Source organism: Arachis stenosperma, chromosome 1, assembly GCF_014773155.1.
Source record: "Arachis stenosperma cultivar V10309 chromosome 1, arast.V10309.gnm1.PFL2, whole genome shotgun sequence".
Classification (NCBI taxonomy): domain Eukaryota; kingdom Viridiplantae; phylum Streptophyta; class Magnoliopsida; order Fabales; family Fabaceae; genus Arachis; species Arachis stenosperma.
Genome location: NC_080377.1, coordinates 24,023,729 through 24,095,817, shown reverse-complemented (window position 1 = coordinate 24,095,817; position 72,089 = coordinate 24,023,729). Strand labels below are relative to the sequence as shown.

Below are 72,089 nucleotides of genomic sequence, written 5' to 3'. Positions count from 1 at the left end.
TCATCAGCTGAAAATCCACTATCAAGAGCAACCTAACTACAAGGCATTTAGTAACCAAAAAGGTGCTGGGCATCAATGTTTAAAGGGAAAGGTGAGCCAAGTGTCCATAGTGAATAATGTGTCAAGTATAAAGAAAAGAAAATGAACTTGCTACACATGACACTCAAATAAAGCTTTGAACAAAGTAATAGCCAAGGATAAAGGAATAATGAGAGGTCATAGCAGTATGACACTTGAAGCTTGAAGGAGACTTTCTAAAGCCTAAGAATCAATAAGAAGTGAGTATGTGCATATCAACATAAAATCCCATGAACTATCAATAACATTCTGCTAGCATGAACATCTTTTTCCAATTCATTCTTTCTTCCTAATAATTCATTTCTTGCTTGGGGACAAGCAAGCTTTAAGTTTGGTGTTGTGATGACAAGTCATCTTAGCCTAGTTTCACTAGTCTTTTCTTTTGTTTTCACTTGAATTATGCACTTTCTTGAGGCTTAAGCAAGCCAATTTAGGTAGATTTTCATGCTTCCTTTGATTGAATCAACCATAGATAAATTAATGCAATTTCATGAGGTTTGATGCCATAATTGGTGCATATTAGGATAGAATGATCATCTCATGATTTCAAGCATAGCTTTGATGTGTTTGGTTGATTTATGATAGGTGAAGAAAGCTTGGAAAAGGATTGAAGTGAGAAGGAATGGCTAGAAGCTAAGAGAAGACAATGAAACAAGTGAAATTGAACCAGGAAGAATGAAGTTGGAGTTGAAGTTAGCCCTCAAACGTTGGCACAAACTTTTGGACGAAAAGTTAGCCCCAATGTTAGCCCCCTAACTTGGAGGCTAACGTTGGAGATTTAAAATTACTCCCAGGGTGCTCAAAGTTTGCGCCAACGTTAGCCCCCTAACTTGGAGGCTAACGTTGGCATGAGAAATTCTCCCCAGGGTGTGCCAACGTTTGCGCCAACGTTAGCCCCCTAACTTGGAGGCTAACGTTGGCATGAGAAATCTCCTCCAGGGTGTGCCAACGTTTGCGCCAACGTTAGCCCCCTAACTTGGAGGCTAACGTTGGCGCCTCAAGCATTCAAAGCAAGGCCAACGTTAGGGTCAAAGTTAGCCCCCTAACGTTGGCACCAACGTGAGTGGCAGGAAGAGATGTTTGCTGATATGAAAAGTTGGCCTCAAAGTTAGACCCCTAACTTTGAGGCTAACTTTGAATCCAACTTTGCAAAACCCAAATCCGGTTCAATTGGTTCACTTGGGTTTCTCTCCAAGCTTCAAGAGCAATCAACCAAGGCCTCTTTCAACCCAATTCCATCAAGAGCAAAGGCCCAACTCAAGGCTTGAAGATCATTTGAAGAAAGTGTATAAATAGGCTAGAATTCAAGTTATTCGGGGAGCTTCCTTTTTAGTTTTTTAAAGAGTTTTCTTTTGATGTTTTGGGAGCTGGAGTGATCTTTATTTCTGAGTTTAATTGCTTTCACTTTCAATTACTCTTGTCTTGGATCTTGGTTGGAGAATTGAAGGAATTCTGTTTCAATCTCACCTTGGATCTTGTTTACTTTCACTGCAAATTGAATTTCCATTTCTGCTACTTGCTTTCTCATTTAATTTCCCTGCAATTTACAATTCCTTTTCTATTGTTCTTGTTGGATCTAGGAAGGCATTGAGATCTAGACTTGGTTTTCTAGTCTCTGGGTCCTGAGATCCAATTTTCCCATTTTCAATTTTCTGCTCTTGCTTTACTTGTTCATTTACTTTTCTGTTTGAATCTGATTCAACCCCAATTCCCATTTACTTTCTGTTTGATGCAATTTAACTTTTCTTTGTTTACTTCCTGCAAATCCAAGTCCCAATCCCCTTTACATTCCAAGCCATTTACATTTCTTGTCATTTAAGATTCTTGCAATTTACATTTCTTGCAATCTAAGTTTCTGCCATTTAATTTCTTGTTCTTTAAGATTCAGCACTTTAATTCTTGTTCTCTTTACTTTCAATGCAATTTAAATTCTGCAACTCAATCAACCAAATCTTGATTCGCTTGACTAATTCAACCACTAAACTAAAATTGCTCAATCCTTCAATCCATGTGGGATCGACCTCACTCCCGTGAGTTTTTATTACTTGATGCGACCCGGTGCACTTGCCGGTTAGATTGGTGTTGTTTTGGGAGAAATTCATTTTTCCACCAAAATAATACTCATCAGTCCCGTCGCGAGGGCTCCCATTATGAGAGCACCCTACGACCGATATGCCTGGGTGACTTCGGATGTGAAGGACACCCCCAACCAGATGTCCTTAGAGGAACTTACGAAGTTCCAACGAGCTGACTATCTCTGCGGGGGAGGTCCCAAAAAAGCTGACTATGAGGTTTTCATTCTTGCCGACCACGAGCGGATATTCCATCTAAACTTAAACACTGCTCGGATCGCCGATTGGATCTGGGTGTACAAAGCAATGTTTACCAATCTGCGAATTCACATCCATTTCTCTCCCTTCCAAATGGCGCTGCTTAACCGATGTGATGTGGCGTCGTCTTAACTGCATCCGAATACTGGGCTTCTATTCGCTGTTTCGAGATGGTCTGTTAATATTTAGAGTTGCCGGCCTCCATTGAGGCCTTCTTGTTTCTCTTTACCTTAACAAACCCTTCTAAAAAGGGGAGGGCCAAGAAAGGTTTCATGTCCTTCCGGTCAGCCCAAGGTCGGAGGATTTTTAGCTTGTTTGAGGATTCTTATCATTGTTTTAAAGATAAGTACTTCAAGGTTCGCCCCGCTGAAGGTCGGCATCCCTTCTGGTTGACCTTGGAGGGAGAGCGCCGCATCCCGACTTATTGGAGTTTCGAGGCTGGGGTTAATGCCTTCACAAAAGTAACATACAAAGGGTTGTCTCCCGAGAATAAGAGGGTTGCCGACGTTCTGTTGGCTATCTTTGGCAAGAACCATGTTAGCCTCCATCTCCTCATGGGTGATCAGCACATAGCTAAGAGTTATATAGGTGTGTGGTCGTTTGGTTGTTTGCTCGTGTTTGTTATCTTTCGTTGCTTGATTAACTGTTTTGCCGACTGACGAGCTTTCGTATGTTGTTTCAGTATCAATGGCTGGCGAGCAGGTTGGACTTGACGCCTTATTCAACACATTTCTTCTTGAGGGTAGCGACAATGACTCTGCCACCCGTACTAACAAGGTGCCTCACTCTTCTGCTGTTGAGGCCGAGGCCCAGTCCCAGCCTACGCAAGGAGAAGTGAATGGGACCAGCTCTGGTGTGAGTCCCCGACCAGAGGTGGAAGTGGGGGGTAGAGGACCTGAGGTTATCGTCGTTGAGAATCAAAGGAAAAAGGAAACCATCCCCCAGCCCTGAGGGGGTCCTCACAGTGATGGAGAAGAACTTTGATGCAAGTAGCTTTATCGATTCCCAACTCCTTCCTGGTACCGAGGACTTCTTCCTGGGTGGGGATCTTGCTTCTTAAGCCAAGTGGGTATATTGCACCTTGCTCCAGGCCGCTGCCATAGCGAGGAAGGTAGAGCCCATCTTGGCGGGAGCTCATAGTCTGGAAAACAAGCTTCAGTCGTAGTCAGTGCTAACGAGAAGTATAAAGTTGAGGTGAAGTTGTTGCAAACATAGTTAGCTGCTTCTGAGGAGAAGGTCAAGACTTCTGATGAGGCGGTGGCGCGTCTTACCGAGCGGGAGCTCGCTTTAAAGAGCCGACTCAACGCGGCTCAAGGTCGGGTGAAGGAGCACAAAAAAGAGCGTGATGAGGCCCTCTCATCGGCGACCACGGCCAAGACTGAGGCTGCTGAGCTGAAGAAAAAGTACAAAGAGACCGTGAAGCAAGGTAAGAATGCCATCATGGCGACCGAGGAGGTGATCAAGGCTCAAGTGAAGCTATTAGCTCCCGATTTTGATGCATCGGCCGTCAGCGTTTTTAAAACCATTAAGGATGGCAAGATCGTTGATATCCTAAAGAAATGATGTAATTTTGCTTGTTGTATCTTGTTTTTTGTAATTTGTGTAAATCTTTGAACACTTGAGTTGTTTTAGCGAACTCATTTACTGTTTTATTGGTAGACAACAAATCGCTTATTTACTGTTTTGTTGGTAATTAACGACTTTCTTGCTGTGTTTGCTTACCGTTTTGTTGGTAATTAACTATTTGCTTGCGCTTGTTTACCATTTTGTTAGTAATTAACGAAGCCAGGTTGTGGCTTTCTCATTTGAGTGCCTGAAACTTGGCCTTATTTAATAGCCATCTGTTGTAGCGTTTGCGACTTCAGGGGCTCCCAGGGTGATCAGTCTCGAGATGCTGTCTTGTTATGGAATTGGTTGCCTTGGCAAACTAATTTGAATAGTTTAAATAATATTGAAGTATGAAACGAGAAAAGAGACGATTAGAGTAGTCTAAACGCAATTATATCATGATGAATTGCAAATGGACAACTAATGGGAGCTAATGCAACATGTAATAAAACGTGTCTTACTAAATCGGTACATCGCCTGCTCGTCGGTTGTACCCGGGCTTCTTAGAGTAGAACCTTCTTAGGTTCCTTGCATTCCATGTTCTTGGGACCTCCCTGCCTTCCAGTCGTTCCAGCTTATAAGCTCTATTGCCGACTACTTCTTTTATTCTGTATGGGCCTTCCCAATTTGCTGCCAACTTTTCTTCTCCTGGTGCCGGGAGTCCCACGTCGTTGCAACGTAAGACTAGGTTGCTTGGCTCAAAATCTCTTTTTAGTACTTTGGCATTGTAATGCATGGCCATCCTTTGTTTCAACACTGTCTCCGACAAGTGAGCCATCTCTCTAGTCTCATCCAGTAAGTACTTTTCTACGGCTTCTTCGACTCCTCCCAAGAGTAGCTGTGGGCTCGGTTCCCCAATTTCCATAGGTATCATTGCGTCAACCACATAGGTGAGCCGGAGGATCTCCGCAGTAGAGGATTGTTGCGTTGTACGATAAGACCACAGAACCGATGCTAGGTCGTCTGCCCAGGCTCCCTTTTTCTGGTCAAGTCGCTTTTTCAGTCCTTATAGGATTACCTTGTTTGCTTCCTCGACTTGGCTGTTAGTCTGGGGGTGTTCAACAGATGAGAATTTCTGCTTTATCCCTAAGCCAGCGAGAAATTCGCCAAATTTCTTGTTGGCGAACTGTGACCCGTTGTCCGAGATGACGACCTCTAGGATTCCGAACCTGGCTATTACTTGTCTCCACATGAACTTTCGGCAATTTGCCGAGGATATGCTGGCCAATGGCTCGGCATACACCCACTTGGTATAGTAGTCAATAGTGACAATTATGTACTTGACCTACCCGGGTCCGACCGGGAAAGGTCCTAACAGGTCGACGCCCCATTGGGAGAATGGTCGGGAGGCCATTAGTAAGCTCAGTTCAGCTGCCAGTGCTCTATGAAAATTGGCATTTTCGTGGCATTTCTTGCACTTCTTCACGAACTCTTTGGAATCTGCCATCATTGAGGATCAGTAGTCGCCGGCCCTGACGAGTTTTCGAGCTAAGGACTTTCCTCCAATGTGGTGGTCGCAACACCCTTCGTGGACTTCGCGTAACGCGTAGTCCGTCTGGTCGGGGCATAGCCACTTCAATAGAGGTTGGTTAAGCCTTTTCTTAAACAGATGGCCTTGTATCACTGTATACTTGCCCGCTTCTCTCCTCAGTGCATTCGCCATCTTCTCGTTAACAGTGAGTTTACCATTTTCTGTGAAATCGGTGATCGGGTCCATCCATGATGGTGAGTCATCCGCCTAGGTTATATGCAAGGACACTGTTGGTTCTTTCACCAAGAGATCAGTTCCCGGTTCCTAGCTTTGTGCTCGCCAATTTTGATAGGAGATCAGCCCGTGTGTTTCTCTCCCTCGGAACGTGTTGTACCGTGATCTCGTCAAACTGCTCGCTCAACTCTTTAACCTACTCCAAGTATTTTTGCAGCAGCGTGTCCCTGGCTTGATATGTTCCATTAATCTACGACATGACGACCTAAGAGTCACTGCATACTTCCACTCTGGTGGCCCCAACTTCCCTTGCCAAGAGTAGGCCACCCAGAAGGGCCTCGTACTCTGCTTGGTTATTGGTCACCGGGAACTCGAACTTGACTGATTGCTCGTACGCGACTCCTATTGGGCTTTCCAGGATGATTTCTGCTCCTCCGAACGTTTGGTTGGAGGCTCCGTCCACATGGAGTTTCCACCATGTGCTCGGTGTCTCTGGGGGCGTTCCCGTCACCTTGACTAGAAAATCGGCCATCGCTTGGGCCTTGATTGCATGTCTAGGCTCGTATTGTAGGTCGTACAGAGATAGTTTGATTGCTTGGGTCATCATCTTGCCCGCTAGTCGGGTTTTTGTAGCACTTGGCAGATCGCTTGGTCCGTCCTGACGATTATTTGGTGTCCTTGGAAGTATTGTCGCAGTCTACAGGAGGAGGTCAGGAGCACATATGCCAGCTTTTCCATCTTTCTGTACCTCAGCTCTGCTCCTTGCAACGCCTTGCTCACAAACTAGACCGGTTGCTGGATCTTCCCTTCTTCCCGTACCAAGACGGTTGCCAAAGTTTCCTCGGTCACTGCCAAGTACATGTATAGTGTCTCTCCATTCCTGGATTTGCCGAGGACACATGGTGCCGAGATTATATTTTTAAAGTGATTGAAGGCTTCCTCGCACGCCGGGGTCTATTCGAATGCTGTCCCTTTCTTCATCAAGTTGAAGAAGGGGAGAGTTCTCGCAGCTGATGCATCGAGGAATCGGGATAGCGCCTTGAGCCTTCTCGCAGTCTCTGTACGTCTTTGACACATCCCGGGCTTGACATCTGTAGGATTGCTTCACATTTCTCCGAGGTGGCCTCTACTCCTCTTTGGGTTATCATAAAACCTAAGAACTTCCCGGCTTCCATGGCGAAGGCGCATTTGAGGGGGTTAAGACTCATGTTGTGCCACCAAAGAGATGCGAACACGGTCTCTAGATCACTGATGAGGTCGTCGTTCTTGGTAGTCTTCACCAGGATATCGTCTACGTACACTTCTACCATCTTGCCGATAAGATTGCTAAATACTTTGTTCATCAGCCTTTGATACGTAGCTCCTGCGTTTTTCAGTCCGAATGGAATCACTTTATAGCATTATGTACTCCCTGGCATTATAAACGTCATTTTCTCCTCGTCTGGCCGGTGCATCGGTATCTGGTTGAAGCCAGAGTATGCATCCATGAAACTCAGAAATCGATACCCCGCGGCCGGGTCTACTTGGGCATCAATGTTAGGGAGGGGAAAGGAATGCTTGGGGCGGGCCTTGCTGAGATCGGAATAGTCTACGCACATTCTCCACTTCCCATTGGCTTTCTTGACCAGGACCACATTTGACAGCCAGGTCGAGTAGTCTAGTTCTCAGATGAACCCTGCTTCTAGTAAGCTGGCCGTTTGCCAGGCCACCTCGTCGGCTCTTTCCTGGGACATTTTTCTTCTTCTCTGTGCCACCAGTTTGGCTTCTGCTTTTACAGCTTGGTGGTCCGACATGAACTGGGAGTCAATACCGGGCATGTCGACTGGTGTCCAAGCGAACAGGTCACTGTTTGTTCTTATCATTTCCACCAATGGTTCTTTCAAGTCATGAGGGAGGTTTCTGTTCACGAAGGTGAACTTTTCTTCCGAGTCACCGACCCTGAAATTCTCGAGGCCTCCTTCAGGTTCTGGCCTGAGCTTGTCATCGACCCTGGCATCTAGATCATCTAGAAAGACGTCGAATGCCTCTTTGGACTTCTTTCTCAGGGAGAGACTGACATTGTCGCACGCGACCACCATTTCCAAATCTCTTCTAATGGATCCAACTGACCCATTATTAGTAACAAACTTCATCATTAGTAGCTTGGTAAAAATCACTGCACCGAACTCATTGATGGTTTTCCTTCCCAAAATAAGGTTGTAGGCCCTGGAGTCTCTCAGGACAACGAACTCTTCCATTATTGACATCTTACCTCGACCTCCTCCTATGGAGACTGGTAGGGAGACTACCCCATCAGGCTTGATAAAGTTATTGCCTAATCCTACCACACCGTGTTGGTGGGTCCTCAGGTCGGTGTCCCGGAGGCCGAGAGCATCAAACACATTACGGAACATGATGTTCGAATCGGCTCCGTTGTCAACGAGGATTCGCCTGACCAGGCCGGTCCCCACTCTTGCTGTGATCACGATAGGAGGGTTCTCCGGCAAATCGTCAAACCACTAGTCTTCTGGTCCAAATGATATTGATGGGACCCTCCTGGAGGAAGGCGTGGGACTGGAAGATGACACAACCAAGACTTTGGCATCTTTCTTGCATGCCGATTTTGACCTGGGGGCAACGACTCTACCAACTACTATGTTTACAATGGTGAGGCCGTAGTCATTGTCCTCCCCGGGCTCCTTGATAAATCCCATATTTAGGGTTTATCTTGTGCTTGATTTAAGGGATTTTATGACCTTTTACCCACATTTATTCAATGAAATAGCATGGTTTTATAACTTCTCCCTTAATTGTGCTTAAGAGTGAAAACATGCTTTTTAGGACTTAAAATAGCTAAATCTAATTCTCCTTGATTCCATTAGATGCCTTGATATGTTTGTTAAGTGATTTAAGGTTTAGGAGGCAAAGATTGGATCAAGGGAATGAAGAAAGAAGCATGAAAAGTTGGAGAACTCATGAAGAAATGAAAGAACCAGAAAGCTGTCAAGCCGACCTCTTTGCACTTAAACGATCATAACTTGAGCTACAGAGGTCCAAATGATGTAGTTTCAGTTGGGTTGGAAAGCTAACATCCGGGGCTTCAAAATGATATAAGATTTGCCATAGTTGCTACACGTATGGTGACACGTACGCGCACTGTACGCGCACGCATTGCTGCTGCCATATGGTCCACTTAAAGCAATACATGGCCAGCGAATTCTAAAGCCTTGTGGGCCCAATCCAACTCATTTCTGATGCTATTTAAGCCAAGGATTGAAGGGAGAATAGGGATACTTTCATACTTTAGATGTTAGTTACCATTAGCTTTTAGTTTAGTAGTTAGAGTTAGTTTCTAGAGAGAGAAGCTCTCACTTCTCTCTAAAATTAGGATTAGGTTTAGTTCAATAATCTTAGATCTAGGTTTTAATTCATGCTTTCATCTTCTTCTACCTCTCAATTCTTTGTTATTACATTCATCACTCTTCTACTCTTTTGTTGTAATTTCCTTTATGTTGTTCTCATACTTTGTTGTAGATCTACTTTTGTTTCTTCTACTCTCTTTCAATTCAATCAAGGTAATTCATAATAATTGTGTTCATTTGATTTGTTGTTATTTAATTCCTTGCAATTGAGTAGTGTAGATTTACTTTTCTTGCAATTTTACTATGCTTTCCTTTTATGCCTTCCAAGTGTTTGATGAAATGCTTGGTTGGATTTTAGAGTAGAATTTTGTACTCTTGGCTTGGAAGGGTAACTTAGGACCTCTTGAGTTACTAATGTCCAAGTAATTGATGATTGAGATCCATTGACTCTAGTTCTCACTAATTGAATTAGTGGAGAGTTAGGACTTATGGACTAGGATTGATATAGCTCATTTGACTTTCCTTTACTACTAGTTAGAGGATGATTTAATGAGATTAATCCTTGCCAATTCTCATATTGTGGTTAGTGATTAGGATAGAGATCCTTGACCACCAACCCTTGCCAAGACCTTTTTAGCCATTAGTTTACTTTCTTGCCATTTATCTTTCATGCCTCTTATCAAAACCCCAAAAATAATTTATAACCAATAACAAGACACTTTATTGTAATTCCTAGGGAGAACGACCCGAGGTTTGAATACTTCGGTTTATAAATTTTAGGGGTTTGTTTTAGTGACAAACAACTTTTTGTATGAAAGGATTAGCGATTGGTTTAGAAACTATACTTGCAACGAGAATTCATTTGTGAATTCTAAACCGTCAAAAATCTAATCATCACTCCTGTCTCGGTCTTGGCTCCTGTCGTCGTCGGATCGGTCGCGCTCCCGTCTCCTGGGCTCTCTTATGAGGTGAGAGAACTCCGCCAGCTTACCTTCCCGGATTGCCTGCTCCAGAGCGTCCTTCAAATCGAAACAATCTTGTGTCTTGTGGCCAAAGCCCTTGTGATAATCATAGTAAAGGTTTTTGTTCCCTCCAGTCCTATCCTTGAGTTATCGAGGTTTCGAGAGGATGCATTTGTCGACTATCTGCTGGTATACTTCGACAATCGGGGCCATCAGTGGGGTGTAGTTAGTAAACTTTCCTACCCGGGGGAACGACTTGAAAGTTTTAGCCGGGGCTCCGTCCTTGGAGTGCTCCTTAGGCCTTTCCCCGTTATCGGGCTGACGAGCAGGGTTATAGGCGGGCTGCCGCTTGTTGGCTGCCATGACATGGCTAACCTCCTCATCATTGATATACTCCCTAGCCACATTTTGGATTTCTTACATCGTCCATACAGGCCTGGTGGTAAGGTGCTTCCTGAAATCTTCATTTAGCAACCCGTTCGTCAAGCATAAACTGGCCACCGAGTCGGTTAGGCCATCAATCTCCAAGTATTCATCATTGAACCTATCCAAGTACTTCCTGGTTGGGTCCCCGCTTCTCTGCGTCACCCCCAACAAGTTGATCGGGTGCTTTGCCTTGGCAATGTGCGTGGTGAACTGCGCTAGGACGACGCGGGTTATGTCTGCAGAGGTTGTTACGGAGCCCGGGAGAGAGCATTGAACCAGCGGATTGCCGGTCCCGCTAAGGTCATGGGGAAGGCGCGACACCTTACTTCATAACCCACCCCTTCCAGATTCATCCTGGCCTTGAAGGCCATTATATGTTCTTGGGGGTCTTGGGTCCCATCGTACCTCATGTTCGTTGGCTTATCGAAGTGCTTTGGTAGCCGTACTTCGAGGATGGAGTGGTGGAAAAGGGTCGCCCCATTATTACAGGGTTTCGCCTTTTCCTTGGTCTTTCTCTGCTGTCTTCTCAGTTTTCCTCCACGGTATGCCTCGATGGGGCTCAGGTGTAAATGATGGGATCTCGTCGTCTTCTCGGCAACTCCCTACTTTCCCCTTGGCTCTCTGATTCTGATCGGGGGGTCGGGGTGCGTCTAGAGCAATCCCTTCGGGGGATTCTCCCACTGGTTTCCCTCCCTTGGGGGGACCGGGAACGATCATGCCCCACTGCTGGTCTGTGGCGCTCTCTGCTTGCTACCTTTTGCTCCAGGTTTTGCACCCTGTGGCACAGCTCCTGTATTATTTTGGCACTGTCGCTCCCCGTTCCTCCAAAGGGATGCCTCTCCTGGGAGCGCGGGTCCCCGCAGGGGGATCTTGTGCATTCGCGAGAGGAAGCCACAGATGCTACCCTGCTGGTTCGGGGAACCATTTCCTCCCCACCTGGTTCGCCTCCGTCGTCTGCATCCATAGGACCCAACAGAAAGCCCATTCAGGCCAGTCCCCATAGACGGCACCAATGTTTGATTATTCGGGTTCCAGACGGGTCGGTAGAGCTGTAGGAATGTGATGGTAGGAACCAGCCTTGATCCGGGTCTAGAGGATGAGGGCGGAGACTTCACGATCTCCCGAGTTGTTGGGGTGTGAGGGGGTGCCACCTGCAATGACACTCTAACGCTCAAGTCAGAGGTGGTACAGATGGCAATGAGAGTAGTGGGATAGTGACGTACCGTGTGGAAGAGGTAGGGCCCTTTCCATATATACCCTGTCAGTAGGGTGGGCCCCACAGGAGAAGTCCCTTTCCTAGAAGCTTCCTATCCCAGTTGTCGCGTGGCTAGCTGCCAGGGAGCAGGTGTTCGGGTCGCAATCCGGGCGTATGAGTCTCGCCGGGTCAGCCGCTCGGGTCGAGTCGGACAAGGCACAAGCTGGGCTGGGCCGGAACAATAACTATAATGTAGTACTAGGTCTGAGTATTTTTTTAATTTTTTCACAGTAATATTTGTAAAGAATAAAATAGTGTTTTGAGATTTATATTTTTATCTTAGTATAGGTTTAACTTGTGTATACTTTTTCTTGAAAAGAATCATGTGAAGTAAAGTATTAACTTTATAGAAACATATTTTAAATTATTAACAACTTATTAAAAGTAATTTAAACTTTAACATTGATCATAACAAAATTTGACCTATATAATATTAGTAAGGTATATGACTAAAAAGATGTTTAGAACTAAATTTTATATATCGTCGCATTTATTTTTCTAGTCTATTTGTTAAAAAATTTATGTCACTAGTAGAAAGGATACGGGAAAAATAGAAAATAAACCATGAGATTACATTTTTGTAATTCGTCATTTTTATAAGTTATTTTATTTTAATACCGATGTAGGGTAAAGAAAAAATATGGAAAATATGTCACATTCTGAAGAGGATGAATGTTATATAAAGGAGGAGGAAAATGAAAACGGCAATGATAAAACTACTGATGGTAAAGAGGTAGTTGTTTTGAGTGCAAATGATTTTTTGAATCAGCAAGTTGTAAGTTATGAAGAAGCTTACGAATGTTATGTAAAGTATGACAAGTGTGTGGGGTTTGGGGTTCGAAAGGGGAATGCGGCTGCTGATAGTACTGGCAATTATGTTCGATGTAAATTCTTGTGTAACAGAGTATGGGTGAGAGAGAAGAAATGCTACGCAACTACTAGTAAGATAAGAAGCAGAAGCCTGAGACCAGAACAAATTGTAATGCAATGTTGTCAATTTATCTTGACAAGAGTTGTTCAACGTGGAAAGTCAGAAAGATTATGGAGGATCATAACCATCCTTTGATACCGCTTAAATTAGTTCACCAAATTCCAAATCATCGTACAATGACAAATGTAGGCAAAGCACAAGTGGATAGCATGCATAGACATAGCCTCCCACCTTCGAAGATCATGGGTCTTATTGCTGGACAAGCCGGTGGTTATGAATTTGCTGGTTTTACAAGAAAAGATTTAGATAACTATATTGAAAGAAATCTACGTTGAAAGATCATTGATGGAGATGTAAATGCAACTCTTAATTATTTGCATGGAAAAGCAGAGGATGAACCTATAATGATTGTGAGACATAGTTTAACAAATGATGATAAATTGGAGCATTTATTCTGGGCAGATGATTTAAGTCGATTTGACTATCAATATTTTGGTGATGTTCTAGCATTTGATTCTACCTACAGAAAAAATAAGTATAATAGGCCGCTAGTTATCTTTTCAGGCATAAACCATCATCGCCAAACTTGTATTTTTGGCTTCGGTTTGCTAGCAGATGAACAAACAAAATCATACAAGTGGTTACTAGATAACTTTTCAGAGGCGATGATGAATAAGCATCCGAGTCTTGTTATAACAGATGGTGATAATGCCATGAAGAGTGTAACTGAAGAAGTTTTTCCAAATGCTACCCATAGATTGTGTGCTTGGCATCTGTATAAAAATGCAGTATCTCATATCAAGGACCCAGAATTTCGTGAGGAAATTAAGAAATGCTTGTATGCTAAATTTAAATGTGATGAATTTGAAGAGACAATATAGAAGGAAAGAGCAATAGGTTACTGCTTATTTGAGTAGCAAGTTTTGCATTGGATTTAAAATGACATCCAGATGTGAAGGCATAAATTCTTTCATTAAAAGCTTTGTTGACTCAAGGGATAGTATACTTGCATTGGTGTAAAACCTAAAACGTGCTTTAAGGGACTACAGAAATGATGAGATTGTTGCTGAATTCAAAACAATAAATGGAGAACATGTGCCCACAACAGGTTTACATTCTCTTGAGCGTCATGCTGCGTCAGTGTATACTAGAGAGATATTTTGGAAAATATTAGAAAAGATTAAAAGTGTGGCAGCTTTGGATATCATGCGGTCTGGTAGTCGTTCAACAACTACAGAGTACAAGATCATCAAGTATGGAAGACTTGATCATGAGTACATTGTTTTATATGATCAAGATAATCAGAAGATGGTGTGTCAATGTCAAAGATGGGATAGTTATGGCATTTCACGTTCTCATATGTTTTGTGTGATGAAACGGGAACAGATCAAGGAATTGCCAGAAACTCTTGTATTGAAAAGATGGACTAAAGACGTTAAAAAAATTGATGATGATCAAAGTAAGATAAATGAAAAACAGGATGAAGAAATGAGCATTCTGATGCGGATAGGTGCATTATCAGTTGCTAGTTCTTGTATGATATACTTAGGAGGCAGAAAATTGTCTCATTTTCGCTACACAATGAAGGAAATTTGTAGAATGACGAAAGTCTTGGAAGCAAAATTGGAGCAGACTATTTTACCGGAAAAAGGCAAGAAAGTTAGTGATCCTTTTGTTGCAAAATCCAAAGGTGCACCAAAAGTCTGAAAAAATGAAAATAAAAGACGACGATGTTCTAATTGCAATCAAACTGGTCACACAAAAAGAAAATGCATAGAGAGAACTACTGAAAAAGATGTTCAACATAATGATAGAATGGTCAGCGAAGATGAATTTGAAGATGGTGTTGAATCTGTTAGTATTCCAAATGATCAGGTAACATGAGAATTTATTATTACTTACTAGACTAAACAACTAATGCCATGATATTTTGAGTTAATATATAGTTTTAACTTTGTTTTTTATATGAAATTTATACTTTTGTTAATTTTGAACCAAATTTTTGTAATTTTATATGAATAGACTCCAATAGTTTTTTTCGTGGAAGTGAATGTTAAAAATATACACTTTTGGAGTGAGAAAAAGAATCCTAAATTATCTCAAGAAGATATAAGTAAAGTCTATAATTCTGGCATGCACATTATTCAATTTAGTATATTTCCAATTCAATCATTCTGGAATTATACTATTATGGACTATGTCTTTGTGAAGGTTCAAGTTCTACCTTTTTTGGAGGAGATAGCAACCATACTTCTGCTAGCTATGAAACTTCCTTGTATGGTCCATTCTCAGTCATAGATGGTTGCTACAGGTAATTAAGATTTGTTGTCATTTATCTATCTTATGTTTAGTTTTCAAATAATATTTTTCCATGAATTTATATCTTTTGGAATTTAATAGCATATGAATGATTTAGTTTTTTATTTTGACAGGCCATGCAAAATACACCACAATCAAATAAGGAGTGATTTTTGAGATTAATATCATGTAATAGACAGCTTGGTATTATGGGAAAATTATTTTTTGGGACTAAAGACATCGATATTAAAGAAATATAAATATGTTTTGTGAATATTAGCTTAAGAGACTTTTTATTTAGAGATATTAATAAAAGAAAATAATGCAAGTCTATATCTGTAACTAACTGTTCGTGAATATTATTAAATTAATTCGATTTATTATTATTATTATTATTATTATTATTATTATTATTATTATTATTATTATTATTATTATTTGGCCAATAAATCTATGCTTTTATGCTTCATAATTTTTTATTAAGCACATTTTACATAATAAAACACATATTATTATTAAACAAAAATATTATAGATTAGGACTATATTAAATAATTAATACTAACAACTTAATAATACTCGGTATTAGTATGACTTTTTTTTTTATAGTTAATGTGCTTCATTTCTAAAAAAGAACAAAGAAAAAGTTACATCAAGGACAATATTCCACCGAATAAATTTTGTTAAAATCGAGTTGACATGGGATAAAAATACATAATTTAATAGATATAAGTATATAAATAACTAAAAATATTATTTATTTAATTTAGGTTTTAGCAGAAATATATATATATATATATATATATGATCAATTTCACATAAAAAAAGTTTAAAATACAATAATACATAGCCAATACAATAGTAAAAAAATATTTAATTTTTATAAAAAAAATAATATCATTACATAATAAAATAATTAAATAAACAATAAATATAAGTTTAAAAGAATATCTAATCATGTCCTATTTACAATTCTAAACATTTTTGGAGAAATTTTGTAATGAAAAATTTTAGAGTATGATTTTATTCTTATCTATTAATATAGTACCTTAAATACTAATCCTTTAAAAGTACATCATAGATCGATAGAAAGTAGATATTTTAATTAAGGATAATTTAATGCATGTGTATATGTAATTATGTTGTTTGCAAAATATTTTTTAATTAACGTTCACTTCTTTTAACAAATTTTAGTATGTATTGAGTTAAAAAAATTACCTTTAAACAAAACATAATAAATAAATAAATAATATTTTATTTTATTATATTCAAACATATTTAGTAGATATAAAATATTTTTTATAAAATATAATAAATAAACAAAATATATTTTTACATCAACTACCATACGTAAAAGTATTTTTTTTAAAAGTGATATATTTAAATATTAACTTACTTGTATTTTTTATAAGAATCTTTAAAAAAATTATTCTAACATTTTTTTAAAGTTATATCCACACAAGACAATGTACTATTACTATCTGAGTTATATGTAAACAATAAAAATGTAAAGAATAAAATAAATTTAATTTTAAGATAGGTATTATAAATTTTTATTCACTTTTTTTAGTTATATTACGTTAATTAGGTTAAAATTTAAGGTATTTTAATACTTTTTATAAATACCCATTGATTTTATAATTGTACACATCTTTTTTTAATATGAATATAATGCAGAAGAATATTACGTATTAAGAAAATAAAGATAAGATAATAATCATTCTTATGCAAATACGTTATAATTAATAAGTTCAATTTTTAATAATTTAAACTTCATAGACTTATAATTTACTGAAACAAAAAGTAATAAAATTTACTAAAGAAATAAACTAATAATTCTAATATAGAATTATAACTAGACTAGATTACCCTATAAAACTAGGATAATCAAAACACTTTCTTTAAGTGAAAAAAAATAAAATTGTTCCTAATTTAAATTATTCTAAAATTAAATTGGTCTTGAATTGTTGTTCCAATTTTTTATAGTCAAATCTTCTATTTCCCTCTTCTTGATGTTGTGATCTCCATTAATCAGATCAATTGCAAGGCGCATTCTTGTAAAATTATTTACTCTCTGTTACAAAATAAAATTACAATGTTATATTAGATTATAAACTAACTTATGAATTTAATAAATTAAATATATTGTTACAGTACCCCTGACATCATATGATCCCCAAAAATTTGATAGTATCATCCATTGTGCAACATAAATACCACAATCATTCTTGCAATAGAACACATAAAGAAAAAAAAAGATAATATTAGGCTTTTAAAATTTTAATAATATTTCTTTCTAATAATAAGATAAGTTTATGTAATTATTATAATTTTTCATTCATATTAATTTAGATTAAAATTAGTGAATGAAGTGCGAAATTTTATTTACTTACAAGCCATTTTTTTGCTGCGTAACTTTGAAATCTACCAATTTATAAGTAAAAATTGTAGGTAATATCCCAACAAGCAATTTATATATTTCGTCACCCAAAATATTAAGAAATGACGCATGAATGGTAGTCATCAACCATAAGTGGTAGTCTAAATATGATGAAAGAATATTTTTTAAATATAATCTGGTTTTTTTAAATAGCTCACCAATTTATTGATTGCTGTCATCCTTAACTTTTTCTATATCTTAGATTTTTTAGAGTAAAGATACACAATTTTTTGATCAGGTAGGTTAACAACCATTAAGAACCAGTGAAAATCCACAGAATTGGAACATAAATCTACATTAACAAATGACATTAGATTATAAGATTATTTGTTACAATAATAAATCACTTTTAGCACCATAACTTTGATAGCAAATTCCTCTATGAGACATGTCTACTTTAGTAAGATTATCTGCTTCTCTCATAAAATTGACCTTAATGTAATTCCAAATTTCGATGGAAACATTTTTTAGATGCATTGCAATTTGTTGTAAAAGACATGTCAATTAGACCTATAACACCCTACCATACAGAGTCTTATGCTTAAGTCATAATTCAGAGATGGCAAGGTATTACGACCTCTAAAATAAAAATTTAGTAAGTATAGTAGTATGAATGATTGATTATAACTAGGAGCCTTTGTAGAAAAAGGGGTAAACAAAAATCGCAACTCGAACGCGCAACACTCCGATCGATAACGTAACGAACAAGGATAACCAACGCGAGATTATATATATACAAAGGAGTGTCAAACACATGAATATCAAGACTCAAAATCCGGCTGCGAAGATAACCGGTCCGAGCATATAGCAATATATACATATGATAAAAATAAGGAAAACCCCAAAGGAAACCCAAAGGGACACAAATACAGAAACCTATTCTCCAAAATCTCCCATAAGAGGAGTCATCACAGTTTGTATTATTTAATGGAGATAAAAGTATCTAAGCAAAACAGATAAACCAAAACAGAGTCCCGAGAACAAAAGATCTTCGCAAATCTAGAAGTCTCCAGCATGCCTCAGCGGGAAACCTCACGTCCTACATCTGAAAACCACAAAATCTGCATGGGTGAGAACCAGAGGTCCCCAACATGGTAATAGCTTCCGCATATATAATACATAATAATAGAGGAAAGCCAAAGGCAATCCTAGAGCTTCCTCCAGATAATATCAAAGCTTATAAACAAGCTAAACCATATGTGGCGACTGACTAAAGGTTTTTCAGTCTAACTAATACTTCCCTTTCCAATTCCTTCAGACCTCCCATCCACCAGCAGGAGTATAATATAGCAAACACAATTATATCAAACAAGAAATATACAAATAGAAACAATTAAGGCATTTAGACAATTAGCAAGTAATAGGCAGTCAAATAGGCAATCTCAAACAATTCATATAGTATGCATATGATGAATGCCTGTCCCTAGTGGCTGATGATATCATCTGTCGGTTATAGAGCCAACCCGACAAGTCCTGGTAGCTAACCATTGGACTGTCCCTTTGTCGTGTCTCCCCAACTCGAGTTATACTCAATATAAACTTGATCATAATCATGATCCATATCCATCACCCTCACTGGTGAATATTTATGGGGGTGAGCTCATCCGGGGCTTTCACAGTGCCCGACCACCCTGACGACATAGGGTCGAAAGAGCTTCAAGTCTCAACCTGGAGCACGTGGTGGCTAGCCACTGCTTTCTCCCAGAAAAACTCTCATCTCCGATAATGGAAGTGCAACATTCACAATTCATTCAACAGCATATATATATGCTTTTATTCTTAGCCATAATCATGGCTCCGTCGTAACACGGCAATAATCCAGCCATCCGGCTCACGGTTAAATCCATAACCAGCCATCTGGCTCACAGTTAAATCCATAACCAGCCATCTGGCTCATGGTTAAATCCATAACCAGCCATTTCATTAACAATTACGGCCTTTCGGCCCATGGCATAACAAGCACTTCCACCGCCATCCTCCGCCTCTCACATAATCATCTTTGATCCTCATTGATCATTCATTTTTCCTTGCTTCACTAGCAAGTTACCACATTCCCTAGCTCCTTTTCTAATTGCTAGGCATATCATAATGATTTAAGACATAAGTGGTGAGATCGGAGGCTTAGAAGTATGAGATTTGGCTTTTAAAACTCAAAAATCAACTTTGGGATGAAAACAGGGCCACGCGTAAGCGCACTCCACGCGCACGCGTAGATGGCCTCAAAAACTCATCGACGCGTATGCGTCATGCACGCTAACGCGTCGATTGAAAAATAGTCAAGCGACGCGCACGCGTCAACCACGCGTACGCGTGGGTGCTCTCGTGCCCCAAGCACAAAACTGGCACAGTTCTGGCACAACTCTCTGGAAAATGGCTGGGCATTAGGTGCAGCACAATCGGCGCGCCCGCGCACATCACGCGCATGCGTGGATGGCGCTTCCTGGAAGAACGGCGCGTACGCGCCAAATGCGCCTACACGCGAGGGGTCATTCTACTAAAAATTTTCTAAGTTAAAAACTGCAGAATTCACAAATTCAACCCCCAATCTTCTGACGGACATAACTTCCTCATTTTAAATCGTTTTTCACCCGTTCTTCGAACGACATGGACATCCCGGATCCAATTTCCTTTCTAAACAGATTTGGCACAAAACAGAGATCCGTAGTCCAAGTTATATCCCGTCAAACTATGCCCAAAAACCATGTTTTTCATAAAAACCACGAAGTGCCATTTTCAAAACAAGCCATTTTCAACTCTTTTCAAAATCAATCAAAACATGCCAATTTCATCCCCTTTCTTTGAAATCAATCAAAATACATCAAATTCAACATCAAGCCTCCTCAACTCACACATTGACACTTTATCACAATTCACCAAAATCACTATTCTACCATTTTAGCCTACTTCACCCAAGTGGCTCAAACCCAAATACATTGACATATCATATACTCTTCCTCATGTCAATTTTCAACAACACCAATACCAATTAACCATCATCATGCATAATTAATATCATATTCACCATCAACATGGTTCAACCCACAATTCAACCATAACCAATCATCAAGCATATATCACAACATGCATATTTCTCATACATCATACCATCAAGGCATCAATAATCATTATCACATATATGACCACATCATATATGTATCAACCATTCAACAACACCAACAATTCAATGCCTATCTTAGGGCCTCTAGCCTAAGTATTTCCTACCACATTACGTATTAGATACGAGAAACCGAAACCATACCTTAGCCGATTTTCCAAGCTCAACCGGAGCACTTCCAAACTACTTTTCCTCAAGCTCTCAAGGCCTCAACACCTCCAAGAACAGATTTTTCACCACCAAACCCTTTTTAAGCTTTTCAATAACACCAATCAAGCTCCAATATTCACATATACACAACCTAAGCCACAATTATCACACCCATACACAACATCTCAAAACCCAAACATCATAAAACCACAAATTACACTAGGGTTGAGAATCTTACCATACCTATGGTCCAAGGAGACAAGATTAACCTTCTCCTTCAAGAGAGTTGGGTCCTATAACATCAAAGAGCCCAAAATCTCAACATTTTTGCTCATGAAACTCGAAAACAAGACTGGAAATTCGAAGAGCAAAACGTGGTTTACCTCAAGATTGATTGTATGGGTTTTGTAGAGCTCTCCGTGGGGAACGCGTGGTCACAAACAGAGCAGCAATCGAAGCTCTAGATCAAAAGTTATGGTGGTGGTTTGAAGATCAAGTGAGAGAAAGAACTTGAGAGAGTGTTCTTCCCTCCATGGCCTCCATTTCCAACGTGTTTGAGTGTTGTGTGAGGAGAGAGAGTGCTGAAAACTAGGGTTTTGGTTTAGTTATGTTGGGCCAAGGGCCCACTTTGGGTCCAGTTGGCCCGGTTTGGCCCGTTCGATCCAATCTTGGTCCGAATTCTATAAAATTGGTACCGAAATTCTCGTCTCAATCTCCTCTATCACATTTAGCCATAAAAATCACATTTTAGGCTTTCTAGAATAAATTCTCATTTATGGGTTAATTAGCCGTTAATTAACCGGGTTTTACATTCTACCCACCTAATTGGGAATTTTGCCCACAAAATTCAAATGTAATTACCTGAGAATAAGTGTGGATAATCCGTTCGCATCTCTGACTCAAGTTCCCAAGTGTGTTCCTCAACACCGCCTCGACTCCATGCCACTTTGACTAATGAAACCTCTTTTCCACGTAACCGTTTGATGCTAGTATCATCAATTCTGACCGGAGCCACTGGAAGCGTCAAATCTTCCTTTAACTGAACCGACTCAGGTTCTAACACATGGCTAACATCAGGAGTGTACTTCCGAAGCTGCGACACGTGAAATACGTCGTGTAGGTTCGAAAGATGAGATGGTAGAGCCATCCGATATGCCACCGGTCCAATCCTCTCCAGGATTTGAAATGGACCAATGTATCGAGGATTCAACTTCTTTGCTTTAATCGCCCTACCTACTCCCGTGGTCGGAGTAACTTTAAGGAAGACGTGGTCTCCTTCCTCAAATTCTAAGGGCTTTCGCCTCTCGTCGGCGTAACTCTTTTGACGACTCTGCGCCGCAAGCATCCTTTCTTGGATTTTCTTGACTTGTTCAGTAGTCTCAGCTATCATTTCCGGTCCCAACAAGCCCCTTTCCCCAGCTTCATACCAACATATTGGAGATTGACATTTTCTCCCATACAAAGCCTCATACGGAGCCATTCCGATGCTCACATGATAACTATTATTGTATGCAAACTCCACTAATGGCATATACCGATCCCAACTCGCCGGTTGGTCCAAAACACAAGCTCTCAACATATCCTCTAGTGTTTGGATTGTCCTCTCGGATTGACCATCTGTTTGAGGATGGTAAGCCGTGCTCAAGCTTAATCGGGTTCCAAAAGCTTTCTGAAACGCACCCCAAAACCTTGAAGTGAAACGAGGATCTCTATCAGAGATTATAGTAGCAGGTACACCATGAAGTCTCACAATCTCCTTTATGTATAACCGTGCTAGCTCCTCAAGGGTGTAAGTCATACGAATGGGCAAAAAGTGAGCTGACTTCGTCAGTCAGTCCACAATCACCCAGATAGCATCAAAACCAGCCCTAGTCCTTGGCAATCCTGACACAAAGTCCATTGCAATACTTTTCCACTTCCATTGTGGAATCTCTAAAGGTTGCAACATCCCGGAAGGTCTTTGATGTTCAATCTTTACCTTTTGACAAGTTAAGCACTTTGAAACATATTTCGCCACATCATTCTTCATACCCGGCCACCAGAACATCGCCTTTAAATCATGGTACATCTTAGTACTTCCCGGGTGAATGGAGAATCCGCTTTTGTGTGCCTCCTTTAAAATATCTTGCCTCAAAGTGCCAACATCCGGCACAATTATCCTACCCTTGAATCTCCATAACCCGTCTTTTTCTTCCGACACTCTCCACTGTTTCCCTTGCTCAATATCCGGTAACACCTTCTATAACGCTTCATCATTTTGATGAGCCTTTAGGAGTTCGGACTTAAAATCACTTGAGATCTCTAATCGGCTCAAACACAAAGTTCCGGATACTTCTCGAGCACCGATTTTTAACTCTCAAATCCCTTGAGCAACTTCTCCTCTTGAAGCATCATCCAAGCCGCATATAATGACTTCCGACTTAACGCATCCGCCACTACGTTTGCCTTTCCCGGATGGTAATTCAACTCAAAGTCGTAGTCCTTCAACAATTCCATCCACCTCCTCTGCCTCATATTAAGCTCTTTCTGATCAAATAGGTACTTCAAGCTCTTATGATCAGAGAAAACTTGGAACTTAACCCCATAGAGATAATGCCTCCACACCTTCAACGCAAACACAACCGCAGCGAGTTCCAAATCATGCGTAGGGTAATTAACTTCATGTGGCCTCAACTGCCGTGAGGCATACGCCACCACATTATGATGCTGCATCAGCACGCACCCTAAACCCTTTAATGAGGCATCACAGTACACCTCAAATGGCTCGTTCGGCTCAAGTAACACTAACACAGGTGCAGTGGTCAACTTTTTCTTCAATGTCTAAAAGCTCTCCTTGCACTCAGGAGTCCAACAAACGGAGTGTCTTTGCGGGTTAACTTTGTCATTGGCAAAGCTATCTGTGAAAAGCCCTTGATAAACCTTCGGTAATAGCTAGCTAAGCCCAGAAAACTCCTTCGTTATGGTGGTTGGTTGCTTCCAATCCATCACAGCCTCCACCTTACTTGGATCTACGGCTATTCCCTTCTTACTCACCACGTGACCCAAAAACTTCACCTCACTCTTCCAAAACTCACACTTAGATAGTTTTGCATAGAGTCTCTTCTCCTTTAGAATCTGCAACACGGTCCTTAAGTGTTCCGCATGCTCTTCTTCAGTCTTGGAGTAAATCAGTATGTCATCAATGAAGACAACAACGAATTTATCCAGAAACGGATGGAAAACTCTGTTCATGTAATCCATGAATACTGCTGGAGCGTTTGTCAACCCAAAAGACATTACAGTGTACTCGTAATGACCATAACGAGTCCTAAAAGCAGTCTTAGGGATATCCTCACCCCTCACCCTTATCTAGTGATAACTGGATTGCAAATCGATCTTGGAGAAAACTCCAGCTCCTTGTAGCTGATCCATAAGATCATCAATTCTCGGTAATGGGTACTTATTCTTTATTGTGACCTTGTTCAGTTGCCTATAATCCACATAAAGCCGCATACTCCCATCTTTCTTCTTTACCAGTAACACTGGAGCACCCCATGGAGAGACACTTGGTCGTATAAAATTCTTTCCCAACAAATCCTCTAACTGAGACTTTAGCTCATTCATCTCTAACGGTGACATCCTATAAGGAGCGCTTGAGATTGGTCCCGCCCCGGGCACCAACTCAATAGCAAACTCAACCTCTCGGTTAGGTGGAAACTCATCAATATCATCGAGAAACACTTCTGGAAATTCACACACAACCGAAATCTGCTCCAACCTTCGATCATCACCCGAAACACCCGCGGTTAACAACAGGATACCCTGACATTCGGTTCCGGAACAGTTCACCATCATCGAATTCAAGTAATAATTATTCACCACGACCGGCCCTTCTGTATCTTCCGGCATAAAGTACACCGACTTTGTAGAACAATCAAGCAGAACATGGTTCTTAGATAACCAGTCCAATCCCAAGATAAGATCAAGACCGATCATCAGCAAGCAGATTAAATTATGAACAAAATCACGCTGCTTGAACCTAAAGGAAACTTCCGGGCATCCTAGCCTAGTTACCATAGCCTCATGGGTAGCATTATACACTCTTAGATCATAACCTAAGGTTACGATCTTCAATCCTAACTCATGGGCTTTCTCAAATGCAATGAATGAATGCGATGCTCCCGAATCAAATAAAGCATTTAAAGTTTGACCAGCCATTTCACAGTTACCTCTAATGAGTGTCTCGGATCCCTCGGCACCTATAGCTGAGGTGGTGAACACCCGACCAGTCTGTTGTGCCTTTCTAGCACCTTGTTTCTGCTTCTCCGGACAATTTACGGCTTTATGTCTCACCTTCCCACAGTTGTAGCACAAACCCCATCCGGCCTTGCATGGTGCTCCTGGATGGTGACTTCCACACCTAGTACAAGCTTGCTTATTCTGAGGCTGCTTCCTATACCTTTTTCCTTGGGAGTTATTGTTGTTGGGCCTCCTGAAAGAACTTCCCCACTTGAAAGGCGGACCTCTAGGTGCAAAGTTCTTCCCTTGGTTCTGTGGGAATGGTCCCTTGTGATTTCCTCTCTCAGCGGCTGCCTTCTTCACACACTTTTCAGCAACCCTACACTTGTTTACCATCACAGAGAAAGTTTTGACCTCTATTGGTCCCTGAGCTCTATCTCTGTTATTGCCATGATTGTTTATCCGTTGCACAAGAGCTTCAGCAGTGGCTTGCATCGCAGCAGCCATGTTTTCCAACGTAGTCATAAGGTTCACCGGGTCATTAGGGTTAACCTCCGGTGCACAAGCATTAGTACGACCTCTACCACGGCCTCTACCGCGTCCACGAGGCGCCATCTAGTTCCTATACACACTAAACAATCGATATTAAGTTGATCAGTCTCAATATCGGAAGTTTAGTGCTTCAAGTCCCAAATGCATGCTCATGAACGTTTATGCCAATTATATCAAGTAGATATACTAATAGCACATAACACACATACAGAGAATGCACAGAAGCATAATCAGTCCATCCCTCAGGCTCTACAGGAATGAACTGCTCTGATACCATAATGTAACACCCTACCATACAGAGTCTTATGCTTAAGTCATAATTCAGAGATGGCAAGGTATTACGACCTCTAAAATAAAAATTTAGTAAGTATAGTAGTATGAATGATTGATTATAACTAGGAGCCTTTGTAGAAAAAGGGGTAAACAAAAATCGCAACTCGAACGCGCAACACTCCGATCGATAACGTAACGAACAAGGATAACCAACGCGAGATTATATATATACAAAGGAGTGTCAAACACATGAATATCAAGACTCAAATTCCGGCTGCGAAGATAGCCGGTCCGAGCATATAGCAATATATACATATGATAAAAATAAGGAAAACCCCAAAGGAAACCCAAAGGGACACAAATACAGAAACCTATTCTCCAAAATCTCCCATAAGAGGAGTCATCACAGTTTGTATTATTTAATGGAGATAAAAGTATCTAAGCAAAACAGATAAACCAAAACAGAGTCCCGAGAACAAAGGATCTTGGCAAATCTAGAAGTCTCCAGCATGCCTCAGCGAGAAACCTCACGTCCTGCATCTGAAAACCACAAAATCCGCATGGGTGAGAACTAGAGGTCCCTAGCATGGAAACAGCTTCCGCATATATAATACATAATAATAGAGGAAAGCCAAAGGCAATCCTAGAGCTTCCTCCAGATAATATCAAAGCTTATAAACAAGCTAAACCATATGTGGCGACTGACTAAAGGTTCTTCAGTCTAACTAATACTTCCCTTTCCAATTCCTTCAGACCTCCCATCCACCAGCAGGAGTATAATATAGCAAACACAGTTATATCAAACAAGAAATATACAAATAGAAACAATTAAGGCATTTAGACAATTAGCAAGTAATATGCAGTCAAATAGGCAATCTCAAACAATTCATATAGTATGCATATGATGAATGCCTGTCCCTAGTGGCTGATGATATCATCTGTCGGTTATAGAGCCAACCCGACAAGTCCTGGTAGCTAACCATTGGACTGTCCCTCTGTCGTGTCTCCCCAACTCGAGTTATACTCAATATAAACTTGATCATAATCATGATCCATATCCATCACCCTCACTGGTGAATATTTATGGGGGTGAGCTCATTCGGAGCTTTCACAGTGCCCGACCACCCTGACGACATAGGGTCAAAAGAGCTTCAAGTCTCAACCTGGAGCACGTGGTGGCTAGCCACTGCTTTCTCCCAGGAAAACTCTCATCTCCGATAATGGAAGTGCAACATTCACAATTCATTCAACAGCATATATATATGCTTTTATTCTTAGCCATAATCATGGCTCCGCCGTAACACGACAATAATCCAACCATCCGGCTCACGGTTAAATCCATAACCAGCCATCTGGCTCACGGTTAAATCCATAACCAGCCATTTCATTAACAATTACGGCCTTTCGGCCCATGGCATAACAAGCACTTCCACCGCCATCCTCCGCCTCTCACATAATCATCTTTGATCCTCATTGATCATTCATTTTTCCCTTGCTTCACTAGCAAGTTACCACATCCCCTAGCTCCTTTTCTAATTGCTAGGCATATCATAATGATTTAAGACATAAGTGGTGAGATCGGAGGCCTAGAAGTATGAGATTTGGCTTTTAAAACTCAAAAATCAACTTTGAGATGAAAACAGGGCCACGCGTACGCGCACTCCACGCGCACGCGTGGATGGCCTCAAAAACTCATCCACGCGTATGCGTCATGCACGCTAACGCCTCGATTGAAAAATAGTCAAGCGACGCGCACACGTCAACCACGCATACGCGTGGGTGCTCTCGTGCCCCAGGCACAAAACTGGCACAGTTCTGGCACAACTCTTTGGAAAATGGCTGGGCATTGGGTGCAGCACAATCGGCGCGCCCGCGCACATCACACGCACGCGTGGATGGCGCTTCCTAGAAGAACGGCGCGTACGCGCCAAATGCGCCTACGCGCGATGGGTCATTCTACTAAAAATTTTCTATGTTAAAAACTGCAGAATTCACAGATTCAACCCCCAATCTTCCGACGGACATAACTTCCTCATTTTAAATCGTTTTTCACCCGTTCTTCGAACGACATGGACATCCCGGATCCAATTTCCTTTCTAAACAAATTTGGCACAAAATAGAGATCCGTAGTCCAAGTTATGTCCCGTCAAAGTATGCCCAAAAACCATATTTTTCATAAAAACCACAAAGTGCTATTTTCAAAACAAGCCATTTTCAACTCTTTTCAAAATCAATCAAAACATGCCAATTTCATCCCCTTTCTTTGAAATCAATCAAAATACATCAAATTCAACATCAAGCCTCCTCAACTCACACATTGACACTTTATCACAATTCACCAAAATTACTATTCTACCATTTTAGCCTACTTCACCCAAGTGGCTCAAACCCAAACACATTGACATATCATATACTCTTCCTCATGCCAATTTTCAACAACACCAATACCAATTAACCATCATCATACATAATTAATATCATATTCACCATCAACATAGTTCAACCCACAATTCAACCATAACCAATCATCAAGCATATATCACAACATGCATATTTCTCATACATCATACCATCAAGGCATCAATAATCATCATCACATATATGATCACATCATATATGTATCAACCATTCAACAACACCAACAATTCAATGCCTATCTTAGGGCCTCTAGCCTAAGTATTTCCTACCACATTACGTATTAGATACGAGAAACCGAAACCATACCTTAGCCGATTTCCCAAGCTCAACCGGAGCACTTCCAAACCACTTTTCCTCAAGCTCTCAAGGCCTCAACACCTCCAAGAACAGATTTTTCACCACCAAACCCTTTTTAAGCTTTTCAATAACACCAATCAAGCTCCAATATTCACATATACACAACCTAAGCCACAATTATCACACCCATACACAACATCTCAAAATCTAAACATCATAAAACCACAAATTACACTAGTGTTGAGAATCTTACCACACCTAAGGTCCAAGGAGACAAGATTAACCTTCTTCTTCAAGAGAGTTGGGTCCTATAACATCAAAGAGCCCAAAATCTCAACATTTTTGCTCATGAAACTCGAAAACAAGACTGGAAATTCGAAGAGCAAAACGTGGTTTACCTCAAGATTGATTGTATGGGTTTTGCAGAGCTCTCCACGGTGAACGCGTGGTCACAAACAGAGCGGCAATCGGAGCTCTAGATCAAAAGTTATGGTGGTTTGAAGATCAAGTGAGAGAAAGAACTTGAGAGAGTATTCTTCCCTCCATGGCCTCCATTTCCAACGTGTTTGAGTGTTGTGTGAGGAGAAAGAGTGCTGAAAACTAGGGTTTTGGTTTAGTTATGTTGGGCCAAGGGCTCACTTTGGGTCCGGTTGGCCCAGTTTGGCCCGTTCGGTCCAATCTTGGTCCGAATTCTATAAAATTGGTACCAAAATTCTCGTCTCAATCTCCTCTATCACATTTAGTCATAAAAATCATATTTTAGGATTTCTAGAATAAATTCTCATTTATGGGTTAATTAGCCGTTAATTAACCGGGTTTTACAAGACCAAGTATACATACCTATAATGCGGAAAAAGAATAAACATACCGTAAATATTGTGGGAAGAAATCACTTGTGGCCATCATCATTATGAGTTAGCATGGAAGCAACAAGGATAAGGACCTATAGTTATATCAAATCACAAGGTCCAAAATTATATAAAATAAATAATTCAATAAATTTTGCTACAAAATAAAGTCAATTTGAGTATATTTTAGATAAATATGTAACAAAGCAAAAAAAAAATACAATACATCATCAACAATATGCTGTCCAGGTTTTAGTGTCATCAAAGCTTCTCTTGTGCCTTGAACAATGATCATTGGAAATCAATTCTTCCCTATCAAAAACAAAATCATTGCTTTGTGTCATCTTTTAAAAAACCACCGTATACCTTTAACAAATATATTAAGAAGATTGTATAGTACTTTAGGTCATAATTTAAAACAAAAATATATGATGCAAGGATAAGATCTGCTTCTCTAAACCTCGATTTTTTTGTTGCCTGAAATAAAATCGAGAAACACTGCATAATGTATTGTAAAAAATAAATAATATAACTGATTAAACTAAAATTTGTTTATATTGTTCATTAATTTATTAGTTTTTTTTTGTTACCCAAACGGTATCCCCCAACCCGATAGGTTAAGGACTAATCCATCGCGGATCTGAGCTCCATTTAAGGGTCTGATACTGGCCAATGGGTTGCTGCATGCACAAGGCAGGGATTAATTTATTAGTTACTTGGATAATTTTGTCTCCATTCTCTAAGGTTGAGATTCTTCAGCTGACTTTTCTTCGTGTGAGAATAAATTGGGCTAAAGTGAAAAAGAAAACACATACAAATCATGTTAGACTTATGAATAACAAAAATAAAATTGGTTATGCAACTAATTTTTTAAAGACTAATACCTTAGTGTCTGTATTAGATGGTGTCTTCCATACTCCATTTTGTTTAGTTCTTGGCCATAAAGATTTCCTTTTTTTGCGCGCAAAATCTTTATCAGTCTCACCATTTTGTCTTGAAGATGTTGGTGTTGTCTTTTTGGGTGTAGTTTTCTTCTTAACAGTATTTTTCATACCATTGGAAGTTGGACCACTTACAGGAGTAGTATTCACGCATTGACTCACAGGAGTAAAAATTTTGTTAGAATTATACTTACTTCAGCATTTGTCTATCACACCAAACAAAGAATGGAACAATGAAATCAATTAAGAATAGAAACGAGTTGCTTAATAAAGAAAAGGATAAAGAAGGACTTATAGTTACCATTGTGAAAACAAGTTGGGAATTCGTGTCTGTTCACTTAGTATCATAAGGGTGTAACGAATCCATATTTATGGACTCAAAGAATCCATTAACTATCTTTCACTTAAAATATAAAAATGTGTTGAATATTTCTTTAGCTGTGAAGAAAAGCATGTATATATAGATAGTGTTTTTTAACATAAGTTGATTATATAGATGTCCCATTACTCCCTCATCTATAGAAAGATCTCAAACAACCAAATAACCGTTCAATATTATCTTAGAATTCGGTGATAATGAAAAAGAAATTTACAAGAGAAATAGGTAATGTAATATGCACGTCAATATATATTTTTTTTTTCATATACACTTATAGATAAATATTACCATATGTGCTGTTTAATAAATTGAGTTGCACTTATCACTTAGCTAAAAATATGAAAAAAAATTGACATACTTAAATTTACACAAAAATATTTTTTTATTCCCAACATTCATCTAATTTAGAGAGCAAACAAAATTAGTTCTTTTTATTTGTCAGTTTCAGATTTTAATTTAATATTAAATAAATTTTATTATGTAAATTTTTACCTTACCTTAACCTCCTATGTGTTTATGTTTTTTCTTTTCATTGATGGAAAAAAGCGATAGAGAGTACATAAACTATAAAAATATTTTTTAAGACATAATTATAACTATAACAAAAACTTGTTACATTAAAATTAAATTCTTTAACCTCACCTAAAAAAATTAAAATAGCATATCTTTGTTTTGGTACTCACAATTGAAAAGACATTATTTATACTATATAATAATAAATTTACTATTTGTGCTAAATAATAATAAGTTATATAAAAGATTACATGAATCTATTAAAAATTTAAAATTAGATACCAATTTTATAAAGACTAAATTTACTGACTAATTAATTTTTAATAACAAAAACATCAATGTTAATGTTAAAAGACATATTTAATTTCATCATAATAAATTAATTTATTTAATTTTAATATGAATCAGAATTTTAGTTTTATAAAATAATTATTCATTTAGATTTTTTTAGAGTGACGATAGACTAAAATATCATTATTAGATAAAATATTGTTTAATTTTATTAATTATTAAATATTTGAATTTAGTTTTAAAAACTTAAATATCTCACGAGTTCACTTTTATAAGAGAATAAACCAAAACATTGTAAGAGGATTCTTTCTAGTAATTTCTTTTATATTGTTTCTTTTTTTAGTAATAGTATAGCCAAATGTTTTTATTAGAACTTAAAAAATTACGTAGTAATATATAATAATATTATTTATTTATCCTCCTTAGTTTATTAATTTTGACATTGTTATATTACATAATTCTCTTCTATTAGATTAATATAAAAATCGTTGTACTAGATTTAATTCTATATATAACAAATATAAAAAACTCTATTTAAAAAATTATTGGGTTAATCTCACAAAATTACTTTGTAATACTCAATTACCTTATAAGCATTTTTTTACAAGTTAAGATATTTCGATTAATATATTGAAATTTAATGATAACTGTGCATGTCAAGTAGGGCTATCCATCTCATAAGCCAGCACACCACCCGATTCGTTAAAAGTTCAATAAGTTAAACTCCTGAGTTGGTGAGTCGAGCTTGAAAAAAGAATCGAACTCATAAATTAAATAATCGATCTTGTCCTTGGATAAGTTCAGTTCATTAACTCATAAATGGGCTCGATTATATGTATAATATTACATACATACATACATACATACATACATACATATACAAGTATCCTATATGCATTTAAGCTATACTTTCGAAGTAGGACATAAATAAAAAATTATGATAATAAATAAATAGATAATATGTCAAATTTATCCTTTTTAATAATGTTTACTGTATACATAAGTTATAATTAATTGAAATAGAATTATAAATTATGTTCTTGTTATTTGAGCCAGCTCATGAGTTTTTGGTGAGCCAAGTTTGAGCTTAAGAAATAGGCTCGATTGTTAATGAGTCGAGTCATGAGCCAAGTTCAAATTTCGTGACCCGAACTTAAGTTTGGTATACTCAACTCAGCTCTACTCGCATCTAGCCCTAATGTCAAGTAGTACTTCTATTATAAGTTAATAACTAAATCTCATATAGATATTATGATTCACTTGAAAAATGAAAAAATGTAGAATTGAAAAGAATGTAATTTATTATATTTTAGTTACAACTAATGATATCAAACCGGGGATTACATATTTTGAAAAAAAAAACTTAGGATCCCATACATAATAGCTTTAGGACTGGCAAGAGTAATCTCACACTATTTATGTATGTCAAGATTTTAATGGTGAAATTTCATTATAAGTTTGAATAAGTTTTATTACATTATTTATATATTTTGACTATATAAATTTATAAATATTAATTGTGTTAAAATTTTAATACGCAAAATATATATTTCTCCCAAGTGTCAAAAAATTTTATATTTATCTTTGAATGATGATTTTCGTAAATATTATTCGATGCGAGTTGGCGTGACTTAGTATCATAACGCTATGAGATTAGGACTGCAAGAATAGACTTGATCTTTAATCAAACATAAAAGCGAATCAAGTTAAATATGGAATTAGCTTAAGTGATTGGTTTGACCCACGATAATGAAAAAAGTGTCACATATTAACTTGTGATAAATTGAATCTATTTGTAAATCTCATGTTCAACTTACTAGATAATCAATTTGTAAATTATTTAATATTTGAAATGGCCCCTGAAATTTGACTCTGACATAATTTAGTCCACCTCGCCATCCTCAGGGGCTAGGACGATCTTTCCATCAACCATTATGCAATCACTCCACCATAGTTGTAGTTGCCTCCGCCTTTTTCGCCCTAGCCCGAGCCTTTTCCAAGTCAGACCTCAACCCGTCCCTCTCCTCTTCCAACTATTTTTTAATCTAGTCTATCTACCTTAGCTCGGGCAGCCATTAAAGAACTCTGAGTAGCATTGAGAGGAGTCTTCTCCAACTCCCTGGCCATGATAGTACACACACCAGCGGCCCGATTTCCATTTCGGGTAATGATTTGAAAGTGGTTTTGAATAGCCACGTCATCCAGTGGTAGAGTTTAGTTCAAAAAAGGGGTGGCTATGGCCCCCCAAACTTTTTATAAAAAATTTAGTAGTACTTTTTCAAAAGATAAAAAATAGTTCAATTGACTTAAATACTTTACTATGACTTAAAGTATCTAATAAGTTCAATAAACAACACTCTCTCTATCTTTAGGTTCAAATATAAAAATTAGATATCTTTTATTTATTTAATTTAATATTATTTTATATTTTACTATTTATTTAATTTAATTTTTTATATGATAAAAAATAATAGAATATTCAATAAGTATTAATATTATTATATTTGTATAAATTGATAAAAAAAATTCAATAAATATTATAAATTTTAATATTTGTCCTTCTAACTTCTTCTTTATATATTTTACAAGATATATATTCAAATTTTTATATAAAATAATAATGAAAAATCAAAGAATTGATACATTTTTTAAGAGGAAGGCTAATATTTAAGAAGGAGAATATATAACTTTTACAATATCAACACATGTAGATAGTTCTTCTACTTTAATGAATCACGAAGAAAGTGAGATATAACCTTCAAAAGTTCAAAAAGTTATATCTGATGACTTTAACTTTAACTTTTGGAACAATATCTTAAAAAAGGGCTTTAAATTTGGCAGTATCATCCAAACCAGAGAGATGGGATTAGACGAGTTTATCTTAAATAAGGTCCATATAAAAAAATATTTTGACAATTATTTTCTATTTGGCCCCCAAAATTTTGTTTCAAGTTCCGCCACTGATGTCATCCATACTGATATGCCTATGGGGAAGAATATTTTAAATCGCATCCAGCTCCCAACATTAAAGCTGGTATATCTTTAAAAAAAAATAGGAGTTCAGGTGTAGCTGGGTTGGAGGAACATTGCAGATCCAGATAACATTGCTCTCAAAATCAGAAAAAGGAAGCTTAACATATGACTTCGAGAAAAAGCAGTCCTAAGCATAGAAAAAGGGTCACTCCAACTCATCTAAAGGGGGGAATTGAAGCATACCCTCTCTTCGGGATCAGCCACTACTATCTCATAATTTCACTCATCCTCCCGATTCTCACATAGCTTATGGTATCTACGAAAAGTTTCAGTGTATTCTTTATCAATTACAAGAACGGGGTCAGGATAAAAATGTCTACCCAAGCTAAAATGGAAGGGGGAACTTTTGTCGACATATCATGAACACTGGATCGAGACATACAGCTATACCTACAAATGCAACAAATGGACATCGTCACAAAAGGAACTCGGTCAAATCTAGAGGAAGTCGGGTAAAAGCAATAAAACACAACACACGATTTCACAAGATATTTTCAAAATAGAACGAATAGAAATGGCGTCCCTCCTACACTATCAGCAGTGACACCATTAGGGGACAATGCGATTATATTCTACAAGCAATGAAAGGCAACAAGTTTCTCCAAAAATCCAAATACAGAGCCAAGCATTCATAACAGTAACATTAGACGACGAAAACAGTTTCAAAAAGGGGTTTTTAGTAAACAAAGCAACAGCATTGAACAACTTTTTCCAAAGAAGTTTCAAGACACAAACAAAATCAACAATGTAAGAATCTCTGTTGTTACTTGAAATGTCCCCCGAAATACAAGAAACAGGTTGAAAGAGCCCAGAATAGTTACACAAAAAGAAGTCAAGAATACCAACGTTGATGAGGTGCGAAAAGGGAAAGGCACGTCTCACAGCAAGCAACCACGAACGTTTCCCTCCAAAGGGTGAAAAGAGACCTTCAAAGAGTTCAAGACAGAGAAATCTTGGCTCGAAACGAAGAACAAGGAACGAAAGGAAAAAAGTGAAGCAAAGAATTTTTTTGCATCTAGAAGGAAACATGGCAACACAGAGAGCTTTTCAGACATGGAATAAGGAAGAAGAAGAAGGGCGTGAACTTGTATAAGAGCGAAGGGGGAAAATGGTATTTTGCACCCCTCTTTAAAGCTATGTGCAGATTCTAATGAAACGGCCATGTAATGCTCACCCCTCATTTAAAGTGGTAACATTCAAAATTTCAAAACACATCGAGTATCCGACCTCTTGAAGGTGGCGCACCCAACAAGGTAAACTGAAGCCGCGGAATGCTTGAACTCGACCTCATAAAAATTTGGACTCAAGTAGGGGCACTGTTCATACTCTGACCCAAAACATAATCCAGGCCCAACAAGGATGAAAAATCCCACCCAAAAAGGGTGGCCTCTATCGTTTACCCAATGTAACACCCTAATATTCAAATCCTTATGCTCGAGTCATAAGTCAATGATATTACGGTCGTACAACTCTCAAGTGGATCTTTAATATATAAATATAAGTATAATTGAAAGGAGTATTAATCGAGAAGCCTGAAAAGAGTAAAAATAAAATCGCGCAGACGTATCACTCACGTCTCGATAACAAAAAGATAAAACGTAAAGTCTTGTGTGCCAAAGCGAACAATATCGTGCTAGCGAGTGGTTTGGGCTGTTACAGATGGTATCAGAATTGGAGCCCGAATCGATGTGCCAGCGAGGGTGCTGGGCTCCCTTAGGGGAGTGGATTGTAAGGTCCCACATCAGTTGGGGAGGGGAACGAAGCATGCTTATAAGGGTGTGGATACCTCTCCTGAGCATGACGCATTTTGACGAGTGAGTGTGGGGGACTTCGGCTATCATCCCTATCATCAAAGGCAAAATCGTGAGGCATTGTGTGCCAAAGCGGACAATATCGTGCTAACGGGTGGTCTAGACTGTTACACCCGACCTCTTTAAAGAGGTTGGACACGGCAACAAGTACCAGCATTACTTATCCAAATATGTAACTGTCTCTCTGAATCTCTTCTACTATCTCTATCTCTCCTAAAAGATAGACCCCAGCAAACTCTCAAAGATAAAGGGAACAATTATCCATCAATTAAAGGTGGAACTACTCTAAAAATGGTGGTCATTAAACTCTACTATAAATACACTGACACTCCTTCAGGTATACACACATTCTATTATACTAAAATTATGCTTAAAACGCTTACTAACTTAAGCATCGGAGTCGCTTGCAGGTACCACCCCTTACCTCTTGCAGGTACCACCCCTTACCTCCTCACAAGGAATTCGGATGGTGGCACATTGGCACAAGAACAAGTCGAACACTGCCTCATAAGGAGTGTAGACCTCACGTTCAGACACAAATTAATGTTTCAGGTAATGAGGAACCAAATTCGTTGTTCTACAACGATTCAACGAAAGAAAAAACAAGATTTGAAAAAAGAACAAAAAATTTGATTCTTTTTCTCGAGAATACAATCATGACTATGAGTCAAAATATATTTGTAATTCAAAAATGTTTGTTACAATATGATAAACAATTCATTATGGTCCTCCAAATTTTTTATAAAAATAAAACTATAACTATCACTTTTAGATAAAATATAATTATATATATATATATATATATATATATATATATACTTAATTATATTTTTGTCCCTCATAAAACTATGTTTAACATACATAATATATTTTTGTTTAATATTTGTTATGTATAAAACTTGATGATTTTGTGGAATATTATATGTTGAACACAAAAAATTTATAATTATAAAATTACATATTGAAATATAAAATATACATTAAAAAATAAGTTAAACAATACATATATTCATATAAAAATATATTGTTAGTAAATTGGTGAAAACTTTTTGTATGCACATTATGCAGTATATTTTTGTTAATAATTTATATTTTCTTTTAATTCATACAAAATTGTAATAAGAAAACTATAAAATTGGAAAAAAAACATGTTAAATCTCTTTTAAAAATAAAGATATAGTAAACATTACGTTATGATATTTTAAATCTCTTCTTAAAGGATTGTATAACAATTAATTACAACCTTATTATCATATCTTACTTTTATTTATTTTTATCTTCTCACAATTATTTTATAATAGTAAATGTGTACTCATTCAAAGTTTAAATTTTAATAGAAAAAACAAGAACATCCCATAATTAAATGACCCTTTCTTATATGACAATAACAAGTTTATTTTATTTTAATTAGTGAGTTAATGAATTTATTTTAAAAAATTATTTTTTATGATATATTTTTCTTTATAATTCGAATTTCTTGAAAGAAATATATTTTTAAAAACTTGGACACTAAAAACTAAACTTTATTGTTACATTTTCGTGGTCTAAAACTAAATTTTTACATGTTATAATTTGTATGCCAATGTATTGTAAAAAAGAAAAACGAATACGAAGAGATTATTCTTTTTTGGGATAAAATTATTTTATTTAGATTGGAGTCATAAAAGTTATTATGATCTTGGATATTATTTATTCTTTTAATGTTTAAACAAAGAAGGATTAAAATATATATTATTTTTTAAAATCTAAAAAAGATAAACAAAATTTATGTCAACCATTTTTTTAAAAAATTTAGCAAATAAGTAAAAAAAGGCATTTTTCTTTCACCCATTTCATCGCTAAGACTAAATTATGTCAACCGTTCTTCCACTATTCCATGATCAATCATGTTCACGCAAATTCTGCTGGTTTTTTTAATTCAATCAAAATATAATTTCTTTGATGACGAGCTATATAAATCACAATGCATTTTTATAATTTAATATAACAGGTACTTTTATTGTTATTGGAGTACTCTTATCATGACCACTACCAACTCCAAAAAAGAGTTAAAATTGTCGACGGAGATGCTCTTGTCGAAGGCACTATCTTTGATGATTCCATCATACATGATTGAGTTGTGAAAACTTCTGGATAGGTATCCTACATCTGAACTGAATTCTTTCTGGTTAAAGAATCTCTTTCTAGTTGCTCTGGAACAATTAGGAGATTTTCTAGAAGAAATATGGGGTTTTGCTTCTGGTGGCAACATGCTAGGGGGTGGTGGTCCCGCTTATGGGGTCAAATCAATACGTTCTAAGAAGAAATATTAGAATCTCTTCGATCTCATAAGTATCATACCAAATCCCATCAATCGAATCATTACAATACGTATGAAATCTGGTTGTGAGAAAAAAATTCATACAACAAAAAATACAGAAAAGTATTCGTCTGTATCAATTGACATCCTTGCCAGAAGAACAGAGACCGACATCTATATTTTCTTGGTGAGTGCCTTAGACATTTAGCAATATATACAAATGAATTATAGATTGTTATTTCGGTCAAGATTGTATTATTAAACATTCCGTTGTAATTTTTTATTTTAACTTCTTATAAATGCAGTGGCTACCCATTTTGTTTAGACCCCTCCATGGATGACATTAAAATAGACAGAAACACTAGTTGCAATATATGTTTACGGCATATCTAATGATACCAAAAATCATAGGTTTGTATAAAATTATCTATATTTTTCACACTTAAAATTTTTGTTTAAATTGGTGTTAACATTTATTTGAGTAGAGATGAAATATTAGCTAAATCAAGCCAATTTAGTGCCAAAAATCATTTAAGGCTCTGTGTCCAGAAATCTTATAGATGAAAATGTAAGGTCCCATATCATTTATAAACCATATGTGCTCTCTCTACCATATTAAGTAAAACTAAAATTTATAATTTACTAAACATGTACTTAATGTGTTAGCTTCAATGTTGACATATGATGAAAGATCAGTGTCAGAATTGCATATGAATTGGTACATGCCATCAACCTTCGCAGTGAGTATATAAAAATATTGGTAAAAAATAATTTTTAAATATAGTTCATTCTTAAATCATGGAAACTGAGGTGAAGTCAACTTCACGTAAAGTTGATAACTGAGAGCCGTTAGATGAAAATTTAGTCAAATCATTCAAATTATTTAACGGCTCTCAGCTATCAACTTCACGTGAAGTTGACTGCACCTGAGTTTTTACCTTCTTAAATTATTATTTTATTTTTCCTCTATAGTAATACATACTAGATGAGGAGGTATCGTCAAAGAATATGCGAAGAAAATATGGGGAAGGTAGATTACCTTGGAAAGGTGATTGAATTATTTACAATTTAATTTTTATAAAAATTTATTTAATTTGTATTTTTCATTTTTTGTTTACTCACAATTAAAAAATTATTAGATGTTTGTTAGTGTTAAAGAAGACAACAATCATTGGATTTAGTGGTGTTTGATTTTCGAAAGCAAGAAGTTATTTTATTAGATCCAACACCTGATCTATCTAAAGAGGACTCAAAGAATTTGACCATTAAAAGACTGGTAATTATACTTGTTTGATAATCTTAGTTGTCTAATTTCTATGATATTTATAAATACTATTAAATGGTTAAAATGGATGCAGGCTTTGTATATCGAAGTCATGTTATAAGATCCCACATTTTATGACTCCAAATGTATTCTAATGCAAAAAGTTTTAAAATTTGCTATTGTCATGTTAGATGAAATTGGAAGATGTGAAAAGTATTTGTTTTATTTATAGTTTAGTCAACAAAATTATATTACAATCCAACTGAACATTTTTGTTGACTGTAAGTTACTTTGTAGAAATGATGGAGGTGTTTGGGTGGCTCAATGGATGAGATAATGTGGTTGGTGCGATCAATATTCTTCTATTGATGTAAATAGTTATAGCATACTATAAAAAATTAAGTATTTATTTCAAATTGTATGAATTTTTTTTCTTTTTACAGGTTCACGATAAAATTCGGATAACACTTACTTTGGATCTCATATTGCATCAGTACAATCTGAAAAGGAATGTTATCATCAAAGTTGCCAAAAAAATTACAAGAAAATTGATGCCAAGTATAGGACTTTAGTTAAAAAGTAGAATGCATTAGTATTAGATCTCCAAATTATTTATTTGTCTACTGTTAGTATGATGTTCTTTCTTTTAATATTTGTTATTTCTGCTCATATTATTCATCTTTTTTAATTGTTATTTTATTTCATTTAAAATTTATTAATCTTTATGTAGTTTGATATATGTTAAATATATAATTTAGGGCAAATCACCCATATCAGTAAATGATTCCCCATAATTTCACCAATCAGCCAAAAGGTAAAATGGTTCACGAATCAACCAGATACACGTTTCTATGTAATTTGAATCACACTGATTCAAATTACACAACGCACACAAGCACTAATTCGAATTAACCTAATTCAAATTACACACGCTAATTCAAATCAGGATGATTCAAATTACACACATGCTACACATAGTAATTCAAATTGGCCAGATTCGAATTACTCAATTTTTGGTGCAAGTAGTAATTCGAATTAGTGTATTTTGAATTACTCAAGGTTGGGCTATAAAAGGAGTTTGAACCAACCTTATTTGAACCACTTTTCCAATGGCACACCCCACCAAATTCCAGAGAAAACAACCCAAAATGACTCCAACAAAGGCTTGAGCAGAATATTCAGCCAATGGGAGACAATCCAGACAGACTTTATCGTTTGAATGGAGTAGCCCATATAGCCGGTGTCATCAACAAAGAGGTAAGTACGAAATCTTTTTTTAAAGTGTAGGACTAAATAACTTATTAGTTTGTTTATATACGTTATGTTAGTGGTTTTGATAGTAAAGAACGTTGGTAACATTGTATGTGAATGATTTTATAAGTTTCGTTAGTGATTTTATAACAAAACCACTAACGAAACTTATAAAATCATTCACATACAATGTTACCAATGTCATTTACTATCTAAACCATTAAAAAATGTATATAAACAAACAAATAAGTTACCTAATCCTACTTTTAAAAAAAAGATTTCGTACTTACCTCTTCGTTGATGACACCGGCTATATGGGCTACTCCATTCAAACGATAAAGTCTGTCCGGATTATCCCATCGGCTGAATATTCTGCTCAAGCCTTTGTTGGAGTCGTTTTGGATCGTTTGGTGGGGTGTGCTATTGGAAAAGTGGTTCAAATGAGGTTGGTTGGAATTCCTTTTATAGCCGAACCTTGAGTAATTCGAAACACACTAATTTGAATTACTACTTGCACCAAAAATTGAGCAATTCGAATCTGGCCAATTCGAATTACTATATGCAGCATGTGTGTAATTCGAATCACCCTGATTCAAATTAGTGTGTGTAATTCGAATTAGGTTGATTCAAATTAGTACTTGTGTGCGTTGTGTAATTTGAATTAGACTAATTCGAATTACATAGAAATGTCTATCTGATTGATTCGTGAACCATTTTTCTTTTTGGCTGATTGGTGAAATTCTGGGAAATCATTGACTTATATGGGTGATTTGCCCAATAATTTATGATTATATATGTTGCTGATTATTAGAGTTGGATTTTTAAACGTATATTTTAATGTAAAATAGTCTATATTCAAATAGAAAATGATCTATACTCAAATAAAAAATGATCTATACTCAAAATCTCCTAAAACATTTTTTTATTTAACATAACTGTATGACAAATGAAAACACAAGATAATAATAATAATAATAATAATAATAATAATAATAATAATAATAATAATAATAATAATAATAAAGGTAAGTTTAGATGGATACATAACATCCTTTAATTTATTCTTCTAAATTATGATTATTATAAATAGTTGTCAAAATAATTTTTTAATACTTATAGTATAGGTAATTTTTTATCAATTGTTAACTTTTCTCAATATTTACTTTTGAACTTCTTGAAGTACTCTAATTTAGATTTCTATCTTTCTCTTGTCTTTATCTTCTTCATCCATAATTATAGTATTACTCTAAAATAAACAAAAGTAGAAATATATTAATATTGGCAAAGATGATATTAAACAAAAATATTATATTTTACAATTAAAAGTACATAACTAGAGTACAAAATTAGAGTATAAGAATAGAACTATTCATGAAAATTAAGTGATTACACGCTTGAAAATAAATAAGAAGTTAAATATAGTAGTATAATAAGAAAAATAATAATTTTAATAAGTGTTTTGAGAGAAATCTATACAAATAAATTTTTATTAAACTTTCATTAATGCGACTATTTTCAAGACTTTTTGATTTATTGTCCTTAATAATAAAAAATATGTTATTTCATTGATAAAAAATGTACAAATATATTAGCTCATACATAACACCGACATCAAAAAAAAAATTATTTAAATTATTGAAAAGCGTATATCTTTATAAGAAAACATACTTAACCTATTGCAAAAATGAAAAAAAACGAAAAATCAATAATTTCTTATAATGTTGGGACAATATAATATAACCATACATACATCTTTTACAATGATATTTATAGGTTGTCTCCTAATTTTTTTAATAATAAATGGCTTGTATTAATCTCTGTTTGTTCGGATAAATGCAGTTGGAATTTTGTAGTTCTGATTCTTCTAGAAAGGAAGATAAAAAACTCATACATTGAACCTATAGCACAGAGATATGGATTAAGACCTAGAAAATATGGGTATATTGAGGGATATATTTTTTTTATTTAAATAAAATAAAAAAGGATCAATTTTATTTGATTCTATAAATTTGAAAACGTGAATCTCCTACACCTACTAATATACAAATCATGATATGCTAGTGTGCATTAGATATTATATTAAACACCGATTTATGCATTAAATTCTTTTAAAAAATTATTCATAAATCGTCTCAAGACACCGAACATCCCAAATTGTATATAATTCGTCTTAACTAGCATGGTTTATTATTTTTTTTGAATAATCCTAAACCTCAATTAAATATATATGTTTAGTTTATTTTGTCAAATAAAATACATCTTTAAAAATTTATTTTGTTATTTGAGTTTTTTAAAATATATTTTGTTAAAATTATAATTTTAAAAAGTATAAATATTTTTTTAAATAAAAGTGACATATTAAATTAGATTAAGTGTGATGAGTAATATTTTAAAATAAGAAGGGAAAAGCACTTGAGTATAGGACATAACTAATTAATTTAAATTAAAAAATTATAGTTATTTTTTAATATAAACTTGAGGAACAAATTTTTAGATTAATTACAAAACTTAATTGGCATTAGTGATTTTTTTTTTTGGTGACTAAATAGAAAAGAAAGAAAAAAAAGAGACAAAACCAAATTAATTGGCTAGGGTCATATCTAAATCTATTAGATGTTGAAGTTCACTCCATGGTTGGCTCCAATTCGAGTGAATGTCCGCGACAGAAGCAGCTGCTTTAGCCATACAATCTGCAACACTATTTGCAGTCCTCTGAATTAAAAGAATAGAGACTCTCCAATTCCAATTCATAACCTCCTGAATATGCTTTGCCAAATCCCATTCCGGAATATCCTTACTAAGCATTCTTTGGTTTACCAAGAAAAGAGCTTCTAAACAGTCTGTTTCACAAATAACCTCACGAAATTCACTCTCCCAAGCAAGAAGTAAACCTCTCCAAATTGCATACAATTCAGCAAAAAGAACACTGCACACTTCGACTTTTCCAGTGCAACCTTTCAACCAACATCCATCAGGATTGCGAATAATATAACCAAAACCAGCATAGCCAGAAGGAGCAAACCAACTAGCATCACAATTCAATTTAACAGAATGAATTGGAGGTGGAACCCAATGCAAACAAAGTGAAGGAGGAGACAGAGATTGATGCATAGCAAAAATAATGTAAAACTCCCTTACTGAACTACGAATCAAACTCACCACTTTACTAGCACTCCATGAATCATCTATATTAAATAAGTCATGATTCCTACTTCTCCAAATCCACCAGATGGTCGAAAAGAAAAGAAAAGCATCTCCACTCCTTGCACCTCTGTAGAGCCAATCATGTAAATTCGAGTTATCTGAATACAGGTCTAAAAGGGTCCAGACCTCCTTGGCACTAGGGCACTCCCGAAGACAATGAAGAATGGATTCAGAACCATTCTGACACCGATGACAGGTACTAGATAAAGCTAAACCACGACCCAAACGAAACTCTGCCGTAGGAATAGCATTATGAAGACTGAGCCAAATCAAGAACTTATACTTCTCAGGAATATGCAGACGCTATACCCGCATATTCCTGAGAAGTATAAGTATATGATATAGTGATTTAAGTATATAGGATATATGATATAGCCATGATATTAGACTTTTTAGCATTATATGAATTTTATTATAAAAATAAATTGATTAATTTAAATTGAGAAATTATAGTTAATTGATTACTATATTTTTTTAAATCAAAATTATAATTGAAAAATTATTAAAAAGAAATAAAAATAATTGGTATATTGGACTAACTCAATGTTAATCATATTTTATTTTTCTATTATAAAATATAATAAAATTTTAATTCTCAAAACAAATTAAAATCACGTTATTTGTAAGATTTAATTTTTTTATAGTGTTTTCATAAAGTTTGTACAAAATTCACCTATCATATTGACTGGACTTATTTATTTACATAAATTTTGTTAATGAACTCACCAAACTTATTTACGCTTTAATACGATTTAAATTGTATTGGTATATTTTTATTTTCCAATCAATTTAATTTTATTTAAATAAATCAAATTTTAAATTATAAAATTTGTTTTATTTAAAAATTTAAAATTTAAATAAACAAAATTTAAATTAATAATTAAATTTAATTTTATAAAATTATATGTATTTATATTATTGTACTCATATAATTAATTATATTTTTTTAATTTAAAAAAATAACGATTTAAAACTGTTAATTCTTAACTAAAAAATAAATACATTTGTATTATTTTTAACTTAAAATTTATTAAATAAATATACTCTTATTATTTTAATTTTTTATTTTAAATAAATATATTTGTATTATTTTAAATAAAATTTAAAATTAATATAAGTAGCTTTATTTAAAATTTAAAATTTTAATATTTTAAATAAACATTCTTATTACTTTAAAATTTTTTAAATTTAAATAAACATACTCATATTATTTTAAATAATTTTAAAATTAATACAAGTAGATTGATTCAAAATTTTAGAATTTTAAATAAATATATTTTTATAATTTAAATAAATATACTCTTTTAATTTAAAAATAATATAAATGTATTTAAATAAATGTAGGCATGTTCTTTTAATCGTGTGTTAGAGTAGTTTGGGATAGGTTGTATTAATCGTGCTAGAGAGCGAAGAATAGCTCGTTGCATGTAAATCGTGCTATCCTATAGTGGTTTAGGTGAAAAAACAAAAATAAACCATCCTATCTTAGGATAGATTATATATAATTTGGGATGCTTGGTGTCGTGTAACGATTTATGAGCATTTTTTTAAAGAATTTGATGTATAAATTGTAATATTTAATACACACTACTCAAACACAATTTATGTATTAGTAGATTTAGAATATTCACGTTTTTGAATTTATTCTAAGAGAATCAAATAAAATTAATCTCTCTTTATTTTATTTAAATAAAAAAACCTAAAAAATATGTGCAGAGATAAGTCGTGTATTTATCTTTTTTATTTTTTATTTTTTTAAAAAATAATTGTATTAGCAAATGAAATACGTGAAAAATATTAGCTTTGAAATTTGGTGTCAATGGTTTTGTGGAAATCGTGCTTAACATAATTGGTTAGTATGAAGACAAAAAAAAAGAAAATAGAGATTCTTTACAAGTCTAAGAAAGATATCATAAATTTCAAGATAATTTATCGTAATTTTATGTGATAGAAGACAAAAATGTAATTATGGTATAATGTGGATTGATTGATAGCATGAATATAGTTAAAATTTTGGCATAATTTCTTCCATATTTGTTACATATCTCTTAGTTGGTGGTGTTATAGTTTATTGTGATGATATGATGATAGTTTAATTGTATGAGTTAGGTCCTTTTTATTTGGTTAGATTTTTTCTATGACTGTCTTATTATGACAATGGCAACATAAATATTTTCATTAGTTATTTTTTTTCTATTTTTAGGTCGCTTTTATTTTAAAAAATTTTAAAAAAATATTGTTATAGACAAAATTAATAATATTATGTTCAATTATTTAAGGAAACTAAATTAATATTTTGATTAGATACTTTTGTTTCATTGAAAATAAATTCTAGTTTCATTGAAAATAAATTTTAGTTTGTTAGTAAAAACACAAAAGCGTGCATGATAGTAGTAAAATCATGATTTTTAGACAAGTAAATTATCGTCTTATTATCTTAAAAAAATAATTTATTTATAAAATAATCATGAAAAATTAACAATAATTTGCTTAAAAATAGTTTATTAGTAAAATAAAAGTTAATTAATTGATTACCATGAAATTTAATTTAACTGTAAATTTGTAATTGAACATATTTTTACAACTTAATTTAAAATTTGTTTACAGCTTAATTTGAAATTTATATTAGAAAAAAAATTTAGCAACTGAAAATATAAGTAATGAAAAACAAAACAAAGCTCATCAAAAAGATAGAAATATAGACAACAAAAAACAGATGGTACCATTTATGTCCTTCTTATTAAAAAAAAAAGAAAAACGTGAATTTTGTTTCTTTTTTAGAATAATAAGCTTTACTTTTTTAAACAATTTGTATACATATATTTGACGAAAATTAAATAAATAAAAGCTCAAGATAAATTTAAAGAAAAATTGGTCAATAAGAATGAAGAAGAAGAATGTACTAAATTTATCTGTTAGGAATTTAAGAATAACACGCCGAAAGAAGTGAAATTATTTTAAAGGTGATGTACTCAAACCAGTTTTTTTTTAAAAAAAAATTATTTGTATAAAATAAATCGATTTTTTTTTAAATCATATAATAACACTAGTCAACTATTCGAAAGCAACTTCATGTGAAGTTAAATGCAGGTGAGTTTTTATTTTTTTTTTTTTTTTATTGAGGACAACTTAGCTATAGCTTCGAGGATTTGGGGGAGTTGGGTCCTATACTAGCTTCAACTTAACATAATTGAAGTGATAATTGCTACTGCGATGCTAGGGTAATTTATTTCTAGAGAGATATTATTACATAATTTGTAGTTTTATGTTGGTGGTTTTAGATCTACGAGGACTAGAGAGTTTTAAGTTTCTTTATTTTTTTAAGTTACAGTTACCTTCTGCTTCGTTTATTTTTTATTTTCTATAGTTTTTATGTTCAAATGTTGTTGGTTCAAGGTTTTTGATAAAAAAAAAAATGATTTGTGATTTATGGCTTGCTTAGGAGGTTTACACTTGGTCATTTGGCTTAGTTAAAATTCGTGTTGCCTGAGGCAATTGTGGCTAAGAAGGTGTTAGTGTTTGATGAAAAGACAAGTTGTATGAAGCCAGATCTACATGTCACCATTAACTATGACGCGGTGGAGTATGAATCAAAGTTGCCAACCGAAGGCGGGCATGCTGTTCCCTGCGCGGCTGAGAGATTTTGTTGAATTCCATCCCGGGGTATGCAAGTTTCTCCAACTACAGTGTTCATTTGATAAAATTTATTTTGAACATTAACTTGTTGAATCACATTGCTTTCTGCTGGTTGCAGCATTGATTGCCTTTGCATCGGTTACTTTTCCAATTTTATTTTCCCTCTTTACTTGTAAGGAACTAAGAATCGTCCAATGGAATTCTAATGAATCAATGTTGAAAATATGAGATGTATGGTAATTGGAATATTTTTGGTATTTATTTGAAAAATTGATCTATGTTTGATTCTTTTTATATTTTGTGTAAAAATATAATTATTTATGAAATTAAGTTTTAATAGTGGTAAATATAAAATTAGTAAAAATCTATAATTATAAGACTAAGAACAGTGACTGCTTTAGCGACTAATTTAGTTTTTTAATTTAGGAATTACCGATTCAGCGACCGATTTCATCGGCGACTGATTCAGCGACCAAAAAATTGGTTGTCATTTAGCGACTGATTTACTCGGCGACCGATTTAGCGCCGAAAAACTTGGTCACCATTTAGCGACCGATTATGTTAGCGACTGATTTAGCGACCGATACTCTTTGGTGAGGGGCTTGGTGGCCTTATTCAAAAATCGGTCACTAAAATCGATCGCTAAGCGTTAGCAACCGAAGTATGTCGCTATTTTCTAATTAGCAACTAAGGTTTTTGTGACCACCAGAATTGGTAGCTATTTCGATAATTTTTTGTAGTGAAAGGAGAAAAAAGAAGATATATTCAGAGTGAAAGAGAGGGAAAAAGACGAAAACAAATTTTTTCTGTAAATATAGAAAAGAGAAGAAGACGAAATTAAATGAAAAGGATTAGAATTTTATGTTATTCCCTCTTTCTCCAATATTTTATATATGTATTAAATTCATTAATTTTTATTTTTAAAAGTTAAAAAGTTATTTGCTAATTAAAATTAATAAATACATATGTCATCAATTAATTAAAATATATAAAAGATGTATGTAATATCCTCAAATTAATTGGGTACGAAAGAAATCACCTTGTTTAATTACCTGACCGAGCCAAGAACCATGTATGCAATTGAGTACGATTTTTCTGATGTCATGAATTCTCAATCCATGGGGCTTCATAGCAAAAATTCAATCGGCATCTATAGCTTAATACTACTAATTCTTTATTCGTTTTGACCAACTAGCTAATTAATCAAACCTTTGACAATTCGTATAATGAAACTTACATACAAAATACCGATCACAAGTCTACTTCTACAAACAGGGAACGAAAATCGTAGCTAAGAAATAACAACTTGAGATGAAGTATGAAGAAAGGAACCTAATAATCTTAGCATGCATTATCATGGTATATATTAGCATTATCCCCATTATTATTTATTAGTATCATCACCAATGTTTTTTTTATAAAACGCTTTTTTATAAAATCTAAGATTTTTTCACTATATGACCTGATGATCAAGCCTCATCTAATTCATCAATCAAAATTTTTTGAGATCATATTTAGTGACCAATTATAATAATGATCTGTGGGCTTGGGACAAATCAAACCAAAATTAGGATGCGATAGTATTTGAATTGGATGTACAATCTTCAACAGAATTATATTGCAGCTAGATGTTGATTCCTTCAATAATATAATATATAGTTCCCTTCTATCTTCTCAAAAGTATTAAAAGTATTCTATATAGAGATATTACTATTAAAATAATTACAAGCAAGTATTTATATATAAATCACAAAAATATATATTATTTATACATTAAAATTAATTACTAAAATTAATTATTATATATTTTTATATAAATATATATAATTTAATTTATTTTTAATATATATTTTATATTAATAACTGATTTTAGTGATTAATTTTAGTGTATGAGTATAATTGTTTTAATACATAGGACAATCCATTTAAACTTTCTAGCAAATACCTTTCATATAATCATATTATTAAAATATTACCATAAGAATTGAATTCTTTTTCACTTCTCAAGATCCGCTTCACTTCTCAAGTTGTAAGCCACTTTATTATTTTCTTCGTGCATGGTATACCATGCGCTATAAACAAAGTTAGTTCTTTCTTGTAGTATTTCAGTACGGATATTATTATAACGTAACTTATTCCCTGGGTTAGTTAAAGTCAATGCTTACTGGTCCACATCACCAATCCAATCTTAAAACGTATTATTCCTATGGTCCCAAATGGGCTCATACTACCACTGGTATCTATACCTAAGGCAGCACTATAAATATGACAACTATCTATCCTTGTAATCTCACAAAACCTTCTTTCAATAATATTTGTTATTAGTTAATTATATACCTTCACATACTTTGGTTTATTGCATTTACTTAATACATTTCTTACCTCTTTAGATATGGAGCTTAAGCACCAACTTGGTCTTCTTTGCGTTATATTGCTTTTACCAGCACTAAGCATCGCCACTAATAATGACTATTGCCCTTTGAATTCTTATAAGAACTCTAGGGCATCCTATTATGGCACCCGTGATGGTTATGGGACTCCAAGTATGTTATTACCCTCCTTTAATTAATTTACACATATCATGCAATATATTTTGAGGAGTGCATGCTAGGAGAGGTCAACCCTTTTAATAAAAAAACAAGGTTCTGCTCTGATAAAAGAAAATTTTTTATATTTTATTATTTTAAATTAGTTAATTATTAAAAAATCACATAACTCCGATCGGTTAACTCATTTTTTTATTGTCTTTTTAAAATTTTTTAATCAATTTATTGCCAATTGACTTTTTAAATGAATCAAACTGATGTAGTGACTGATTTTCGATTAACCCAATTGTATCAGTCAACTCTATCTGATTTTTAAAACTATGAAAAAACATAAATTTATGAGTGTTGCCTCAAATGCAAAATAAATACAAATAAAAATATTCGTTTTGAGTTATTTTTATAAAAATATTTTTGTTATAGTTTATACCAATGTAAGTTTTCCTTTTACACATTTTTCATGTTTAGTTTCACTAGCGACCATGGTAATTATAACTAGTATATGGTCTCTTTTTCCTTTTCTCTAAGAATATATTTTATGAACTTATTTTTTGAGATGCACGCTCTCTCCTATATATATTTAGGTGGAGCATGTGGATTTGGCGAATATGGAAGAATGGTCAATGATGGCAAGGTTGCAGCGGTATCTTCTGGGCTATGGAAAGGTGGAAGTGGCTGCGGTGCATGCTATCAGGTACGTTTCCCTAACTCCTCGTTATAATAATCCTCAGGTTTTAATTTAATTTACTTTTTAATATTTAATATATAAAAATTATTGTAATCGTATTTGTATCTCATATATATTATTGTAAGAATATATAATAAGTTTTCTGTGTCATATTTTTCACACTTCTTTATTTTTCAAAATATATAATAAATAATGGTAATTCAGGTTAAATGTAAAGTACCAACATTGTGCAAAGTCAACGGGGTAACCGTGGTGGCAACAGATTATGGTGAGGGAGACAGAACAGATTTCATACTGAGTCCACGCGCTTTTGAGAGTTTGGGTGTGAGTCTTAATGCATCTAAAGAGCTCAAAAAATACGGTACTCTTGATATTGCATACAAGAGAGTTCCTTGCAATGGCAAGATTGTTATTAAGATCCACGAAAGTAGCAGCAACCCTGGATACTTTGCTATGGTGCTTCTCAGCCATGGTGGATTATACGATGTCACTAGTGTTGAATTCTGGGAGGTACATATATATAGTTAATTGGTTGAAAACTAAATAAGCTGGCTGTTATTTTGAAACCAAAGTTAATAATGAGATTCTAATAACTTATTGGCTTAGCTAGTTACATAACTTCATTATTAAGTTATTCTACCTCTCTAATTTTGCAGGATTCACGCAAACAATGGAGTCCATTGCGTAGAGCTTATGGGGCAGTGTTTGACTATGCTAACCCACCAAGGGGTCCACTCTTCTTGAGGTTCCAAGTGACTGGTTGTTATGGAGCTTATTGGCAAAAACTAAATAAACCTATCCCTGCTAATTGGCAGCCGAAAATGATTTTTAACTTTTGACAATGGACTTCAGCTTTAATAATTAATACTTAAAACTTCATACTTTGGGCCTGGAATCATATAATATATCATAAATAAATAAATAGCCACTCTTATTCAGATGAAATTCTGATCTGGTTCTACGAATAATGGTGAGTGTGTCTGTGTGGTGTGTGTATTGTTGGGTGAATTTGTTTTTGTATGTTATTCTTTGTGGAGACTACAATAATATGTATTCTTGTACTTGGAAATAAATTGTCAACAATAAAATAAATATATAGTGTCATTTTGTTTGGGCAATATTAATAATTAGGAGAATTCTGTTGGGAATAAGTAGTATGACCACAATTCAATCAATCACGTGTCAAATAATTTGTTATTGTTATTATATTAAAATGTTAATATAATAAGGTTCTTGATTAAATTTAGAGATTTATCATTGTGATAGTGATCATAATATTGAGAGATAAATCTTTTATAATTTAATCAAAATTGTTCTTGGTCATAGGATTATTAAAAAGGACATTAATAATCCGAAAAGATCAATATATATATATATATATATATAATAGTTTTCATTGGATGAAGATTAATAGATCTCATTTATTAAATTATATATATAGATGGTGCATATAGAGATATGACCATTGAACTGACTCACTTTGAGAATTCCTAATGGTTATAATTACCGTATATTTGTCAATAGGATATTCTCAAGATGAATATAGTAATAGAGTTTCCTTTGACCTGCGACTGTCATAGTAATTAATAATGTATTTATTATACTTTGATTCCGGACACCTAATACCCTAGGGTGCTAGTTGAATGGATATTGGGTATAATTTAAGTACTTGTAGAATTAATGATTAGTCAATAAGGAATCCATCAACTCTCGGTAAAGAGTTTGAGCTCTATGATTATAATGACTGAGATGAATAAAACCTTGGCCAAGGAGATTGAATGAATGAAGAAATGAGTTTTTTAGGTCATTCACAGTTCATTATAATAATGGTAACAAGTTAGAGTTTGACAATTAAACCATACTCTAAGAGTTAACCAAGAGCTGAAAAGATGGAAGGAATTATACTTTGTTCTTCTAAGATTCTTAGTAAAAATATATTACTTCATACTATCGGGTCGTTGAGGAGTGTTGCTAGACGCCAACCTTGATTAGTAAATTTAGTATGACTAATTTACTACCCGTTTAGTATTGAACCTATGGGGTCACACACTAATGGGTGTTCTAATCTTTGCTATAGAATTATTTAATTATTATTTTGGTTTGATTAAATAAATAATTATATTAATTCAGATGGAATATTATTATATTTTTTGCTAGCACCAAAAATATAATAATAGTATGATAATTGAGAATATTAAATGAGATTTGAGAATAATTAGTTATTCTATTCCTAAAAATTCATGGTTTATTAACATAATTTTGAAAAATTATTTTCAGATTCAACTATTTTTAGCTGAAAACTTAAAATGAATTTATCAAATATATTAAATTGAGTTAGATTCAGATTAGATCTTCGACTTAGTGGGATAATAATTTATTTTTTACACTTGTCTGATCTCGACGTAAGTTTCAACTCTTAATACTTCTAAAATAATTTATGTTATAAACTAGAAGTAATTTTCTAGCAAAATATTAAGGAAAGAAAAAAGATAGATGACAAGAAGAAAGAAGTTGTGCAATAACTTAGTGTATAACTGTTTAGTTAGTTAGAGTCTTAGCGTGTTAGTTGGTTAGGAATGTTACTGTCTCTGTATCATGAACAGCTACCCTTTAACCATTGTAATGCATATATGAAGCTAACTCAATTCATCTAATTCATTATCTGGTGTATGAAAATTACACTCACACTATGTAATTTCGCACAACTAACCAGCAAGTGTACTGGGTCGTCCAAGTAATACCTTACATGAGTAAGGGTCAAATCCCACGAAGATTGTTGGCTTGAAGCAAGCTATGGTTATCTTATTATTCTTAGTCAGGATACCAATAGGGTTCTTTAGTTTCAATTGTAAAAAGTGAAAGAGCATGAAATGAGTAATTGTTACGTAGTAATGGAGAATGTGTTGGAGTTTTGGAGATGCTTTGTCTTCTGAATCTCTGCTTTTCCCCTGTCTTCTTCTTCACGCACGCAAGGTTCCTTCTATGGCAAGCTGTGTGTTGGTGGATCACCGTTGTCAATGGCTACCATCCGTCCTCTCATTGAAAATGGTCCAAATGCGCTGTCACCGCACGGCTAATCATCTGTCGGTTCTCGATCATGTCGGAATAGGATCCATTGATCCTTTTGCGTCTGTCACTGCGACCAACACTCGCAAGTTTGAAGCTAGTCACAGTCATCAAATCCCTGAATCCTACTCGGAATACCACAGACAAGGTTTAGACTTTCCGGATTTTCAAAGATGCTGCCAATGGATTCTAGCTTATACCACGAAGATTCTGATTAAGGAATCTAAGAGATACTCATCCAATCTAATGTAGAAGGGAGGTGGTTGTCAGGCACACGTTCATGAGTTGAGAATGGTGATGAGTGTCACGGATCATCACCTTCTTCATATTAAAGTGCGAATGAACATCTTGGATAGAAACAAGCGTGTTTGAATAGAAAACAGAAATAATTGCATTAATTCATCGAGACGCTGCAAAGCTCTTCACCCCCCAATAATGGAGTTTAGAGACTCATGCCGTCAAAGAGTATAAAGTTCAGATCTAAAATTGTCATGAGGTACAAAATAATTCTCTAAAAGTTGTTTAAATACTAAACTAGTAACCTAGGTTTACAGAAAATGAGTAAACTAAGATAGGTAGTGCAGAAATCCACTTCTGGGGCCCACTTGGTGTGTGCTAGGGCTGAGACTTAAGCTTCTCACGTGCCTGGGCTGTTTCTGGAGTTAAACGTCAGGTTGTAACCTGTTTCTGGCGTTTAACTCCAACTTGCAACCTATTTCTGGCGTTCAACACCAGAATGCAACATCGAACTGGCGTTAAACGCCAGTTTACGTCGTTTATCTTCACGCAAAGTATGGACTATTATATATTGCTGGAAAGCCCTGGATGTCTACTTTCCAACCCAATTAAGAACGCGCCAATTGGAATCCTTTAGCTCCAAAAAATCCATTCCGAGTGCAGGAAGGTCAGAATCCAACAGTATCAACAGTCCTTTTTCAGCCTGAATCAGATTTTTGCTCAGCTCCCTCAATTTTAGCCAGAAAATACCTGAAATCACAAAAAAATATACAAACTCATAGTAAAGTCCAGAAATATGAATTTTTCCTAAAAACTAATAAAAATATACTAAAAACTAACTAAAACATACTAAAATCTATATGAAATTACCCCCAAAAAGCGTATAAAATATCCGCACATCATTATCAAAGCACCCTCATTTTACTTCAATATCCCTGAATTTCTTTCGTCTTCTTCTCAACCAAGAAAAGATATTTTTCTGCACAAGTCACTGCTCAAGATTATTGTCATGGTATCAAGAGCGCAAAAAAATATATCCCTGGCTACCACAAGCGACAACACTGGAAACACTACATATTCTACTATTATGCCGACGAGCTAAAATCAAAGCTTACGGATATCGACAAATATACCGTGTAACACCCTAACTACCAAAGCTCATGCTTCCGGCTGCGCTACTCTGATAGCTCGGACATTACGACGACACTTATACTATTTAATACCAAAATATGAGCCTGTTTAAAACTTTAAACCGCAATACCGCTCCCAAAAATACTTTTACTATACAAAGTACATCCATACATACCATACAACTTACAGAAACTCATAAAGAGTACATCCATACATATATACATACATATATATAAATAATATTACAAACATTATCCAATACAATTCCTATCCCTCTTATAGAATATAGCAAGATAAAGGCGAGGGTATAAAAATAATAATCTAAAGCAATACAGAGCATCTCAACAACAATTAAATAAAATCTTCGTGACTTCTGCGCCCTTATCCTGAAAGGGGAAAAATGTAGGGGATGAGAACATCATCCTCAAAAGGGTTCTCAGTAGAGGGTTTTTGGGAATTACTGTAATTGGATACGTGAAGATAAACCGTACCAGTGATTAATAACTGACCTATGCCTCATTTCAAAAACAACAGTTTATAAGAAAAGTGAAGTCGAAAATCTTTTCTGAAAGAGGAACCGTTCAATTCTCAAAAATGTCAAAAGCCTTTCAACAAGGTTTATCTATGTTGAACCAAAATAGCCTTTCATATTTTTTCCAAACCAAGAACACCAAACCGAAACCAACCATCGGTCCATCTCAATTTAACCACGGCCCTAGGCCCAAACAATCCAATCCAACAACCAATCACCACAAATCAACAGAGTCCCAGATGCAAACATAGATAGGAAGTTCAAGCACAAACAAACAGTTATTGCAAGTAGAACAATTAGCAGTTAATCACATAGGCAAACCAAGTACAATATGCACACCCAAACAATGTCACATAGATGCATATGATGCATGCCTGTCCCTAGTGGCTGATGATATCATCTGTCGGTTATAGATCCAACACGACAAGTCCTGGTAGCTAACCATTGGACTGTCCCTCTGTCATGTCTCCCCAACTCAAGTTATACTCAATATAAACTTGATCATAATCATGATCCATATCCATCACCCTCACTGGTGAATATTTATGGGGGTGAGCTCATCCGGGGCTTTCACAGTGCCCGGCCACCCTGACGACATATGGTCAAAAGAGTTTCGAGTCTCAACCTGGAGCACGTGGTGGCTAACCACTGCTTTCTCCCAGGGAAACTCTTATCTCTGGTAGTGAAAGTGCAACATTCACATTTATCAATGATTCAGCATATACATGCATTCAATCTCATCCATGGATCAACATCCATCTCAGCCATCCGGCTCACGGTTCAGTCCAGAACCAGCCAATATTCATATCATACACAGCCATTCCGGATCACAACAAAACAGCACTTCCACATTCAACATCATCAATTCATAAAATTGGCATTTAAGCCATAAATTACTTTTTCCCAATTCATTTCACTTTGAAATCAAGTTTCAACTCTTTTCAGCCTTGGTTTTAAAGATCTCATTTCTCAAATCATCTCAGGCTCATAAGCCACTTTTACTCAAGGTAAGTTCCCCTTTTAAAACCATGCCACTCTCGGCATCCCCTTTCCAAAACTTCCATAACCATGGAAAGTTAAAGATTCATTTTGAAACATTCAAAATCATCCATCCAACAATGGGATTTTATAACAAAGTTTCTCGGCAGAGTCCCAAGTCTTTAGAGGAGAATAACATAACTCATTTCGCCAACTTCATTTAAAAATCATTAAAACCTTGGCTTTCCGATTTGAATAATAAAATAGGATCTAAGCCAAACCGAGTCATGAAATCAATCACTCCTTTCAAAGCCATTTCCTTTACTTAACAAAACCGGCTTCAACTCCACGACTAAATCTGAAGCCTTTCAAACTACCAAGAGAATCATTTTTATTGTGTTTAACTAGAGTTGAAAAGATACTCTGAAGCTTATTTAAAACGTCAGAATAATAAGGTTCATCAATCGAAATCCAAATCCTTTTCAAAACCACGAAAACTTTTCCAAGGGACAATCTTTATGTTTAATAGAGAAAACATAAACCCATTTTACCTTTTTAAAACAGCCTCAAAGCAAAATTCTCTTTCGAATGAATCGTACAAAAAAACATACCATTCTTCTTGGAAAATAAGGAGGAATCATGATTCTCTTTTCAATAATTCTTTCAAAGCATAGCTTCATCGCTTTCATAATTGTTCTAAGTAAAGATAATAAAGAAGCCCTAAATTCACAATCCTCCAAGTAATTAGGAAAGGCATTAAACTCAAAATTTCCCAAATAACATTTCAAATAAAGACTTGGATTTTATAGAAATTTCGGCAGCATCTCCCCTAAAACTTGGACTTTGCCACCCGGTTCGGGTCCCAACTAAACCGTTCCTTAATCCCTTTCAACAGTCCAGAATCCAAAAATCAATTCAAAATCAAGCTAAATTCAACAGTCGCCTCATTGGCATAACTCAAGGAAACCGTTTCAAAATCAAATCAATATCAACCGATTTAACTCATTTCCAAAGCTTTAAAGAGACGGCTCAATAACAAATCATTTGTCCAAAAACCAAGTCAATTAAAATGAACCAGGCTGAATTCAAAAGTGCATTCGACTCTTCACATCATCAAAATAATCAACTCAATTCAAATCAATCCTCAATGGATTAAACTCAGATTTCAAATCTTTAAAGAATCATCTTTAAAACATTACATTTTACAAAACCGCACAACAATTCAGCCAAACCAACATCCAAGAACATTCGAGTCAATCAAATAATACATAAGGCAGATAGAATCATCACATACACAATATCTCACATCAGTATCCATATGTAATAATTCCAATACATAAAACATAGTTTTTGGAAAGCGCCCCTACCTCACAACATTGGAACCACAACCCAACTCGGTAACCAACTCCTTTTATCTCGACCCAAAATCACTGGCAATCAAAATCTCGGCTCTGCTCGCTCTCTCAAAAGCAGAAATAGCCCCAAACGGCACAAGAAAACCGGATTCTAGCCCCTAAAACCATTAATATTACGATTACTTTATTACACGGAATAGATCACTAACGCAGAGATCTCGAAACAGGAATACTTACTGAAACTAAGAAAGAACAGCTGAACCGAATAGCAACGGCCTCTGAATCGGTTGGGCGGTAGCCCCAACAGCCACCTCCAGCGGCTGTGGTGACCCGACTCCGGCAACGGTGACTGAAACTAACATGCCGCGACAATAAGATTCCCATAATCTCATAAGAAGCGAAGACCAAGTTTGAAACCCTTACCGGCATACTTTTCCGGCGTCGACAGAAGTAGCCAGAAGCTCCGGCGGTGGTTCCGGTGGCCTCAGAACTCCGGCAGTGGCGCTGTCAGACTCCAATGGTGTTTCAGGGCAGCTCCAGTGGCAGAAAGGTTTTCCGAGCGACCATACACAGCAGACCCCCTGCCACCTTAGCAACTAGGAGACCGGCGACAGACTCTGACGGCACGGCAGCAAGGGCGGTGGAACCACCCACGGCGACGGGGATACCCTCTCCCACAACCGTGATAGCAGCGACGATGGAAGGGCAGCGTTGCTTCCTCGCGACTCATCCCTTTCCCTCTTCTCTATTCGCAGCTTCAACGACGGCGGCAAGGGACGGGTTTGACGGCGGCGACGAGACGGGCTGGTCGGCGATAAGGAGAACGGGTCAGGCAAGACGCGGCGGACGGTGGCGGGGGCACGGCCTCCTCTCCCTTCTCTCTCAGATCTCCCCTCTGGTCACGACGCTGACCCCGCGCCTCTCTCTTCCTTCGACTCGACCTGACGGCGAACTCCAGGGCGGCGGCGACAGCTTATGGCGTAGCCTCCCACCAACACCCAGCAACGACGCGGCGGTAGTGGGCTCCTCGCCGGCGCCGCTCCTTCTCTCTTCCTTCTCCCGATTTCTGCCTCCCATTACTTTCTCTTCATTGGTTTCTCAAGGAATAGTGTGTGTGTGTGTGTGTGTGTGTGTGTGTGTGTGTGTGTTTCGCATAGGTCTGCACAGAAGGAGGATGAAGGAAAGCCTGGAGGCTGCGCAGCGTGAAGGAGATTGGTTTTAGGGAATAGGTGTATCAAAATTAGGGTTAGGGTTACTTTTGTAATTTCAAATAAAAGTAGGGGTAATATAGTAATTGAAACTCAATTATATCCAACACTAATTGTATATGGAAAAATACTATTTGCTCATCAATTTTACAAATTATTTTCAATAAAATGCCCAAATCTAAAGATTAGAAATAATATAATTAATTTCTCTATTTTCCAAAATAGCAACATTAATATTTAAAATACTAATTATTTAATCCAAATCATATAGAAATCCTTATTATTTTACAACTACCAACTTTATAATTTGAATATATAAAATAATCTAAAAATTGTAAAATTAGATAATAATCTCAATTTATTTCAAATTCAATAAATCAAAACTTGCTTTAATTTTCTTTAATAAAATAATTTCTGAAATCAAGGCTATAAATAACTATATGATTTGAGACTTGATCATGATAAGACTTTTCAAAAGTTCTGGGTCTTACATTCTACCCACCTTATAAAAATTTTCGCCCTCGAAAATTGATACAAAACGAATGAAGTTTCATAACAATTCACCCTTGAACACATTTAAGGAAGAAGCAAAAATATCTCAACACATAAACATATATACGGTTTTCAAATACTTGGATGGTCGTATGCATAAAGATACAAAGGTAGGAGTATGGTTGCAAAGCGAACATTACAAGATAGGCTCAATGCACAAGGTCACATGATCTCAAGGCTTTACAAAAGCTTGAGGTGCCAAAATAGGCTGCAAATCAAGATAGGCGTTCACAAAGCAAAGTGGTAATTAGTGTGGTAAAAGGCTGCAAGGCCATGTTGGTATTTAAACAGCGGCATAATGTTCGCTGACAAATCTCGTTCCCACTTCAAAACTTCAATTTTCCAACTCCACCAATCATAAGCCTAACAACCGCAAACCCGTTTGCAAGGAACAAAACACTCACAACTCATAGCGTGGTACACCTACCATTTCACCTTCCATATACACATATCACGTCTTAAGGAACTAACACATCGTGTTACTACGTCTACAAGTCGCACGTGATATCAAAACAATTCTCGAGTCTACTCAGAAAGATACAAGATTTAGAAAGGAGAGTCAGTTGTCAAATATAATACTCATAGATTTGAGAGAATGTATCCAATTTCAGACAAACAAGGATGATCAAGCAACCGAAGTTTGCTAGAAGCCATTCAACTGACAACTTCAAATATAACCCTTGGATCAAAGAAATCCAATAAGACCAACAAGAAGAAAATCAGCGCATCAGATTGAAACAAACTCAAGTTGAGTCAAAAAGTATGAGGTGCCCAGAAAAGAATATCTCAAATCCAAGACAAAACTCACAGAGCTTAAGAACATGATCAAAAATACTTCCAAATACATTGTTCATAAAAGAATCGAAAACTTGCGAAAAAATCACTTCGCAGTTTAGAAGGAAGTCAAGTAATAAACATTCTTCATGAGAGTAACAAAAGCATAAACGTGGCTTTGTTGTAATACAATTTCATGTTGAAACAGATCATGTAGAATTTTAAAAACAAAATGGACACCGGTTTAACTAAGAGCTCAAATATTTCCTCAAATAAATTAGAAAGATAGTTAAAAGTACAATCTTAACCAAAAGTAGTTCGGAAGACTCGGAAGAAAACTCAATTGCTTGTTCAAAAATTCTCAAAGTCCATATCCAAACAAACGTAGATAACATTTATAGTAAGGACAAAAGAGGAAGTTAAACTCTTTTTAGAAAAGAAGTTCCGAGGTAAAAATTCGCTTACAATCTAGTAAAGGAAATAAGTGGTGCGTTACAAACGAACAGGTTTCCACTAAACAAGGAAGCTTTTCAAAACCTCATTTAAAATAGCGCATGCCAACTTTAAAACAATTTTGTCAAATATTAAACAATGGTTTCAATTATAACCAAGCAACAGAAAATAAATCCCGTTTAGAATTTCTCCAAGGAGAATTCAAAACTTCAAAAAGTTCAAAACAAGACTCCAAAAATATACTTGAAATCACCATCTTAGAAGGATATTCAAGAAAATTAGGATGTACTTTAAAAGGAGTCAAGCCATACAAGAAAGATCTTAGACCAAAGTAGTTCAAACAAGATTCACTAGGCATGAGACATCAAACAAGATTCACTAGGCATGAGACATCAAACAAGCTTTCAATTGATTCAAAAGAATACAAAAGTCATAGGAAAAGACAACCCAATCATTAGTAATTTCCCAAGGATAAATCCTTGACTAAAAACTCTTGTAGAGATAATGAGAGATAAACGATGCATTATTCTGAAACAAATCAAAATGACTTATATGAGAATGAGATTCACAAGATTGGAAAAACCAAGATCAATGGTAATGCTCACAAGATGTAAGAGATTAGTTAAAAACAAAGTCAAGCATGAAATTCATGGAGATAGAAGGCTTAAGAGAGACTTTAGTCCGTTCATAAGAAGAAAGCCGTGAGTCCAACATTTTCAAAAGAAACAGCAATGGCATAAACAATGTGGTATGCTAAATCACACTCAAATAAAAAATAAATCAAGTGAAGTTTAACAAACGAAACTCACCTGGAATAAGAGCGAAAAATCCTTTCTTTCTAAAATTTTTAAAAAAAAAATACCCCAAATACATAATCAAATGAAGTGTGTATTGGGACTATAGTAAAATTACTAGAAAGTAAATTTGTATCTAAAGTAAGTGCAGTTCTGCAAACCAGTAAAAGCACGGGCGAGGTTTTAGAAATATATAGTCGTTAAACTGTATAAGAAATCTCAAAGTTCCACATATAGATAAGTGTATATCTAATCAATAGCAAATTTTTATAAAAATCTCAAAATTGGCTGTAATCACTGTCAAATAAGAGAAAACTGAATCAACAATTTCTCAGAGAATGGACTCGGGACCCGGAGTTAAAATGCACAACGCATTAGGACAAATTCAAAGCTATAGCAAGGAATATATGAATCAAGAGGGGCTCAAACAAAGAAAGATAGATGCAACAAGAATATCGAACAAGCATATGCACTTAAGATCAAACAAGAATGCATATGAATAGAGGAATAAAGCTGAAAAATCAAACTACTATTCAAGAGGATTAGCAAACAAGAACGTCAAGTTAGGATACGTAAGAACAGGTCGACTCGAACAGAATTCAAGACACGCAACTGAATAGCCTCGAGAAATAGTTTCCAACGTTTCCAAAACCCGTGATTCACTTTACTCAAAACTCGTGGATCATCTATGATAACCCATTAGAGCTCTCATATACATAATTCACTAGTATTAAGCCGGCCAAACTTAATACCAAGAATTATGCAATGCAAGACTAATAGCGTTTAATCAATATATCGTCATGTGCATAAAGATCTAATTCTCATCATCCGACAAGACCTAATACATGACAAAAGCTCAGAATATGCAATTGAAGCATAGTCGGTCCATTCCTCAGGCTCTACAGGAAGGACTGCTCTGATACCATAATGTAACACCCTAACTACCAAAGCTCACGCTTCCGGTTGTGCTACTCTGATAGCTCGGACATTACGACGACACTTATACTATTTAATACCAAAATATGAGCCTGTTTAAAACTTTAAACCACAATACCGCTCCCAAAAATACTTTTGCTATACAAAGTACATCCATACATACCATACAATTTACAGAAACTCATAAAGAGTACATCCATACATATATACATACATATATATAAATAATATTACAAACATTACCCAATACAATTCCTATCCCTCTTACAGAATATAGCAAGATAAAGGCGACGGTACAAAAATAATAATCTAAAGCAATACAGAGCATCTCAACAACAATTAAATAAACTCTTTGTGACTTCTGCGCCTTTATCCTGAAAGGGGAAAAATGTAGGGGGTGAGAACATCATCCTCGAAAGGGTTCTCAGTAGAGGGTTTTTGGGAATTATTGTAATAGGATACGTGAAGATAAACCATACCAGTGATTAATAACTGACTTATGCCTCATTTCAAAAACAACAGTTTATAATAAAAGTGAAGTCGGAAATCTTTTCTGAAAGAGGAACCGTTCAATTCTCAAAAATGTCAAAAGCCTTTCAACAAGGTTTATCTATGTTGAACCAAAATAGCCTTTCATATTTTTCCAAACTAGGAACACCAAACCGAAACTAACCATCGGTCCATCTCAATTTAACCACAGCCCTAGGCCCAAACAATCCAATCCAACAACCAATCACCACAAATCAACAGAGTCCCAGATGCAAACATAGATAGGAAGTTCAAGCACAAACAAACAGTTATTGAAAGTAGAACAATTAGCAGTTAATCACATAGGCAAACCAAGTACAATATGCACACCCAAACAATGTCACATAGATGCATATGATGCATGCCTATCCCTAGTGGCTGATGATATCATCTGTCGGTTATAGATCCAACACGACAAGTCCTGGTAGCTAACCATTGGACTGTCCCTCTGTCGTGTCTCCCCAACTCGAGTTATACTCAATATAAACTTGATCATAATCATGATCCATATCCATCACCCTCACTGGTGAATATTTATGGGGGTGAGCTCATCCGGGGCTTTCACAGTGCCCGGCCACCCTGACGACATATGGTCAAAAGAGCTTCGAGTCTCAACCTGGAGCACGTGGTGGCTAACCACTGCTTTCTCCCAGGAAAACTCTTATCTCCGGTAGTGAAAGTGCAACATTCACATTTATCAATGATTCAGCATATACATGCATTCAATCTCATCCATGGATCAACATCCATCTCAGCCATCTGGCTCACAGTTCAGTCCAGAACCAGCCAATATTCATATCATACACAGCCATTCCGGATCACAACAAAACAGCACTTCCACATTCAACATCATCAATTCATAAAATCGGCATTTAAGCCATAAATTATTTTTTCCCAATTCATTTCACTTTGAAATCAAGTTTCAACTCTTTTCAGCCTTGGTTTTAAAGATCTCATTTCTCAAATCATCTCAGGCTCATAAGCCACTTTTACTCAAGGTAAGTTCCCCTTTTAAAACCATGCCACTCTCGGCATCCCCTTTCCAAAACTTCCATAACCATGGAAAGTTAAAGATTCATTTTGAAACATTCAAAATCATCCATCCAACAATGGGATTTTATAACAAAGTTTCTCGGCAGAGTCCCAAGTCTTTAGAGGAGAATAACATAACTCATTTCGCCAACTTCATTTAAAAATCATTAAAACCTTGGCTTTCCGATTTGAATAATAAAATAGGATCTAAGCCAAACCGAGTCATGAAATCAATCACTCCTTTCAAAGCCATTTCCTTTACTTAACAAAACCGGCTTCAACTCCACGACTAAATCTGAAGCCTTTCAAACTACCAAGAGAATCATTTTATTGTGTTTAACTAGAGTTGAAAAGATACTCTGAAGCTTATTTAAAACGTCAGAATAATAAGGTTCATCAATCGAAATCCAAATCCTTTTCAAAACCACGAAAACTTTTCCAAGGGACAATCTTTATGTTTAATAGAGAAAACATAAACCCATTTTACCTTTTTAAAACAGCCTCAAAGCAAAATTCTCTTTCGAATGAATCGTACAAAAAAACATACCATTCTTCTTGGAAAATAAGGAGGAATCATGATTCTCTTTTCAATAATTCTTTCAAAGCATAGCTTCATCGCTTTCATAATTGTTCTAAGTAAAGATAATAAAGAAGCCCTAAATTCACAATCCTCCAAGTAATTAGGAAAGGCATTAAACTCAAAATTTTCCAAATAACATTTCAAATAAAGACTTGGATTTTATAGAAATTTCGGCAGCATCTCCCCTAAAACTTGGACTTTGCCACCCGGTTTGGGTCCCAACTAAACCGTTCCTCAATCCCTTTCAACAGTCCAGAATCCAAAAATTAATTCAAAATCAAGCTAAATCCAACAGTCGCCTCATTGGCATAACTCAAGGAAACCGTTTCAAAATTAAATCAATATCAACCGATTTAACTCATTTCCAAAGCTTTAAAGAGACGGCTCAATAACAAATCATTTGTCCAACAACCAAGTCAATTAAAATGAACCAGGCTGAATTCAAAAGTGCATTCGACTCTTCACATCATCAAAATAATCAACTCAATTCAAATCAATCCTCAATGGATTAAACTCAGATTTCAAATCTTTAAAGAATCATCTTTAAAACATTACATTTTACCAAACCGCACAACAATTCAGCCAAACCAACATCCAAGAACATTCGAGTCAATCAAATAATACATAAGGCAGATAGAATCATCACATACACAATATCTCACATCAGTATCCATATGTAATAATTCCAATACATAAAACATAGTTTTTGGAAAGCGCCCCTACCTCACAATATTGGAACCACAACCCAACTCGGTAACCAACTCCTTTTATCTCGACCCAAAATCACCGGCAATCAAAATATCGGCTCTGCTCACTCTCTCAAAAGCAGAAACAGCCCCAAACGGCACAAGCAAACCAGATTCTAGCCCCTAAAACCATTAACATTACGATTACTTTATTACACGGAACAGAACACTAATGCAGAGCTCTCGAAACAGGAATACTTATTGAAACTAAGAAAGAACAGCTGAACCGAATAGCAACGGCCTCTGAATCGGTTGGGCGGTAGCCCCAACAGCCACCTCCAGCGGCTGTGGCAACCCGACTCCGGCAACGGTAACTGAAACTAACATGCCGCGACAATAAGATTCCCATAATCTCACAAGAAGCGAAGACCAAGTTTGAAACACTTACCGGCATACTTTCTCGGCGTCGACAGAAGAAGCTAGAAGCTCCGGCGGTGGTTCCGGTGGCCTCAGAACTCTGGCAGTGGCGCTGTCAGACTTTGATGTTGTTTCAGGGCAGCTCCAGTGGCAGAAAGGTTTTCCGGCGACCATACACAGCAGACCCCCTGCCACATCAGCAACTAGGAGACCAGCGACAGACTCTGACTGCACGGCAGCAAGGGCGGTGGAACCACCCACGGCGATGGGGATACCCTCTCCCACAACCGTGATAGCAGCGTGGTGCATGAAATTGTGATCATCAATGGCGCCATTAACATGGTACGCTCAATTGCAATCTCAACTCTTTATCACAACTTTGCACAACTAACCAGCAAGTGCACTGGGTCGTCCAAGTAATAAACCTTACGCGAGTAAGGGTCGATCCTATGGAGATTGTTGGTATGAAGCAAGCTATGGTCATCTTGTAAATCTCAGTCAAGCAGATTCAAATGGTTATGGATGATTTATGAATAAAGCATAAAATAAAGATAGAGATACTTATGTAATTCATTGGTGAGAGCTTCAGATAAGCGTATGGAGATGCTTTGTCCCTTCTGTCTCTCTGCTTTCCTACTGTCTTCATCCAATCCTTCTTACTCCTTTCCATGGCAAGCTGTATGTTGGGCATCACCGTTGTCAATGGCTATAGTCCCGTCCTCTCAGTGAAAATGTTCAACGCGCTCTGTCACAGCACGGCTAATCATCTGTCGGTTCTCAATCAGGTTGGAGTAGAATCCATTGATTCTTTTGCGTCTGTCACTAACGCCCAGCCTTCAGGAGTTTGAAGCTCGTCACAGTCATTCAATCATTGAATCCTACTCAGAATACCAAAGACAAGGTTTAGACCTTCCGGATTCTCTTGAATGCCGCCATCAATTCTAGCTTATACCACGAAGATTCCGATTAAGGGATCCAAGAGATACACATTCAAGCCTTGTTTGCTTGTAGAACGGAAGTGGTTGTCAAGCACGCGTTCATAAGTGAGAATGATGATGAGCATCACATAATCATCACATTCATCATGTTCTTGGGTGCGAATGAATATCTTAGAACAAGAATAAGCAGAATTGAATAGAAGAATAATAGTAATTGCATTAATACTCGAGGTACAGCAGAGCTCCACACCTTAATCTATGGTGTGTAGAAACTCCACCGTTGAAAATACATAAGAACAAGGTTCAGGCATGGCCGTAAGGCCAGCCCCCATGATCTAAGAACTAGACGTCCAAAGATGATCCTAAGATCTAAAGTGATCAAAAGATGAAAATCCAATAGCAAAAGGTCCTATTTGTAGACATCTAGTAGCCTAGGGTTTACAGAAATGAGTAAATTACATAAAAATCCACTTTTGGGCCCACTTGGTGTGTGCTTGGGCTGAGCATTGAAGCTTTCATGTGTAGAGACTTTTCTTGGAGTTAAACGCCAGCTTTTGTGCCAGTTTGGGCGTTTAACTCCCATTCTTGTGCCAGTTCCGGCGTTTAACGCCGGGCAGTTTTGAACTGATTTGGAATACCAGTTTGGGCCATCAAATCTCGGGCAAAGTATGGACTATTATACATTTCTGGAAAGCCCAGGATGTCTACTTTCCAACGCAGTTGAGAGCGCGCCAATTGGGTATTTGTAGCTCCAGAAAATCTACTTCGAGTGCAGAGAGGTCAGAATCCAACAGCATCTGTAGTCCTTTTCAGCCTCTGAATCAGATTTTTGCTCAGGTCCCTCAATTTCAGCCAGAAAATACCTGAAATCACAGAAAAACACACAAACTCATAGTAAAGTCCAGAAAAGTGAATTTTAACTAAAAACTAATAAAAATATAATAAAAACTAACTAAAACTTACTAAAAACATACTAAAAACAATGCCAAAAAGCGTATAAATTATTCGCTCATCACAACACCAAACTTAAATTGTTGCTTGTCCCCAAGCAACTGAAAATCAAATAAGATAAAAAGAAGAGAATATGCAATGAATTCCAAAAATATCTATGAAGATCAGTATTAATTAGATGAGCGGGGCTTTTAGCTTTTTGCCTCTAAATAGTTTTGGCATCTCACTCTATCCTTTGAAATTCAGAATGATTGGCTTCTATAGGAACTCAGAATCCAGATAGTGTTATTGATTCTCCTAGTTAAGTGTGATGATTCTTGAACACAGCTACTTTATGAGTCTTGGCCGTGGCCCAAAGCACTCTGTCTTCCAGTATTACCACCGGATACATACATGCCACAGACACATAATTGGGTGAACCTTTTCAGATTGTGACTCAGCTTTGCTAGAGTCCCCAATTAGAGGTGTCCAGGGTTCTTAAGCACACTCTTTTTGCCTTGGATCACAACTTTATGTTTTTCTTTTTCTTTTTCTTTTTCCCTTTTTTTCGTTTTTTTGAATATTCACTGCTTTTTCTTGCTTCAAGAATTATTTTTATGATTTTTCAGATCCTCAGTAACATGTCTCCTTTTTCATCATTCTTTCAAGAGCCAACATTCATGAACAACAAATTCAAAAGACATATGCACTGTTCAAGCATTCATTTAGAAACCAAAAGTATTGCCACCACATCAAACTAATTAATCTGTTATAAAATTCAAAATTCATGCAATCCTTCTCCTTTTCATTTAAGAACATTTTTCATTTAAGAAAGGTGATGGATTCATAGGACATTCATAACTTTAAGGCATAGACACTAAGACACTAATGATCATAAGACACAAACATGGATAAACATAAGCATGAAATTTCGAAAAACAGGAAAATAAAGAACAAGGAAATTAAAGAACGGGTCCACCTTAGTGATGGCGGCTTGTTCTTCCTCTTGAAGATCTTATGGAGTGCTTGAGCTCCTCAATGTCTCTTCCTTGCCTTTGTTGCTCCTCTCTCATGATTCTTTGATCTTCTCTAATTTCATGGAGGAGGATGGAATGTTCTTGGTGCTCTACCCTTAGTTGTCCCATGTTGGAACTCAATTCTCCTAGGGAGGTGTTGATTTGCTCCCAATAGTTTTGTGGAGGAAAGTGCATCCCTTGAGGCATCTCAGGGATTTCATGATGAGTGGGATCTCTTGTTTGCTCCATCCTTTTCTTAGTGATGGGCTTGTCCTCATCAATGAGGATGTCTCCCTCTATGTCAATTCCAGCTGAATAACAGATGTGACAAATGAGATGAGGAAAGGCTAACCTTGCCAAGGTAGAGGACTTGTCCGCCACCTTATAAAGTTCTTGGGCTATAACCTCATGAACTTCTACTTCCTCTCCAATCATGATGCTATGAATCATGATAGCCCGGTCTATAGTAACTTCGGACCGGTTGCTAGTGGGAATGATTGAGCGTTGGATAAACTCCAACCATCCCCTAGCCACAGGCTTGAGGTCATGCCTTCTCAGTTGAACCGGCTTCCCTCTTGAATCTCTCTTCCATTGAGTGCCCTCTTCACAAATGTCTATGAGGACTTGGTCCAACCTTTGATCAAAGTTGACCCTTCTAGTGTAAGGGTGTTCATCTCCTTGCATCATGGGCAAGTTGAATGCCAACCTTACATTTTCCGAACTAAAATCTAAGCATTTCCCCCGAACCATTGTAAGCCAATTCTTTGGGTCCGAGTTCACACTTTGATCATGGTTCTTGGTGATCCATGCATTGGCATAGAACTCTTGAACCATTAAGATTCCGACTTGTTGAATGGGGTTGGTAAGAACTTCCCAACCTCTTCTTCGGATCTCATGTCGGATCTCCGGATATTCACTCTTTTTGAGTTTGAAAGGGACCTCGGGGATCACCTTCTTCATGGCTACAACTTCATAGAAGTGGTCTTGATGCACCCTTGAGATGAATCTCTCCATCTCCCATGACTCGGAGGTGGAAGCTTTTGCCTTCCCTTTCCTCTTTCTAGAGGTTTCTCCGGCCTTAGATGCCATAAATGGTTATGGAAAAACAAAAAGCAATACTTTTACCACACCAAACTTAAAAGGTTTGCTCGTCCTCGTGCAAAAGAAGAAAGAAGAGAGTAGAAGAAGAAGAAATGGAGGAGATGGAGGGGGCTTTGTGGTTCGGCCAAGGAGGAGAAGTAGTGTTTAGGTTGTGTGAAAATGAAGGAGTGAAGATGGGTGAAGAAGAGAGAGAGTGGTGGTGTAGGTGGGGATCCTGTGGGGTCCACAAATCCTGAGGTGTCAAGGAAAATTCATCCCTGCACCAAGTGGCGAGCAAAAATGCTCTTTATGCCAATTCTGGCGTTAAACGCTGGGCTGGTGCCCATTTCTGGCATTTAACGCCAGCTTCTTGCCCTTTCCTGGCGTTTAACGCCAGTCTGGTGCCCCTTTCTGGCGTTAAACGCCCAGAATGGTGCCAGACTGGGCGTTAAACGCCCATTTGCTGCCCTTACTAGCGTTTAAACGCCAGCAAGGTTTTCCTCCAGGGTGTGCTATTTTTTTTTCTATTTTTCATTCTGTTTTTGCTTTTTCAATTGATTTTGTGACTTTCCATGATCATCAACCTACAGAAAATATAAAATAACAAAGGAAAATAGATAATATAACATTGGGTTACCTCCCAACAGGCGCTTCTTTAATGTCAGTAGCTTGACAGTGGGCTCTCATGGAGCCTCACAGATACTCAGAGCAATGTTGGAACCTCCCAACACCAAACTTAGAGTTTGAATGTGGGGGTTCAACACCAAACTTAGAAGTTGGTTGTGGCCTCCCAACACCAAACTTAGAGTTTGACTGTGGGGGCTCTGTTTGGCTCTGTTTTGAGAGAAGCTCTTTATGCTTCCTCTCCATGGTAACAGAGGGATATCCTTGAGCCTTAAACACAAGCGATTCTTCATTCACTTGAATGATCAATTCTCCTTTGTCAACATCAATCATAGCCTTTGCTGTGGCTAGGAAGGGTCTGCCAAAGATGATAGATTCATCCATGCACTTCCCAGTCTCTAGGACTATGAAATCAGCAGGGATGTAATGGTCTTCAACCTTCACCAAAACATCCTCTACAAGTCCATAAGCTTGTTTTCTTGAATTGTCTGCCATCTCTAGTGAGATTCTTGCAGCTTATACCTCAAAGATCCCTAGCTTCTCCATTACAGAGAGAGGCATGAGGTTTATACTTGACCCTAAGTCACATAGAGCCTTCTTAAAGGTCATGGTGCCTATGGTACAAGGTATTGAAAACTTCCCAGGATTCTGTCTCTTTTGAGGTAATCTCTGCCTAGTCAAGTCATCCAGTTCTTTGGTGAGCAAAGGAGGTTCATCCTCCCAAGTCTCATTACCAAATAACTTGTCATTTAGCTTCATGATTGCTCCAAGGTACTTGGAAACTTGCTCTTCAGTGACATTTTCATCCTCTTCAGAGGAAGAATACTCATCAGAGCTCATGAATGGCAGAAGTAAATCCAATAGAATCTCTATGGTCTCATTATGAGCCTCAGATTCCCATGGTTCTTCATTAGGAAACTCATTGGAGGCCAGTGGACGTCCATTGAGGTCTTCCTCAGTGGCGATCACTGCCTCTTCCTCCTTTCCAAGTTCGGTCATGTGGGCCATGTTAATGGCCTTGCATTCTCCTTTTGGATTCTCTTCTGTATTGCTTGGAAGAGTACTAGGAGGGAGTTCAGTAATTTTCTTGCTCAGCTGTCCCACGTGTGCCTCCAAATTTCTAATGGAGGACCTTGTTTCAGTCA

At 36.1% G+C, this 72,089-nt stretch overlaps 4 protein-coding genes across 4 annotated transcripts; 2 read left to right on the top strand and 2 right to left on the bottom strand.

The window, feature by feature from the left end:
• Positions 1-12,345: 12,345 nt before the first annotated feature.
• On the top strand, positions 12,346-14,343 carry LOC130976534 (protein FAR1-RELATED SEQUENCE 5-like). The gene is made up of 4 exons (XM_057901423.1): positions 12,346-12,589; positions 12,826-12,921; positions 13,027-13,474; positions 13,677-14,343. Exons 1-4 carry the CDS (start codon positions 12,346-12,348, stop codon positions 14,341-14,343), a joined length of 1,455 nt encoding a protein of 484 aa, XP_057757406.1.
• A 9,643-nt stretch (positions 14,344-23,986) lies between these two features.
• LOC130976526 (uncharacterized) lies at positions 23,987-25,471 on the bottom strand. The gene is made up of 2 exons (XM_057901410.1): positions 25,077-25,471; positions 23,987-24,107 (listed from the first exon to the last, which is right to left on the bottom strand). The coding sequence occupies exons 1-2, from the start codon at positions 25,469-25,471 to the stop codon at positions 23,987-23,989; spliced, it is 516 nt and encodes a 171-aa protein (XP_057757393.1).
• An 18,135-nt stretch (positions 25,472-43,606) lies between these two features.
• On the bottom strand, positions 43,607-48,320 carry LOC130976518 (uncharacterized). The gene is made up of 2 exons (XM_057901400.1): positions 48,300-48,320; positions 43,607-44,533 (listed from the first exon to the last, which is right to left on the bottom strand). The coding sequence occupies exons 1-2, from the start codon at positions 48,318-48,320 to the stop codon at positions 43,607-43,609; spliced, it is 948 nt and encodes a 315-aa protein (XP_057757383.1).
• A 1,938-nt stretch (positions 48,321-50,258) lies between these two features.
• On the top strand, positions 50,259-52,122 carry LOC130944935 (expansin-like B1). Its single transcript, XM_057873534.1, has 4 exons — positions 50,259-50,409; positions 50,994-51,103; positions 51,302-51,607; positions 51,754-52,122. The coding sequence occupies exons 1-4, from the start codon at positions 50,259-50,261 to the stop codon at positions 51,934-51,936; spliced, it is 750 nt and encodes a 249-aa protein (XP_057729517.1). The 3' UTR covers positions 51,937-52,122.
• Positions 52,123-72,089: the final 19,967 nt, after the last annotated feature.

Bases quoted from the DNA above. Each gene is read 5' to 3' on its own strand.
- LOC130944935 (XM_057873534.1), top strand. From the start codon at position 50,259: ATGGAGCTTAAGCACCAACTTGGTCTTCTTTGCGTTATATTGCTTTTA. The intron at 51,104-51,301 runs GTACGTTTCCCT...ATGGTAATTCAG, and splicing joins GCTGCGGTGCATGCTATCAG to GTTAAATGTAAAGTACCAAC. The intron at 51,608-51,753 runs GTACATATATAT...CTAATTTTGCAG, and splicing joins CTAGTGTTGAATTCTGGGAG to GATTCACGCAAACAATGGAG.
- LOC130976518 (XM_057901400.1), bottom strand. From the start codon at position 48,320: ATGAAATCGGTCGCTGAATCG. The intron at 44,534-48,299 runs GTAATTCCTAAA...ATGCGGGTATAG, and splicing joins TGAAATCGGTCGCTGAATCG to CGTCTGCATATTCCTGAGAA.
- LOC130976534 (XM_057901423.1), top strand. From the start codon at position 12,346: ATGGAAAATATGTCACATTCTGAAGAGGATGAATGTTATATAAAGGAG. The intron at 12,590-12,825 runs GTAAATTCTTGT...TGACAAATGTAG, and splicing joins TACTGGCAATTATGTTCGAT to GCAAAGCACAAGTGGATAGC. The intron at 12,922-13,026 runs GTTTTACAAGAA...ATGGAAAAGCAG, and splicing joins CGGTGGTTATGAATTTGCTG to AGGATGAACCTATAATGATT.
- LOC130976526 (XM_057901410.1), bottom strand. From the start codon at position 25,471: ATGGCGCCTCGTGGACGCGGTAGAGGCCGTGGTAGAGGTCGTACTAAT. The intron at 24,108-25,076 runs GTATAGGAAGCA...TGTGGATTATAG, and splicing joins AATAACTCCCAAGGAAAAAG to GCAACTGAACAAGGTCACAA.